Source organism: Centrocercus urophasianus, unplaced genomic scaffold (genome assembly GCF_019232065.1).
Source record: "Centrocercus urophasianus isolate 14NV4802_14NV808 unplaced genomic scaffold, USGS_Curo_1.0 seq_14, whole genome shotgun sequence".
Lineage (NCBI taxonomy): Eukaryota > Metazoa > Chordata > Aves > Galliformes > Phasianidae > Centrocercus > Centrocercus urophasianus.
The window spans coordinates 32,259,799-32,320,970 of NW_024884586.1; the positions used below are offsets into that span (position 1 = coordinate 32,259,799).

Genomic DNA, 61,172 nt, shown 5'->3' on the forward strand with positions numbered 1-61,172 from the left:
CCTCTATCATGGGAAGAACCTGAAACTGTGCAAAAATCTTATTTTGACAGAGATTCTTAGAGTAGTTTATTTCCCAGAAGGCATGGACTATTGAGCTGTAAAAATAATCTCTAATGAGTAAGTTCTTCAGATAACTAACACACCTGCAGACATTAACAACAAAGAAAATATACAACCATTGCCAAGCATTTAATGATAGCCCAAGGACTACTGAAGATCTGAAGGATAACAACTTGAAAAGCAATGGTCACAACCCACCAAGAACATGATGCACTTTCTTGTCTTACTGAGATCTAGATGGAAATAATTCAAAGGCCTAGAGACCTAAATCCATGCCAAATGTTGAAAAGATTGATTATGGTCTCCAAGCAAAGCATACAGAATTTCTTCTTCCTGAGGTCCTTGTCCAAATTGCCAAGACCAGAAACCACGAAGTAGTGAAACTGAACCTTTTCCTCCTGATAACATCTACTATCATTTACACTGCCCCACAGCCGAGTAATATCCTTCAACAGTTGTTTCATGAGCAAGATACCTGGAATAGAAGGGGACATGACTTCGAGATTTTGGTTATGTTTCTAGTCAAAATCACCACCCTTTTGAACCCAATGATCCAAAGAAAAGGCAAGATATAAAGAATTATCATAAGGAAAGAAAGAAAAACATCTCCACTCTGGCTTTAGATCTCTCAGCCAAATTTACGACTGATATCTAGATTCAACTTTGGTTTTAACTTTGGACTTCAGGTGCAATTTTGATTTCTTTTTGAAGAAATTATTGTGGCCATAATGGCTCAATAATTTGGATTTATTTTTGAAGGAGAAAGACATGTTTTTTGCATTCTCCTTTTATTAAGATTGTCAGATTTTTCTGGTCATTGCAGCCAATGTAGCCAATTCTTAAAAAAGGCTTGCTACTGGTGTCACAGCACTGCACAGAGTTCTTGCGAGAACAGAGTTTTATTCCAGCCCTGAAAACTGCCTGTGAACTCTGTGGCTTTCAGCTCTTCCAAAACCCTGTCTGCCCTGAGCTGATGAGACCTCAGTGAGTCCAGCTTCTCAGATGACCAGAAAAGGAATTCTAACCTCTATTTGAGTTCCTATACTAGCCCAGCCTCTGAGATATGAGTCAAGAATTTCTCCGCAGGGAAACCATCATGCCTAAAGATCGTCAGCAGAACAAAATATCAAAGGAACCTTGAGGAAATGTTTGGACACCTCCTTAGCCTTCCTTGAACAATTCCAGATACTTCTGAACCCAAAAGCCAGCCATGAACAACACAGCATCTGTGTCTGGCCATAACTGCTCAATAATTGGCAGCCATGAGTATTGAGAGAGCCAAAGAATAAACCTTTCCTCCAAACATGTTCAATTGTTTGGACACTGTCTCTAGGGGCCAATGACACTTCTCTCAGTTTTAGACTTGTAATCTTGCAGCCAAAACCACAACAAGTCAGGGTAGGATGCAGGAAATTAATCAGATGCCACCCTTTTCTGGAAATTATTTTTCTGCAGCTACTTGGCAACATTTTTAGGTTTGTAGACCGGAAGATTGTCCGACTGAACAACTCAAGAAAAAGAGAAAGAGACAAGTTTCATCATAAGAGTTGCTATGCCTCCCTGCCCCTCTTCTCCCACCCAGTTTAACATCTATTGTCTCTCCTCTAGGCTTATTTTATTGTCTCTGAAAAACCTACAAGTGGTTGGGTGAGGAGACAGCACTGCCACATTTAGTTGAATATTTAACATCTGGAATATGAACTTAAGACTCCTATTATTTTCTTCCCCAAAGTAGCAGTGTTCCCAGCTTTCCAACAAATTATTTTCTGGTCTTCTCTATCTTTCTTCTCTTTGTTTGCTGTCTTTTGGTTTGATGCAGGCAGCCACGACGACCCCCAGTTTGCACAACATTCTGTGAGCCAGTGACCACAAGTTGCACTTTAAACAAATCAAAAGCCTTGTCACTCTAAAAAGAATGCTAGGTCTGACCCTTAAGAGCAGTGAGTCACGTGCTATGATACGCATGAAAGTTACACTCATTCTGCATGCTATTTTTTTTTTCCCTGTGTGTTTTCCTTTTTCCATTTGCAAGGGCTGCTCCAAAAGTAATGCATTCTGTTTTACTATACTGACCCATGACAGACCCAGAGGTGGAACCTTCCCACCAATATTCTGTTACATATTGCTGCTGTGTGACAGATGGCAGCCAAGTGGCAGTGTGACAAAATGACATGGAAATGAATATGAAGCAAAGGTGTATCATTGAATTCCTCCGAGCAGAAAAAAAAATTGTGTCCATTGACATTCACTGATTCTTGCTGAGCTTTTATTGAGACCAACCAGGGGGCATGAGCACTGGGAGGCAGTGAGTGGTGCCTTTCAGCAGTGGTGACAGCAACAGTGTGCCACCTGCACTGGTGAAGATTTTTATGAGCGTGGCGTGCAGGCTCTCATTCATGGCTGGCAAAAATGCACAGCTATTGATGGTGACTGTGATGCATAATAGTGTTTTGCACCTATTTGCTCTACCAAACAGTCCTTGTTATTATGCTCTTTGTATCTGTTGTAGTTTCCATGAAAATAAATAGAAAGCATTACTTTCAGAGCAGCCTACATATAAAAGGAATCAGTGACCAAACCAACCCAATACTGGCATCCCACCAACAGCTTATGCCACCTAACTGATTCTCTCTACTCCACTTTTTGTTGCTCTTTTGTTTTGTTTGCAGCACCTTAACACCTTACAAGGTCTCCTATAGAACCATCAAATTCAAGTAAAATAAAGTTCTTGCTTATCTTCTTCTTTTTCCTTATGTTAAAACTCTCCTTGCCTTTTTTTCTGTATCTAAGGAAAAATGAAAAAGTTTTAAGTGATAACTTGCAAAGTAAGCATACTTGCCCCAAAGAGCACTTCATGCATATTTGCTGCAAAGCAGGCAACAAGCAGCTCTGCAACCATCTGAAGAAGAATTTGCCTGAAATAGGGTGATGCCTGGATATTATGCTGACAGATATAAAAATAATGCTTCTCACCAGAGAGACTGGTGACAAATGAACAGCCTCAGTGCTGAGAACCTCAGTGCCACTACCCTGTGCTACAGAATGCCTGGAAGAAAATCCAAGTCAGAGAGAGAACTCTACACCTACCTAAACTATCACCAAGTTATTCCCTTGCTTAAACATACATTTTATAAACTGGCATTTCAAAAGAATAATGTGAAACCACATTCTAGACACAGAGAGGTCCACGGCAGCAAGATGGGATCCTTAGATTTCATAAATCTAATGATATAAAATCGTTTCCAGACCTTGGTTCCTCTTCCACTCATTTAAGCTATTTTCCTGAACTGTTGTTTAGTCCAGAAAGAAAATGTCTCCTAAAGATGTTATTGGCATTAATAACTGTTCGAATATTTGACATTCCCTTCATCTCCAGAAATGCTGACTGATGGTATCGTGGCCATGCAAACGTAACCAGCACATTGCATAGGTGAATGATCCCAATGGTCTAGATGCAAGAAGCTTTCATCTCTGAGAGAGAATCCAAGAACGTTATAGAACCATTTGCTGTTGGATCACCTTTTCTTCCTTTCTTTGCTTATATTACAGGAGTTGCTTTCCTTCATTCATCTGACAAACTCTAAACTTTTCCCCAGTGAAACTGGCTCAGCAGTTCTGTGTCAGGGATAACACACATAAACTCCTTCCTGGTTCACTCTGCATTTAAATTCTGTCTGTGTGAAAACAGGGAAGTAGCTCCCACATGCTACTTGAACTAACAGCTGTGACTCGGTACACTGTTCGAAACAAGAGAGGAAAACTCTCCTCTTAGTAGGGAAGGCTAAAAGATAAGAAAGCAGAGGTACAGAAGAGGAGGTATACTCCTTCCATGGAAGGGAGAAAAAAAAATTTAAAAAACCAACTACCTATAAACTGAGACAGCTACCAGTTTCCCTGCAGCTTCCTCTATCCTAGCTTTATGTGAGAGTTTCTCCTTTAAAAGACCAAATGAAAAGGAGTTGTATTTAGCCATACCTAAGACGATCTTCAAGGATATGGTCTAGCTTTCTAGGTTTCAGTGGAAAGTTCTGAAAGCCTCGAGTTCTCAGGCTGAGAATGGTGTCCCTTTCTGGACCCCGCGGGGAAAAGCTTCCAGCACCGTATCACATCAGCAGCATGCTTCTCAGCAGCCATCTTTGTGCCCTGGGAAACCACTGGGAACAAAACTGCCATCTTGGGCAAGGTACAGGGAGCCTGCAAATTTTCCAAATTTGATAACCTGCTAAATATAATCTCTTTAAAATACATTTTATCTGTTACTTTTAATTTTTTTTTTTTTTTTTCAAAATAACTTACATTTGAGGAATTTCCTGAAATTTTCTCTCCAGAAGAGAGAAAGAGCTTGGTTCTGAATTCCAATTTCTAGTGTAGCTTTTAAAAACTGAAGCCCTAACAAATGCACTGTTCCCACTGAAGGAAGTTTGTAAACTCAGAATTCTTGCCAGTATTGTTTATAGACAGGTATATCTATGCAAGTATTTAAAACATCACAGTAACTTATTTCAGATTGTCTTTCATTTGCATCTCAGCTCCCTCAAGAATTCCGTAAAAGCTTAAAAATGGATAGAAGATAATACTTCTTTTCCTTTGGAATTTCTCACCTTCAATTGTTCCTTACACTTTACTACAGCTGGGCAGTATTTTCCTTTTCTGGAGGTTAAAATACTAATTTGTCTTAAATTAACACGTGTGCTACTTAATGCATTCCTGTATTATTTGCCTGGTTCATGGTTTTATTATTACGATCCCTTTCCAAGTAGGGAATGCTTTAAAACTTTCTCATATTTAATATTAAAGAAGTACAAATTCCCGTCATAATAATTCAATAATAACATAAGATGATAAATATTAATGTTGCAGCACAATGTGTCTTAGAAATGGCTCTCTGTGAGACAGCATGATGATGATTATAAATTTCAACTGCCCCATAATTTAAATGCATCTATACTCTCAAAAGCACAAAAGAACACAGCAGCACTATAGAACAGGTCAGAAAGTGATGAAGGATATCCAGCCTAGTTCAAACTTCACAGGGAATACAGTCAGCCAGCTGGAAACCAATCACAAAGCTATAGTTAGCACCTCAATTTTTAGGAAAGATGATACAGACTTGAATAAAATCAAACAGCAAAGAACTCAGGTTTATACTTCATCAATGAAGCAGAGTGCTCAATCAAAATTCTAGCATCAGGATCATGCATCAGTTCAACCCTGGGTCTAAGAAGGACACTACCAGCAACAGGTCCATAAGAACATTCATACTTTCCTACTTTCAGAAGTCCCTCCCCACCACCACCTTCCCTTCAGCAACACAAAGGGATTTCATTACTCAAACCTCTGGGTTTTACAGACAGATTTCAAGGAAGTCTGTAATGCTTTGAGCCTCCATAATGCCAGGGGATTTATTAGGTGATATGAACTTAATCCTAAAATGGACCACTCTACACATTATGGGGAAAGGCATCCTTCCTCCCACCCCCATCCTCCTCAAACGATAATCCTTCCAGATATGACCAGTAAAAATATTTCCTTTCTGACCTGAACTAAGAGTAATAAACCTGAAATCCCAACAGAACCGTGGCCAATCTCATCAAAGAAAGATGGCAGAGTGAAAAACAGCACAAAAGAGAAACTACGCTGCCAAAAAGAAGAGAACAAGTAAAATCTTCTTTTCCTCTTCCTACCTTTCCAATTAATGGCAACTCGGAGGGATGTGATACATTAAGTGAATGCTGAAGTTAAATGCCACAATTACTACTCAAAGCTCATGACCCAGTAAAGGATGAAGAACCTAAACCAAGCCAGGACGGGCCGCCCCATCTTCTCTCTTCGCACTTATCAGCCACAGAATCCCTTAAACACCACACCAAAACATGCCCTTGAAAGATGTGTTCTTTCAGGGGCATACCTAGCAATAACAGGACAAACAGTCCATTACACAGTCTTTCCCTGTGTGTCATTATATCTTGTTGCCAACTTTTCTGGCTTCACGCTTTCCACTTTCTAGTATTACAGCAAGCAAAACACATGGCACCTGCTGATGCAGTGACACAAGGAGAGCAAATCTCCTTTTAGTGCTCTTCTAAGAATGGCAGTATGCCACGTGCCCACAGCCTCACTCACAACCTCCACTTCCAGCTTTACGATTAGCCTAGCCTGTCATTAGCGTATCCACCTTCACCCTGCAAGTCATTCAGATTCCTTGCACTCATTGCTCTGTCTAGAAGACAGCTCTAGAAGTTCTTTTTTCTTGATGGTTAGAGAATTCAACTTTCTAATGATTTTGATTCATTCGTATCCATCTGACCTTATCTTTTAATTGCTTTTCTCTCTTCTCGCAATTTATGCCCAAATGTATTTCTAGAAAGCACTTATATCCTCCTTGAGTCTTCAGCTTGGTTGGCCATACTAATCCACATTCTTTTAATCCCCATTTGAAAGAATTTTTTACCAATCCCATAATGATTCTTCCAGCATCTTCTGCATTTATTCCACTTTAAATACATAATTCTTCCTGCGTGAGTGGTCAGACTGATATCAGTAAGCCAAATGAAATCTTAAAAGTGCTTTGTCCTAATCATTTTCCAGCATCTACAGGAAATGCGTTTTTGAATATCAAGTGGTCTTCATAGCTGAAAAATGCTATCAGTGCATTTAGTTAACAAACACTGGGGTCTAAATTCCCCGTGCATCCAGCTCACAGCAGTTCTTGCCATTAGTCCCTAATTGAATGGCACTGCAGAAAAGCTTGCTTTCTCATCTGATGCCTCCTGCAAACACAGCCATCTTGTTCAAGCCATCCAATGGGCAGATTCTCCTCAGTATTAATTATACCTCCCAGCACATTGTTATCAGTAACTTTCATAAAGACAAACAGGTTTTTGCAGTAAGATCACTAATGGGAAATATTACACAGACGCAGCCCCAAGATGAATTTTTCAAAACTGTCCTAACCAAACTCCCTGTATTTTTATAACCTCTCTTTCAAAGTACCCTGTTGTGTTTGGACATTGCTTTTAAAAATTCGGTTCCTGGCCTCTCCCTCTTAAGTGATTGCTTCCACGAAAACTTCCAAGCGTTACTTACATCTAGCCATATCAAGCTACTTCTTTTTTAAGAATTGCATCCTATTATCAAAGAAAGAGATGAGGTTTGTCTGACACGATCTCACATTTTATCCCATTTTCCATGTATCTGCATTTACATGACTTTGATTACTCCATCTTTTCCAAGTCCTGAAGCTTTGAACAGTACCAAAGCCAAAGAGTAATCCTGTACTCCTTCCCTGTCTATTGAGAAACAGAAATAATTTTTGATACCTGCCAGTCACACTGCAGCATTCTGGAATTCAAAGATTAATTGAAAATCCATAGCAGTTCTTGCTGGCACGTAATACTGGTTTCCTGCTTCCTCAAATTAAGAAGTCCATGGTTTTAGGTGGTTTTTTTTTTTTATTCTTCCACATTGGTGACAGTCATTTCTATTAACCTATCATTCTCATTGGGTACGCTACTGTTGCCCTTTGTATGTCATCATTCTTATTTCCATCTAATTTTGCACATCATAAAGTCCACACTTCTCCCTTAAAAATCTCCTTTCATACATAAAAACAATATATAAACAGAAGAATGTACAGATTCACTGTTCTGCTACATTTGCTTCTTACTATTCTGTATTGCTTGCTTTTTACTATTTCTAGTCCACAAGAAGAACATTCAAGTTATTCTTCAGGTGACGTGTGGAAGAAAAAGTCATCCCTATACCATTATATGCAGTTGAGAATAAGAAATAATCACTAAAATTAAATTCTTGTTTTCTTTTTCATTCCGAGTTATAACATTTTCTCTATCTGCCTTCTCAGCATACAGATATGTGAAATAAATCAGTTCTCACAGTTCTTCTGTGAGAGTTTTCAATGAACCATACACAAGATTTACAAATGGTGTATCTTCGCTTTCATTCTACCATCTCCAGACTTCCATCAAGCTCTGCTCAGCCAACACAGCATGCTTTGACAAACACGGTAACCAATCAGTTTGGTAATTAGCTAAACACAGCAGTCTTTCAGATTTGTCGCAGTTTATCTGCAAGAGTACCACGTAAGAGAAGAGCTGGGTCCAAACAATGATTTTGGAAACAGAAATTATCCGTAGCAGAGCTATTTTTGTTTCACGATGTATCTGAAGCACTGAGTAGCTTTCTCGGAGAGATCTGACTTTAGGATTTCCTTTTCCTATTTGAGTCTTTCTCATTCCCGTTCAGTCCCACTGCTCTCATTAAAGGATCACAGATGTTGCAGAGACAAGCATTCACAAGCTGGTAAACGCCAGCAATAGCTTTTTTCGTGCACATTCATTAGAGTAAGTTCGAAATGGCATGATCACACAATATTTCCGCGGTACTAATCCACTTATTTAACAAGATGATGATTTGTACCCTCCTTGGCACCTTATCCATTTTCTACATAACCTCTAACATCTAAGAACATGTAATTGAACCATTTTATAATGCACAGATAAAATAATTCGAGCTGAGTTTGGCCAGGAAACCTACATTCTATTATTCCCCTTCTTGAATGCATGACTTAGAACATTAAAATTCTTTCAAGATATTTTTATATGTAAATGCACTTTTCCATAAATTCAGTAGGTCAGAAAAGGCTTTTAAATCTTTAGCTGGATATCTGGCATACAGCAGCCTATTAAATTCTACTCTAAGGCTGCTAACTTATTTTTCACTACAGTATGGCCAAAAAAGCCGTCCTGTTTTGATTTGAAGGTTATTCATATTTCTTCAGAGAAATTTTCAAACCTTCATCTTGGGCGATGAAGAATCTCCATCTTCCTCTGTAGTTTATTCCCTCTCTGTTAAAAAAATCGAGCTTTGTTTAAGTTCCAGCATAAAACAGAGCTGTGCCGATCTTCCCTAAACTGAACAGCCTTTTGCTATGTGCTGTTTTTTCCCCTGGAAAGTATTTATATATTGCAATCAAATTACCTCTGAATTATATCTTTTATTTTTGATGAACTAAGCAGACTCAGCCCTTCAGTTTTCAAACCATGAAGCGTTTCTCTGTGATTATGTCTGCGACTCTGTATCCACTCAAAGTGCTCACTGATCTTTTTAAGACACAAGTAGTCCATTTCCCATTCAAGTGACACATTTTTGCCAAACCATTATTTTGGGAGCTCATGTTGAAATGTTTGGCCACTGTGACCTTGAAATCTTTCCCGAATCATGGTTTTCCAGGAAACAATTCCTTTCCTAACCGAGCAACTGACAATATGTTCTTTGTCCATAACTATATGAACTTATGGTCAGTAATTACTGTTTCTGCCATCCTTATGTTATCCATATTTATTACCATAAATTTATTAAAACAGTGAGGAAAATGTTGAATAGCATTAGAATTCTGCTAGCCTATTGATAGCATTAGTATCAATCCTATGCAAAGTGAACTCCAATGATGATGACTCTCTATTGACAACTCTTCTTGAGTTCTCAACTGCCAAACCAGAGCACCGTGTGCACTGCTGACATTGCACAGGATGCATTCTTTAATTAGAATGTTTTATTGTACCAACTCAAATGTCTTATCAGAATCTGTATGTCATGTCTATAAATTAGTAAACATATAAATGTAAATCAGATTTCTTTGACAATATTGACTTTCTGTAAATGTACTTCGACTTGCATCAGTTTTGTTTCCATTCTTAGTAAATTCCCATTATTTTGCCATGAATTGATGCCAGCCTAACAGATCTATAGTGACTTAGGTTAGTCTGCTTACCTTCTAGAACTGCCTTATTACTCTTCCAGTTTCATGGAATAAATAATAAAATAAGAATGAATTCAAATTACATCATACGAACGTATGTTGATCTCCAGAATCACAGAATGGTTTGGAATGAAAGGGACCTCTGGAGCTCACCTGGTCCCTGCTCAAGGGGGACTGGGCCCTATAATAACAGGGTACCAATCTTAAAATTCACAGGACATGACATTAGTAGATTGAGACTGCACTAACAAAATCACTGTTCATAATGGTGAATTTTAAGAAAGGTTAGAGGGTACAGGTAGGAATATTGCACTCTACAACCTCCTGAAGGGAGGTTGTGGTGAAGAGGGATTTGGCCTCTTCTCCCAGGCAACGGGCTAATGGCAGCAAGTTGTATCAGAGCAGGTTTAGATTAGACATAAGGAAGAACTTCTTCTCTCAGAGAGTGGTCAGGCACTGCAATGGCCGCCCAGAGAAGTGGTGGAGTCACCGTCCCTGGCGGTGTTCAAGCGGCGTCTGGATGAGGAGCTGCGTGATGTGGTTTAGTGCTGGTGGTGGCAATGGTGATGAGGAGACGGTTGGACTGGATGATCTTGGAGGTCGTTTCCAACCTTGTGATTCTAGGATTCTATACTTTGCTACTGGATTTCAAGTATATTTTATGAGAGCAAAAGTACACTGAGACTCAGATGTAATTCCCCCTCCTCTATTCCCCCTCTTAGCAATAGGAAGTATTTCAAGGCATAAGGAAAAAGGTCTTACCAGTATAGTCTCTGCTGCCATAGCACTCCAGAAGAACAATGCCTAGAAAAATCTTGATTCATGCTGGAGTCCACTCAGGGAGTTTTTGGAAATATGTTGCTCTTACTCCATTTAGGGAGGATATCCACACAGGGGAAAGAAGATCAGCAAAGGTACTGATCTCTTCTGAGAATGCAGCCCAACTCTGACAAGCCATTCCAGCATATTTTTAAAAAGGATTTTCACAGATTAACAGTTCAAACAAATTCATCTCAATTACCACAGAGGAACATTAGGTGTGCTGAACTGAACTGCATATACTTTGTAAAACTGGCATCTTACCAATTTTAAATATCTAGTTGCTATGATTCTGCTCCCAAATTTTACTATTCTGACAAACTGTGATGTAACTTCCTCTCAAATTTGTCACACAGAAAACCTGTAAGTGTTGAAAGGGAAGAAAAGTAAGCTTAGAGCCTACTTGCCAAATATTGGATACTTTTCTTTAATTTAGACCAAAATCTGTCACCTGTATTAACTATCAGTAATGTAGGCTACATAGCATTTCTAATTACAAAAAAAGTATATTAAAAGGGAACACTTTTCCCCTGTGTGATTTTAGTTTATAATTAGAAAAGCCATTTTGAGCCTGTGCCTGTAACAGTAAACTTGTATGTTTATAAACTTTCTGCCCCTCAAAAATGCCAAGTGACAGCTTTTGTGAACACAATCTTTGTATAGCAAACCAGTAAAGTTGTGTTCTGATCACGGTTCCATTTGGGCTCAACACAAATCTGAATGCCTGTGCTACTTCTGATGAAAGTACAGCGACCTTTCGGAATTGATTTCCTTTTACAAAAAGGTGACATAATACTGCTTGGATGCTGTAAAATGGAGTGGATTTTCAGGTGTGTTTAGATCACTTGATGCGAGCCATCCTCAATCAAAATCAGGAAGCGATTTTCCCATGAAGTTTCTCTGAATGCTGTCGGAAGGCAGAACACCAGTCCTCTACTTTCAATATGAGATTGATGGTCGCAGGAGAATATTTGAGCTGCTGAAATGTGCCGTACAGCAGCGTTCAGCACTACGAAATTTCTCCATTACATTTCTGAAGTACATCGAACATTGTCCACACAGAAGCCTTCAGTGTCCTTTAATGTAAATAGATCCAATCTCTGTATCTCTGTAATTATAACAAAGGTAAAGAATCGTTTCATGCTTTTCTTTCAAACTAGAGGACAATGTCTAATCCAACCTGGACACAATATTCTTTGCTTTTCTTTTCAGACGTAAAATCAATAGCATTCTGTAGGAACTCATTTTTCTCTATGGATACTTGTATCCATTATTGGATCATTTCTCATGTGCAACAAACCATATGCTTTAATGTCAAAGTTGATTCTTTTGGTTGTTCTTTTAATTTTTTTTCTTCTGCCTCTTCACTTGCAGTACCTAATTTGAAACCACAAATTTAAATCTGTCTGAATTCAGGGCAAAGGTCTTCAATCACTTTTAAATTGCTCATTTTGTGCTACACGGAGGATGTGATGTTTTAAGAAGAAAAGAAGGTTGCAACTTTCTATCAAGTTCAAGCCTTTCCTTCATTTCTTTATTTTCTTCCTTTTTTCTCAAGGTGCAGTTGCCAATTGATCTGTCATATTGTGGTTTTCAAAGATGAACTGAGAATGCTCTGAAAGGAGCTTGCTGTTGAGGAGCTGCTGGAGGACCTGGAGGAGGGAATTACATTTTCATTGTGGCTAACTTTCAATGACATTGAACATGTCTCACTCAGAAGATCATCAAACTCATGTTTTTCTCTTCAGCAGACAAAGCTTCATTCATTTGATGTAGAGAAGATGAAGAAGCTAATTTTCTTCTTGAAATAAGTGTGAATTCTTTTTATCTAGTGATTTAACAACTCCTGACAATGCTTACATTTCGTTTCAAAAAAATTAGCTGTTTTCCTAACTTCAGCCTTTCACTAAGTCTTTTTGTATTCCCTTTCTCAATTCAGGCTAATATAGAAAGAAATTATGTAATAGCTTCTTCAAAACAACCTATTTGGTTGTATTAATTAAAAAAAAAAACAAACAAAAAAACAACAACAACAACAAAAAAAAAAAACTTTCAAATTTACTACAATTAGCATTTTAAAAAAACCAAATTCCTTGAATCTAACACTGCAAAGAATGAAAATAGGATGTGTTGATCATGGTCTCCAATGCTTTGTCTTCCATTAATTTCTAGCAGATCAAATCCATCCCTCATTATGTGACTCTCTTATGTATTCTCTCCTTCACCATACCTATCATTTTGATCCACTTCTGTTCCGCCATGACTGAGAATATTCCCTCTAGTGCTTCCAGTCCTGTAACTATGAAAATGCTCAGCACAAAGAAAAAGCATTTGGTTCTTTTCAAATACAAATATATATAAAACAAAGACTCCATGCATACACACCAAAAAGGAGATGGGAATAAAAATGAAAGGAGACAGCTTCTGGAAGAGTATCTTATTAGCAAATTTATTTGCTACAAAAGAAACTTATATTTTTTCAAGTCACTGGAGTTCTGGAACTAGTTTTGTATTAAACAGACCAATGTTAGCTGTGTTGTAATTCAGCATCATGCTACAGGGCCATGGGAATAATGAATCAGAATCACAGAATTACAGAGGTTGGAAGAGACCTCAAGAGATCATCGAATCCGACGCTCAATGCGCTGAGTTTTCAATTTTTAAGTAGAGCAGTGCTAAGGCCGTGTGATCCCTTTTGGTGAGAAGATGCTTTACAATGAACTTGCAGTTTCTCCATAGACTACTGATACGATTTTCTGAAGTTTGTCAGAGTGGAGCCAAGAATTTCTTGCTGAATTACAAGGCATTTAAAGCTCTCAGTGCAGTATTTTTAAAAGTTTGTGAAGGAAAGACATGAGGGAAGGGATAAATGAAGATGGATTACAGACGATGGTGACTTTTACAGTGAAGACGTGGAGACTGTTTTCGGTCTAAATATCCACTACTTATAAGTCTAACATTCTCTGCCCCCAACTGCATGGTACTTCACAGACACACAGAAAGTCCTCCTAGCCTTTGCTTTATACACATCAAAACTCCTGTTTCCTTTCTCAATTTTATTTGAGTGTGTACTGGCGAGAAATGGATGCTTTCATTCTCGCCTGAAGCATTTGATACATCCACAACAACAATGGGGCAGCCAGTGTTGGAGAAGGGCACAATTCAGGCACAGACTGACATAAGATGGCACTGAAAAGGATGTCAAGAGCTCAACACATTCACCTACTGTCCTATTGCAGTTCAGAAATATCCAGAATCTGGGCACAGGTAGTCTGAACATAAAGAATTCCAGTAATAGAGATTTGATATCACCTCCCGGCAACAGCTTTCTGTGCCTCATTATTCCTTCTTTTAGAAAACTCCAAACCTGAATTTATCTTTCCGCATTTTAAAACTCATTTCTTGTTGTATTCTTGCTAACATGGAGAAAAAAAAAAATCTTTTTCTTTCTGAGGCAGCCCAGAAGACATACCTGAAGGCATGTTTCTTATCAGACTTTTTTTTCCTATAGATTAAACAACACCAGTTTTTCAAACTTTCCTCAGAAATCATGTTTTAGGCCCTGATCACTCTCACTGTTCTCCTTTGGACTCACTTCCTTTGTGAATTATAATGCTAAATGCTAACTACAGTAACCTAGGTGAGTCCTGCATGATGCTGACTCCTGTTATTTCCCAAGTTCTACAAGCTACATTTCTGATTTAGCATCGAAAGGTGTCCTACCCTATCCCCCTAATCCTCTCCTAAGGGACTAGCTATTAATTTCCTGTTTCAAGCTGCTAAAGCTGCCTATTTCCACCTAGATATGAAATTTCACCTTTCTCCATTCCGAATCTCATCCAATTGTCCAGATTGCTTCTCCAACTGGCCAAGACCAGTTTGAATTTGAATTCTATACTCCAACTTGTTGTTACCAGCCTACAGCCATCTGTAGATAGAACAAACCTATTTTGCATTCCATTCTCAACTCACGACTGAAAATACCAAGTAATACATGCATAGGAGAGACACTTGTACAAAGCAGTTGATGTATCTTTCCTGTTTGACAGCGTTAATTACTTCTGCTATTTTGCTACTACTATTGCTAACTATTGTTCAAGTATGCTTGCCAAACAATGCTGCACTCATCTTACAAACATGGTGTTCATATAGTCTTACTGCTTTGCTTATAAGAAATGCAGTATTTAGACATGTTAAGATTATTGAAGACCTTGTTAAAGTCAAGATATTTAACATCTATTATTTCTCTCCTATTCCCAGCCTTATTAGCTCAAACCAGAAGGAAAACAAATTAGTTTGATGTGGGCTGCTCTCAATATATCCATTTTGTCATATCCATTTCTTTTCTGTCTTCCAGATGTTTACATATAACTTATGTGATTATTTGTTTATTATTTGTTCCCGTATTTTTTTTTTAGGAATTGAAGTTAAATTTACTAACATTAAATTCCCCAGCTCTTTCTTTTTGTCTTTTGTGTGCTAAATCACATTCTGAGTGAACATCTCCGGGCTATCAGAGACCAGAGATGCCTGCTGAAAGGTTCACCCAGTTCTCTAAATAACCAAGAGCCCATCTTATGTAGGCTGTAAGATCGTATCTCTTTGTTTTTGATAACAATTGCATTAGCCACACAACTCCAGTAAACCTCTCTAGTGAATACTGAAACAAAAAAAAAGCATTATTTGTTTTGGTCTAAGGCATCTTACATTACTAGTTTTCTCTCTCAAAGTATTCAAAGTATTGAATAGTCGCTCAATCTTTCTCTAATTCATCATAGAATTTAAGTAGAAACCTAACAGTCATAAAATGAAATATTCTTTTTTTTTAATATATCTCTTAAACTGATTACTTATAAAAGATTTCTTGTTTGTCTTAATTATAACTTCTTCTGTGACTTGTTGTTTTTTATTTCTGTTCCCACATACTTAAGCATTCCCTTATACTAATCCTACTAATCTCTTATAATTTTCCTGTGTGACTCTTCCATGCGCTTGAGGCCAGTGTACATGATTTAGCCAGATGACTTCTTGCTATACTTGCTGTTCTTTCCCTGCTTTTGGATCATTACATTTTAAGTAACTTGTTTTTCATCAGAAAATGCTTTCTTCCTTCAGAGTTTGCTTCCATGAAATGAGATCTTCTAATATCCTGAGCTTGTTGAAGTCTGCTTTCTCGAAATCTGCTTTTTCAATTTTGCTATTTTCCCTCCTTTCCTTCAAAAGGATCATCAGTAGTTCTGCTTCATGTCCACACAGGTTCTCTTCCACTTTCACACTCTCATCCATATTCTTTTCAACACAAGGTTGCCACAGGCTGTATTCTAACCTCCCTTTTTTTCTCTACTTTCTGTACCAAAGTGCTATCAAAACAGAACAGAATCCCAGAATGGCTGAAGCTGTCAGGGACCTCAGGGTCCGACAGCTCCAAGTCCTGCTCGAGCAGGGATACCCAGGGCAGGCAGCCAGCACCCCATCCAGGTGGCTTTTGAAGCTCTCCAAGGAGGAGACTCAACAAGTTTTCTGGGCAGGCTGTGCCAGTGCTCAGCCACACGCACAGGAAAAATGTTCAGGTGGAACCTGAATTTCCAGTTTGCACCCACAGCCACTTGTCCTAGCACCGACACCACTGAAAATAGCATGGCTCCATCTTCATTGCATCACACATCAAGACACTCTAGACTCTCTGTGACCTGGTATTCCCTTTTCCAGATGAAGTATTTGTATATTTTTTGGCACGTTTTTTTGTTGGTTTTTTTTTGAAGTTGTGATTTTGGGAGAAAACTTTTCCTGATCTCACAGTAGATATAGTATCCTCTTTCTGAACAAGCTACCAAGTGTACCTGTATACTCAGATTTTATTCATATGAGCCATTCTAACAAGCTATTACTAAACTAGTTGAGTTGGACTTTCGTATTAAGAATTTCTGATTCTTTTCGTTTATTTGATTTCTGTATTTGAAAAGACTTTCTACATCTGGAAAGACACTTGGGCTTTTGAATGCCTGCTCAACTCACCATCAGTTGAAAAATTACCACATGTTCTCATGGAAATGTATTTTTCATATTTTTCAACTCTAAAAAACAGAACTTTTTCTGATGTGCTCTCACCACTACAGTTTCTTCGGGTGTCTCAGTCTGAGCAGTGTTTTTTGCTGCTATACACCATGAGATGAAAGAATAGCACCTACAGTTCAAAGTGAGTAGCATTTGCTATATAAAGCAGATAAATGGGAGGAACATACAAACTTAAAACTGGAGTCATTGTCTCTGCTCTACTACCTATGTGGATATCTACAAAGAAGAGCATGTACTTTTCATGTGCATTATATAAGTATGGCTATAACTTAAACTTGAGACTTAAACATGAGTCCGAATTAACAGGTGGAAGTGTAATCTGAGATTAAAACCTTCTTTTCTAGTGATGACAGTACTCTGGTAAGGTGAACTTTGGCTATTTGTGGCTCTATCCTTTAGTTTTTAGTTCATCAGTGCAAAATGACTATGATAATAGATACCTACTTGTCTTAAGGAATATTTATAAAGCCATTAAGATCCTCGTATGATAAGCATTACAGAAAGCAAAGGAGTATTAGTAACAACGTTCACTCAGAATGGTGCTGGTATCTTGCTGATAACTTTATCCCTAAAATCACTAGAAGGAGACTTAACGGCTTATAGAAAACGCTGAAATGAGGCAAATTTTCACTCATCTCTGTAAAGCATCTTGCTGCACTGAGAGCTCCAGCACACATCTGTCATCTGGAGGCCAAGCAGGCCTTCCACAATTCCAGGAAATCAATTCCAAAGGCTGTAGATTGTCAGTTGCTTGTACACTGGAGGCCGTCCAGGCAGCAGATTAAATTGTATGAGAAAATTGTAGCAGGCTCTAGACTGCACGTAATGGAGACCTTCGGTGACCCTTCTGAGGACTTGGGAAATATGCATTGAAATTACCAGCAGGCCCTTTTGTAACACCAAAACTGCGTGCTGAACTTCTCTTACATACCACACAGGGTCATTCACAACTGAGCTATTTCTGAAGAAGAAAAACAAACCAGAAAACCTAATCGCAATCCTTTCTTCTTGTAGAAAATGTGCAGGGATATCAGAGCTGCATTACTTGTAGGACAAAAAAGAAAAAAAAAAAAAAGAAAAAGAAGTTGGTACTTGGGAAAACCTGTCTTCAGCAGTGTTTAATGGGACTACTGTTCCCGAATCTTTTGCCCCTGAGAGATTTCAACCAAATACCCAAAATTCTGGCTACAACGAATACTGATGCAGAAGGCTAATTTAGAAATGTCGCTGTTCCAGTTCTGTTGTTTTATTCAGACCCTGTTGATTGCCCCGGTTTCTGGTTTCATTGTTTCTGGAGTACCCTTGACATTGCCAGAGTTCAAACTGTTAATGTGACCCTTTCACTGCTGCTCACTTGGGGGTTCAGGCTGCAGTGTGTAACTCTCCTTGTCACCAACAGGAATGCTGCATGCACACAAAGAACCTAATCCCTTTTGAAAATAAAGCTTTGCTACACCAATGAATAATGAGCTACATAAAATTCTGTTTATTACTTCTATCAGTCTCAGGTTTCACAAACCGGGAGGTTAGTGACACTGAATTCTACTTTCCAATTCATCAGTATTTAGGTAGGTCCCTATCTCATCCCTTAACTGTACTACTATTCTTCAGAAAAACTGCATAGCTCAACATGTATCTGTGAGTTTGTTTGCTTGTTTTGAATAGATTAGAAAATATTTACAGAGCATTTTAAGTATATGGAATGAGTATACTGCTGTGGGGAAAGCTGTTTTTTGAATAACCCCTCTACATTCTCTATGACAGAAAAAAATGTGTTTTTCCTTTTGATCACATAGAATCATATCCCAAGCTTCCCACCACTTCATACCTTTGTATATATCACCAAAGCAAATTTTAGGACATAATATTAAGCAAGTTGTGACCCTTACAGCAAGGCTCTACAACCTCTACGTGGCATGTGATCAGAGAGGGAAATGGTGAACAGGACTGCCCTTCTCTTCTTCACGTGTTTTTTTTAACTCTGTCACAACTTCCTATGTGACCTTGACCAAGTTTTTCAATCTATTTTCTAATTCCCCATGTGCTATTTTGGGTTTAATAATTCCTTATGTCAGAGTTGAGTGTAAATTAATTGCTAGAGGTTTTTATGCTCAGACTTCTAAGCAATATGCCCTCTCAAAGAAAATTACCTTTCTGCTAAAGCAGCAATTGCTCTATTGATTATAAAAGAACCTTGTTTACATTTTCAACTTTCCGGTTTATCAGAGCTCTTGGTCTGATACGTCCATATTATGTACCTTTTCTGTTTGTTTACACAGCAGGAATTTTATTCCACCTATATTTGATACTTTTACACGTTTTGATCAGCTACAGATTACTATTTTTGGTGACAAGCACTGAAAAAGTTAGGCCTTCTATGCTCTGGGGAGGAAAGATGGGAAGAAAGGTATGGAGCAACAATCCTTGCACACACACAAAAAGAATATCTCTGGGCTGAATGAATGAAGGATGGAATGAAAGGCATATGAAAACGAAGAGGCGACTTTCAAAGACAGTTTTAGCCACAGGCCTTTTCATGTCAAGAATCTGGTATCTCCAAGCCGTAAAAAGCAAAGCAGGAATTTCTAGGATCAGTTTCACCCCTTTGACTCATCCCCTTCCTTTTTGCTCTCACAAGACAAGCCCAGAGTGTGCAACAGGAAACCAAGCAAAAACAATACAAGAAAAACACATTTTAATTTTAGCCACACAGCTGCCTCTGGGTTCTTTAAATACACTCCCCTCTAAGTGCTTCCATACACCAAGCTATCCAAGAGCTCTAGACAGGCTGAGTCTCATCGGCAAGCTCATTCCACAACTAATCTCTGTCTGGCATTGTTACAGCAATCAACCCAAGCTGGTCAAATGCCCAACTGGGGCAAACTGAGTCCTTATCCAAGTGCCCTCTACCAGCCTCTGTTATGTGGCTTGAAGTGACAAACCACAGTCTCTGTATCCTTTGGGAAGGACAGATTTTCAGTCAGGGCTTAAAAACAACCCCTTTTCTCCTTATCCTGTCTCCCTGCACATTAATACAGAGAGTAAGCATCCAAAAATATCCTTTGAAGTCGTGCCTGAGAGTGACACCGTGCCCCAGTACGATGTGATGGGTGGCCTGTTCTCCTTGTGCCAGAACGCCTGTAGCCTTGCTGTCTGGAAAACCATCTGGGGAATTTAAGGACTACCAACAGAAAATAGGAAATCTGAAAGCCCAGCCACATCCTCAGTTCTTCATCTAGGGCTGTTTTCCTCTTCGGGTATTGAAAGTGAAACACAAGGCACCTCTGAATTTTACTGTATTTTACCGCCATCATGTGGAGAATTTTCTACAAAAATGAAAAGTCATCTTCCCTGATTGAATATCATTTTCTCTGCCCTCAGCAAACTGAAAAATCTAATTCAATCTTACATCTATAAAGGGCCAGCCCTGGAGCCACAAATGCCCAAACATCTGCCCAAACATCTGCAAAATATGCTACTGTCCTTAGTACACTTTGCTTTAGCCCTACTTAAGCAAAATATCTGTTGGCACAGCAGAGCTGGTCAAGAGTGTGACAGCCTGGCTATGCTTCCATTTCATGTATTCCATTGCAGGTTTGTGGTCTGCACAACATACAAACATTTAGTACCAGTGTTATTTCATTCCAGAAAGCAATGAAACAAATGGAAACATTATTACAGAAGAGTATCTCAAAATAAAATGACATAAAATATCTTAGAATCAGATATTTGTGTTTTTCAGGCATTACCACTCCTCCCCGCAAGCCCCCATTATATCACATCACTGCGACACGTGAGGAATTTGATAACAATCCTACAACAGTTCCAGAAGGCGGTCATTTTACAGGGCCATGTTCCTTCCAATTTAAGAAGAAGAGCATTTCCACCTTTCAGGAAACTCCAAGATTCCAAAAGTTTTGACCAAAACCATTAAATATATTTCAATTCAAAACAGCAAAACAGAACATCACCAGGTTTGGTTTAGATTTTATTTCTTCTTAGTTTTGTACTGTAGTGATTAACATCGCACCTACTGCTGCAAAAATCAAAATAAAATATTTAGGTAATTTTTCAGTGATGTCACAGCAATTGTGACACATTTGCCATAAAGGCTTTACTTTTGTTAAATCAATACGGTCTGTAAGGCAAATACTGTCAGAAAATCATCTAGGAGCTGTTTCTTTTCCCAAAGACATACAAATAAATGGCCTCATTTGTTAAAGTGGACAGCCCCCTACAGCACTGCCTGAATTCAGCACAACAGCAGAAATCAGCCCTGCACAAAAGTTAGAAATTTAATTGCTATCTCCTGCCCATTCTGCCCTCACTTGAAATCAGAACTGTTTCTTAGTTTCTTTCTCCCTAAATGGAGACTGGCAAAGATACCCATTAGGATCAGTTAGGTTCATAAATGATTCCAAACTAAGCACGTTCCAGTTGATACAGACTTCTGTGAGGTACAAGACCTCTTCAGAAGAGCTGCTAAACTTGATAACTATTGAAAGTTGGCCTGAAGATCTGTGAAGTGCTGCAATCAAGGCATTACCTTCTTCTAGTCTCATAAACATACATTCAGATTTGGATACACTATTGATACGGCACAGGAAAAACCAGCACTCAGCAGCTTTAGCGCGATCTGCTCCTACAGATTTGCTTTTTTGGACACAAACAGTTCAGTGTTTCGCTTTGGCAGTCTGTGTGGTGCAGACTCTTAAGCTAACGGTAAAATGGATCTCCTACCACATAGGAATAAATTTCACCCCGGGAATCAGGAGCCAGTTCTACATTTGTCTTTTAAATGGTTATAATAAATTCACACATTTCACAAGTAAATTCCCAATCCCTGCACTACCAAACAAACCCATGCATAACAGCTGCATTCGGCCACCCAACTTAACAGCCATACAGGGAGCCGAGCCACAAAAGGCACAAAAGCTGAGTGTCTTGGGAAGCACGTGTCCAGTCTATGTCCTTGGTTCATCTAGCTGCACTACGAGGCACAACACATGACTACATCGGTGTTATTGCATCACACGATCACACTGCTGACTAGACGAAGCTTTAGAGCATCTAATCCTTCTACGTGCCAAAAATATTCCCTTCATCTGCAGTGGCAAACTGGCAAATGGCAAACCATTATATACTGAGTGGTCACATTCAAAATTCTCGTCTGAGAGAATGAGGAACATTTGGTATCCTTGCACATAAAGTAATGAGTTCTTGCCTTTTCATTTACAAAAAGGACAGGAAGTAACAGGCCAAAACCCTTATCAAAATAATATTTTCAAATACAGTTAGGTGGAAATCACAGATTTGATGTAGCATTAATTCTGCTGCATTATGCATTAACATTACCAGATTATCTTTAACTTCCCAGTGACATCTTAGGCTTTTTTCCACCAAACAATGTGCCATTCAGTGGACAGAGTAAAAAATCTTGGGAATAAATCAAAGCGAAATAGAGAATTAGGCTGTTGTAATTGTTGTCCTTGCTGTATAAATAACACTTTAAAGTAAGATTTACAAATATTTACTGTTATTCTATGTAAATTAAATAAAGCTCTTTTAATTCTGGGAGAAAAAAAAAAAAAACACAAAAAAACCTCCTTGCTTGGACCACGTTTGACCTTTCCTCCCTACTGTAATCCAAAGAGACCCACGACACCCTGTGGTTGTCAGAAATAATGCAGGAATGCAGAAAGCCATTAAGAATGTGAAGATGCTTAGCACCATTCTCTGGTTCACAAAATCAAGATGTGGCTAGAAAAAAGAAGACATTGAACTATTTACAATCCAAGTTAAAGAGTCAGTAAAGATGACCTTAACAGGATCAACATTTGTGATACGCACACCAAGACAACCCAACCCAAAGCAACAATCACCACTCAAAACACAAACTCCAATAATTTTATCTCCAGGCAAATATGACAGCCATCCTCCCATGGAGTAAGAAGCACCTCTGTTATGGCAACTGTGTAAATCCCATATATTCTCTCCTCAAAAAACAACAGTATAATGAGGAAATCTCACAGCCTGCAATGTATACCCTACAGCCTTCCATACATGCACTGGAGACACAGAAAAGAGAAAGAATCTGCTGAAGGCTATAAGAGAGCATGCTGCCTTCCAAACTACTTTGAACTGCTGAAATGCCATCCCAGCTAAAACCAGTCCCTGGGGCTGTCCTTTTATATAGCTTTCCAAAGGGGAGAGGGAATACCACAGCTAGCTTTGCTATCTTCCAATATAAATACAGTACAGTGGAGAGTAAAGATCACCAAAGGTGCGTGTTTTATGCACGCTGTGCTCTCTCTGTTATGCATCTGTTGTGAAATAACCTTTATGGTGCCTTCTCTTAATTTGGAGACATTTATGTTAATGATATAGTTGCAGATGGACACCTGAAGCTGAAAGGTAAGTATTCTGAAATGAAAGCATTGTTGCATAAACTCGAAATGTAGAAAGCAAACAAACAAGTGCTAAATACCTTCTCTAGAGAAAAATCTTGTTAAAAGAACTGCTGGATGAAATTCTATGACCTATGAAAACTGTAGGTCATAGTAAAGGACCACAATATATCTCTTTCACGCTTTAATAAGTATTAAATAAGACAATGTTAATAAAGCCTGTATGTGGAATGTATTTTTAAACAGATCAGAAGGTTTAACAATGCTCTAATGTCTAACAACACACACAACACAAATACAAGGGGAAATACATTTGAGATTTGGTGTCAATCTTCTGAAAACTGAAGCAACTACTTCATATCTGTATCCATTCTTTGGTTAAGACTGACAAAAACTTAGATGTGGCGTTTCATCAATATTCTTCAATTAATCTATTAAAATTACAGAAACTAATAACAAAAACAACCAAGATGTCTGTATCAAATACTGAAGTTAGCTGTGGTTGAATAAAGGGGCATGTATAAAGCTATTTATTTGCAAGCTAATTCAATGCAACGCCTATTAAAGTGTATTTTGCCAGTGACAGCAAAATAAATCAGCAAGTGTATAAAGAAGAAAGATTGAGTATTTGTTGCTTTCAAACAAACAGCTCCTGCCTCTCCAGTTCAGACAATGTATTACCAAACTGTGCTCTTCCTCTGATCTGGCTACGTTTTACTTTCAGAGTTTGCCAACCATTTATTTCTACTGTGTTAGGACGAAAGATTATTTCTTCCGTAAGCATATATGAAGTCCACATATCATCACCTGTAACTGTTCAGCAACCACACAAGACCTTTTAATTACTTCACTGGATAAACATTTGCTTGAGTCACCAAAGACTAATTCTACATCTTTTCCTGGAAAAAGAGATTAAAATTAAAATGCTGAAACACCTAAACTGAGCAAACATGCAGTCACAATTTACCCATACCCTTTCCACTCTTTTCCTGTTGCATGACCAAACTAAACAAGGAAGTGAATGAAAAGCTAACACTCATTTGCCAAGATGTTCACCTTTAGAATAAACAAACCACAGTGCAGCTTAATGAAAAAGGAAAACATCCTGTTGCCACTGACAGTAATCACTGAAAGCACACAGCATGTGAGACTTTGGATCAACGAAAGATCAAGAGGGAAGAAAGGGAAAATGATATAAATTATTAAAAACACACAAATTAAAGCTCGATGTTATAGAATACAATGAATTCAGGTGATAATGTTCAATTCACATCTAAGGTATAATTCCACTGATTGCAGGAAGAATTCAAGTGATAGATATAATTAATTTAAGACAGAGGCTTACCTTGACTATCCAGTAAAACTTCTCTGTGAACAGGAAAGTAGTTCCATACTCCTACCTTGGATGAAAGTCTGGTGTCAGGCAGTACGAACGTTCTGAATCAGCTCAACTGAAGGGCACGTTTCTTTCCCAAATACAGGTCTGTTGCTTTCTGATGAGTTGTTTTCAGACAGAACCCATGAACACTCTATACTCTGAAAAATCTGGTCTCTGTGGAGATCAGAGAGGGTTGTTTCTGGGAATATGGCAATCAGCACCATGCCTAAGCAAATATCATGATGTAACAGCATTCTTAGCATGCTTTTCCTCAGAATCCAAAACTCCAAAATGGTAAGGGATCCAAATCCACAGCCTAGATATCACACATCTCACAGTACTGTTTAGATGTACTCGGAGACAGATCTGATATTTAAATACTCAAAAATGCATTCTAGCAGTCCATGTAACCACAGTTCTTTCACAGCACTTTGAATTGGTAGGAATGAAATCCCATTCTGCGTACGATTTTCAAAATGACAATGTCATTTCACACAGCCCCAAACATTTTGATTTGCTTTGTACATGACAGGTTATTTGCAAAAGAGGGCTGAGGCTAAAGATTCCTTTCATTTCCATTCGGGAACTTATTAGATCACATTGATCTTTTTAATAAGTGTGTTTCAGGTTCTTTAACCAAGACCACCATTACAATGGAAGCATTCATTTTATGTACTACTATTCAGGGAAATCATTGTCGTTGCTCAGCCCTTCCACACATCCCTTTTGTTTTCTCTCATGAAACTGCTTTTCATCTCCAAATGCAAAATATCCTGATAGACTTCTGGCTGCTGGCAGCGTTTAGGGGTCTTAGAAAAAGAACATCAATTCTTGCTGTAGTCACTGATGTAGAAGATCCTCCTCGTCCTCCTTGTTTGCCCTCGGCTTCCTGCAGTTCACGGAAGGCAAATCCACACACACATTCCTTCCACTATTTCATATTTACCAACCAAGGAGAAGAGTATCCTTTACTCCTCATTTGCTTATGACAGCTCTTTCATCTGCTGTGTTTTCCCTCTCCATTTCTGGACTTCTGATGCTGCCTTCCCTGTTTGCTATGTGGCTGTGCATACACTACGTCTCTTCCTCACAGCACAGCAGGCACTAGAAAAGCCTAAACTGTCATTTGTTAGATGAATTATACTGCTCAGCACAGCACTTGGGAACTCCAGCAGCACCCCGGATTCCTGGCTCTGTTCACTTGCCCGATCCTCTCAGGTGTCCAGGCCGGGCAGCTTCACCCACTTCCATACTTGCTGCATATAGCAGAAAGCACTAGTGCTTTTATTGCGAAGATTCTCTTTTCCAACACTTCTCTGACAGCAGCGGGGTGGATGGACCTCCCGAGTGCTTTTCAGGCATCGCCTCAGTGTGCCTTTTTCCCTGGCGAGCCCCGCGTATACTCACAACAGCCGTGAATCTACAGCTGCCCACTCCCCCACACCCGACCCCACCGTACGCTTGAGGAGCAGCGAACACGGTTTCAGACCGAATTTATTCCCGCCTCAACGCCCGAGGTGGCTGCGCGCCACACACGGCGCCACACAGCACCCCACTGCCCTTCCCGCCCTAACGGGCACGCACGCGCACTGCACCCACCCCACCGACAGAGGGCGCAAGCAGGCGGCCGTGCGCATGAGCGCTGAGGGAAGCGGCTGTGTCACTTTCCCTTTCCGGGGCGGGCCCGTCTAGGCTGGCGGGGAGCTTTGCGCCCCGCGGTGGTGGCGCCGCGCACGCGCGGAGCGGGTGGCGCCGAGGCCGCCGGCGGCCAGGTGAGGGGTGTCGCGGCCCTACGCGCGTTACCGCTGAGAGCGCGGTGTGACCGTAGTGCTCGAGGCGGCCCGATCTCGGCTGGGACCGGCCCTGCCTCGCCGCGGGGAGGGGCTGCGCCGCACCTCTCGTCCCGCTGCGCTCCGGGACGGCCCGGCCCGGCCCGGTGCTGCCCGCGGGTGAGGCGCCGGGGAGGCGGGGGGCCGTGAGAGCGCGGCGGTGTGGGAGGCAGCGCCGGAGGGGGCTGGGGGGGGGGGGGGGGCTCGGCGCTCGCCGTCCCGAGTGCTGCTTGCGGATGGGTGTCTCTGATTTAGTTACCTCGTTAAGGGAAGATGGACCGGCAGCTCGCAAAGCTTCCCTTGGTGGGAGCCGAGGAACGGCCTGGAGTTGCGTCTTTGGGGGGACGCCGGTCGGATGCCGGCATGAGGTTCCGTCCGCAGAGAGGTCGGGCGTGGAGCGGGCTGCGTGCGGCGGTCGCAGCTCCAGGGCCCGCAGCTGGAGAGCTGGGATAGCTGTCTCGGCCGTAGGGTTTGAACTTTGAATGGTGCTGTGTGGAGCCGGGAGCGGGGCTCTGTGAGCCTCGTGGGTCCCTTCGACGGGGTGCCTGGCTGACAGAAGGGGTGCTTGTATTTCATGTATTGCTAGCTCTTCTTCGCACTAGCATTCCATACGCAGTGCTTTCTTAACTAATGTCTGCTTTGGAGAAGGATAGCTAACAGAAGCTGGGATCTGGCTCCTTCATTTAGCACTTGTCCATATCGCAAACATTTAGCCATGCTTTCTGGTAGTGACTGCGAAGCAGGGTTATCTTCATAGCTTTTAATCCAGTTAAAATTCATACAGATTACAATGTATACTGATAACTAGTTTAAAATGCCAGTAATTAGTGGATTTCCTGATTGTGATTGCTTGATAAGTCCTATCAGATGATTCTACGAATGAGACACAGAGCAGGGATAGCACCTAGGTTGCTTTTCTGTAGTTCTGACAGCTCCATATCTGTTAGCAGGTCAGCAGGTGTGACTGAAGACAGAAGTAGAAATGAGGCAAAAGACTAGTGACTAAGTTTTCTTCTGTTGAACATTCTTCTGCCTTTACAGGCAGCCACTTAGCATGTCAGCAGTCATGCGGAATTCAGCATGTCAGTCAACATACAGAATTCATTAATGGAGGTGCTAAGGCTTAAGAATTTCAAGCACAATTCTAGCCATCAAGTGTAAGGACCTTAAGGAGAAACTTACTTCTGGGGGTAGGTTATTCCAGAATATGTATGTTGCAGTGTTACTTGAGGTAGATGTCACTAGTCAGTGCTGTTAATGGGCTCCTGCTCTGTCTGTTATGTGAAGTTCAAAATTTCTGTAATTTTAATTTAAATATACAGCTCTAACATGAGATGAAACTTGAAAGAGTTGCTTTATAGGAAATTTTTATGAATAGTATTGGTCAATTTCTGTGTTTCATTCTGTCAGCTTTTTGTTAGCTAAAGTCTCTCCTACCTTTTATAAGACGAGAAACTGTTCTTAGTTTTACAAAAGCCTACCTACCCTTAGGAAGCATGGGAAGGTTGTTACGAGTGTGTGTCGCAGGAGGCCATCATGTAACTGCATTTTTCTGTTTTGTCACTTCTAGTTCCAGGCTTTCAGAATTTTCATTCAGAAAGGGTATGGGAGGCATTTCTAAGGCCACATCTCCACTAGGAGTGACTTGCAGGTATACTATGTGTTGTGCTTTTAGCAGTATGGATTTCTTCATCCCTATCTTGTTCTCTGATTACAAGACTTGCTTCATTCAGAGAGTGAAACAGACTGTTATAACAAAACCACAGCTTTGCAGGTTTCAACTGTGTTTGTTGTGTGGGCTTCATCCAGCATGGCTGACTTATTTGCAATCCAGCTCCTAGAATAGCTGTTTGGAAGACAGATGTAACCTGGGCAACTTTAATTCTTGGGAAAAAATTGTTTATGAGTAGCTTTTAGCTTGTTTTGCCTTTGTAGGAAGAAAAGTGGCTCTAATATTTTAGTTGTCTATTTACATTTCATTCTTTGAGTCATTTGAGCTACCCCGAAAGTCTCCAATTAATTTACTGGCAGTGTAGAAAGAAATAAGTGACTATTCCACTTCACTCAGGAGAGCCTTGATTTAGTTGCAGATGACTACTGTACACTATATATCTGCTATTTGATCTTGGTTAACCATCATGCTGAACTTCAGAGCCATCCAGTAGAGCTGGGCATTGCATTTTTGCCAGTTCAAGAAATCACATTCATCTATAGGGATGTGGATTGGTGGGCATGGTGCTGATGGGAGGGTGGTTGGACTTGATAGGGACTGGGTGGTCTTAGTGGTCTTTTCCAACCTTAATGATTCTGTGATTCTATTTATTAACATTTGTGGCCACAGAAGTTGTGAGTTATTGCCTCATCTGTCGGAATTTTTAGCAAAGTTAGAAATATGTACTGTGCTCCCAAAATGAATGTACCATGCACCAGTGATTTTACGTATGGAACGATTCTACTTCAGGTAATACAGTAAGATTGGCAGACCTGTGCTCTGTACTTGACTTGCCAAGCTATTGAAGGAAAGAGCTGAACAAGATATGGTCATCTGCCCTTCCGCCAAATCCATGTCTGTAGTACTTCTGACTCCTCTTGGATTTATCCACTGGCAGTGTTCACAGCAATAGCATGTTTTAAAAGAGCAATTGCATTCAACAAGAACAACAAAAAAACTGTACTGTACTTCTGCTTCAGTTAATTTCTTTATTTCTGTCTTAGATTTTTCGACATGTTTTAACCTATTCTGAAGGACCCAACAGCCACGTCTACTGTGGTATCATTTCCTTGTAGTTGGTACAGGGAACTGAAAGATTGTATTGTGGGAACTTCCTTGAAACTTAAGAAATTAGCCTGAGGCAGGTGGAAGGCTTGAGTCCCGAAAGTTCTACAAAGTAATGTGATGCAAAGAATTGTGGCCTGTCTTTTCTGTTCTCTAATGTGTTATTAAATATGAATAGTTCAGAGTGTTTTGCAGGGAATAAGCAGTGGTTTCACTGGCAAGTCTTTGCTAACCTAAATCTGTGATAAAAAGCAAATGTGAAGCTGGAAATTTAATAGAATTCCAGATTGCTTAACAGATGCCTCAGAACTTTGGTAAGATTTCTGCAAGGACATGCATAGCCGCTTTTGACTTATACTGTTGTATCTTTTGTTAGATTCAGAAGAAGTCTCTGTTTTGTTTTTTAATGGTTTTTATAGTTCCTCGATGGAAGAGGTGTTGAAGACAGCCAGCAGCACTGGAGAAGCATGGAGACAGAATAGTCACGTATTGACACCCTCAAAAAAATACTGAGCACACGGGTGGAAATGAAGAGCTTGAACCATCACTTCAGCATGGCAGCAGCTGAATCTGACAAGGACTCCGGATACTCAGGTTTAGAAAGACTGTGCTACTTTTGTTTTTTCTTCCTGTTTTCAGAGTGCTGGTGATGTTGGATAAAGCTGACTCCAACCCTTTGCAGTTTGTGTTTGATTACATGGTAGGGTCTTTATATCTAAGGCAGGTTAAAAAATAATCCTACCATCAAAATTTTTGGAGTGGAGCGTTGTGTAGTTCATCCTGTGAGTTTCAGTGGCATAAGAATATAAAAATGTGCCTAATAAAGAACTAAATGGAGGAATCCTTTTCTTCAGAGTCTAGAAGTGGGAATGGAAATTAACTTTTTTTTCTTTGCAGTGATCAATGAACTATTGGATTATGTCATGTAATGTCTTGCAGTTTGACTGGATTGTCGTTAGAGCCTGATAAAACTGTGATTTTTGTAACATCAGCAAAATGTAGACAGTATGTTCTGTTTTAATAATCAACAAATAATCATACAAAGATTTCCTTTAAAAGTTAAAAGTGTTTTTGTGGGAGGTACTGTGCACACTGGGTTTGTAGGTAGCAGATTTAAAAATGCAAAAGATTGCAGCATGGACCTGAATCTGCTAGCTCTTTTGTGTAACAGTCTTCAGAGCTGACTTTGTGGTAGCATGTCATCCCTTGGAGACTAAATACAGATGAACAAAAATAAATAGATTTTCGTGGAGACAGTATTTGCATCAGAGCTGTTGTGAAATACAAAGTCTCTTAATAAATAAAGGTCACTTAATAGCTGTCACAAAAGATCTAATTTTATTGGTATTGCAGAATTGAACTTTATTATTCACTATGCTTAATTGAAAGGGCACAGAATAGTAGAACAGAAAGGAAACAGTAAGCATGCTGCATGAGAAATTACTAACAGCTGAATTCTACATTTGGCAGATGGCAGTTCAGAGTGCCTAAGTGCTATGGAGCATACTGACTCTGAGGATGTCCTGAATGCGCTGTGTTGGAATGCAGAGGATGGGCCTTGGCCTTGCCCTGTGACCACGAGCAGCTCCTTTCCTGCACTTTCTCCTATGGTTGTAATGAAAAATGTTCTAGTAAAGCAGGTAAGGAAAAAATAATATATCAGAAAATACTGCAAAAAAAAATTTTTTATATTTTCTTTTCAAAAAGGATTATATTAAGTTGATGCAGTCCAAAAAGTAAGCAGTAATTTGTAAAGTTTTGTTAATAACAACCCCTCTTTTGGAGAGGCAGCTAAAACTGCTAAGGGGGGATAAAGATGAAGTACAGAAGCTGCATTGCATCTGCTCTTTGTCTCAAAGGGATCTGCAAAAAATAGATCTTTATGATGTTATTCAAATGGCACCAAAGATCAAACCAGAATAAGTATCTTTCCATTCAAAAGCTGATGATTTCTTGGTCTAGTACTAAATGTGGAGGTTGGTGGCCCTGCATGTGGCAGGAGGGTTGGGGATTCGTGATCTTTGAGGTCCCTTCCAACCCTGGCCGTTCTGTGATTCTTGTTCAGTTTAGACAAAGGAGTAGGATAATTGCTTTTGCTTTCCACTTCTTAGATTCTAGAAGTGCTTTAGATGCAATATGAAGCCTTCATCTAGAAAGTTATAAATGAACAAATCTGTATCTAAAATTAGTTTCAGTATATTTATTTGAGCAGCTTTTTTCTTAATTACATATCATGTCTCACGTTGCAACAATTACATCCCATGTTTATACCTTCCAATATCGTGTTATGTGTTACTCCTCTAGCGCTTCTGTGTGACATCAAAAAGGTCTGTAATGTGACAGAAGGTGCAAAAGCTACAAGTTTGAAGTACTGCTATACTGTTAGGCTTCTTGCTTCTACTCGTGTTGATAAACAAGGCAAAAGTACTTCAGCCTATTTTACTGTTAGAATACATATGAGAATACAGTGAGAGTGAAGAAAAAAGAAATAGATCTTCATTCTTTTATACTGAATCTGTTTTGAAAAGGAGAAAAATCTGTTAAATGCTGTGTGTCAGAGCCAGCATAGAGGTGGATTCTTGCTAATATTTCATAGAATCATTAAGGTTGGAAAAGATCTCCAAAACCATCTAGTCCAACCGTCCATCCATCACCACCATGCCCACTAAAATGTGTCCCTGAGTGCCATATGTGCATGTTTCTGAAATACCTGCAGGGACAGAGACTCCAACAATTCTTTGGGTAACCTGTTCCAATAATTTGACAGGTTATGCATTTGTTGGGGCACATGGTTCTGATCTGAGCATTGTGCTTCATCTTGACAGGAAGCTTTTTTTTTATAGCCATGTTCTCAGATGTGTGGACAGAACGTACATGACTTAAAACACAAATGCCCAGGTTTTCTTGTAATAGGGAAGAGGCAAGCTTCATCACAGACTGATAGCTGTTGGTCTGGGGTTCAAAACTTGGGCATTTTGAATTCTTGATTTTGTTACAAATAGGAAGGAGAAGTATCCATATGATACACATAACTTGAATGTTGATAGTGTAGCAAAAGGAAAAAAAGATGCAGAGGAAGATGTAGATAAAATTACCAGACTCAGTTAATTGGAGCAGTTCATAACATTTAAATCTAATTATTTATGGATAAGGGCAGTCATTTTAAATTGAAAGTGTTCATTTCAATAAGTAAAAGCAGCAAGACAAGGTCAGAATGATGGAGTGTCTTTCTAGCTCTTTCCGCTGAGTCTTGTTACCTCAAGTGGTCATGCTGGTCATCTTATTAATGTGCTCTTTTCAACACAATTCTCAATTAGGCTCCCTGGACCAAAATAATAATAATAATAATAATAATAATAATAATAATAATAATAATGCAGTGTCCCTAGCTACCACAGTTTATCTGTTTCAGTCTCGGTCAGCATCACCTTCTGTCCTAAAACCACTGTGTTTCTGCTTAGTGATGTTTATCTGCTGTCCTGATTTCAGAGTGCAAACAGCTAACTATGTTACTAAAAAAAATAAAGCAGGAAGTGATTCTCTGGAATATGGTAGTGCTGAGGTAAAGTTTTTAGAAGTTTATAATAGGTGAGAAGGCTTTTTAGGTGAGTAACACTGGTATGTGCAGGATGTTGACTGCAGAATTTGTAAAACTAATGTCTCCTCTACTAAAAATGACATTTTTGGGCGTGACTATAAGAGCAGAACACAATGAGAATGGAAAGGACAAGAAGGTGAATAGTGGAGATGGGAGTAGGGGATAAAAACAAGAGTGTGGTAGACTGTTATCACAGTTCTTTAGGCCTCGATGAATTTGGGGCTCCAGTATGCTGGGTACTGCATAAATAACAATTTCTGAGTCCAAAGCCTTGCTCTTCAGGTTTCATGTTCTGTCTAATGTTTATATAGCCATGGCATGTATATATACTTGCCCACTCTTAATTTGTCTGGGTACCTTTCTTTTGGATGTGTTCTTTTGTCTGTGAAATAAGGAACTAATGTTAACTACTACAGAGCTTCTTGCCCACTGAACTCAGTGTCAGAGTTGGTAATTGAATCTCATCGCCGAGTCTCAATATCTGAATCAGTGGATGATGCCCACCTTTGTCAAGTTAAGTCTTCTGCTGACAGGAGTGGACTTCAGCAAAGCATGTTAGCATTTGCCAGTTTAAATGTTCTGAGGCTGAAGAAAGGAGGCTGGATTTCAGACGAATCAAAATAGTACAGAAAAGAATGAAATACTGTAGTGCTTCTAAAACTAGTGCCCTCAGCAGGCCTGCAGTAACATTCCAAATAGTGGACCACAGAAATTGGAGAAACAGCAGAGAGTATATTGTGCTAGAAGAAGTGAAGATTTTTTTGTTTTTGTTTTTCCTGAAAGAAATACTATTTTTTACCAGACCATTTGATACGTCAAGAGAAAGGTGTGCAGGACAGGAGATCTCATGAAGTTCCCCAGTAGTGTATTTGTGAAAGAAAAGGTAAAGTCTCGTAAAAATTGATGTATTACCCTACCTATATTGCAGAACGTGATTTGTGGAAGGACATAAAAAGTTGAACACTTTTCTTGACATATAATGCTTTTAAGGCATTGCACAGGATTCACCAAAAGGATGGAATTAAACTGCTTGGGGCTTAGAACAGGCAGTTTTCCTTGAATTGGTTGATAGTCATTATTTTTTCTTCTTTCAACTTCATGGTTTTAAATTTATTGCAACTGTTTATTGTACTCGTGGTTCCAAGACTTACTGAGCAGCTACGTTAAGTAATGTCTGTGTTAAATAACCATTTCAAAAGCTTGCTGTAAGAATAGAAATGACAGAATTGGAGTTGCTGCGTTTCAACAAAGGGGGAGTCTGAATTGCTCCTGAAGTATCTGTGCTGTCTCCAACTCTTCTGGAATATTTCATAACCAGAATTTTTCAAGTTTATTTTTCAAATTTTCTGTGTACTTCTTCTTTAGCCTCAAGTGCAGTAATAATTTTACACTAGCACTGCATGATACAAGCATGCACTGTAATTCTTATTAGGGAAAGTGTGTATAAATTGAATTGTTTTTAAATATATTCTCTATGTATGGTTTTCAGCTTTGATTTTAGTGTTACGTTCTGTTGTCAGAGAAGAGAAGAACAAGTTTGATAATAAGCTGCTCACAGTATGTTACATTGTGTAGCATGTATCAATTATGAAGAAATGGCATAATTCACCTGTTTTGCTTAAGGTTTTTTAATCCTTATCAGTAGCACTGCTGTAAGAATTGTTTTTCCCCATTTATGCTTCTCAGGGGAGTTCATCCCAGCTCCAGTCTTGGACTGTCCAGCCATCCTTTGAAGTGATTCCAGCTCAGCCACAGCTGGTATTTCTTCACCCATCAATCCCACCTCCCATTAACCCTCACCCTGTCGGGAAAAAGAGAAACGATCCCACTAACTACCTGCCCATCCTGAACTCTTATCCCAAAATAGCACCACAGCCCTGTAAAAGAGACCACTCCTTCGATCTAGAGGAACATCAGGAAACCAGTTGCCATAAACGACTCTGCACAGAAGCATCTAAAATGGAGACTTCTCCTGTATCAAGGAGCACAGGTTTGTCTACTAGTCCTTTTGCCCATCTACCAGTTAGCTTTAAGGCTCCTCAAGATTCTAACCAGCAAAGTTCTTCAAGCTTGATGACAACTGGAAAAGTGTCAACTCTTCCTGGTTTACATCGCGTTTCTGCTGACACTCCAAAAGTTCCAGGTTTGGCTTCTCTTTTGCCTTTTGGAACTCTACAGACAGCAAAGTGCACTCCTCATGAGAATGAGAGTGCATCACAAACTACAATGCAATCTGCAGTGTGGAGCCTGCCACTGATACCAGAAGAGACTTGCACTACCCCCGAGCTGCTTTTGCAACAGCAAAGTAAGTGCAGGCGCTTTCAGAATACACTCGTTGTGCTACGCAGGTCAGGATTGCTAGAGATCACTTTAAAAACCAAGGAGCTCATTCATCAGAACCAGGTGACTCAAGCTGAGCTGGACAGGCTGAAGCACCAAACACAGCTTTTCATAGAAGCAATAAAGAACAATGCTCCACAGTCATGGGCAGAGCTAGAAGCATCGCTAACAGGCTCAGATAAAGCTAATAGCAACCTTGAAGACTCCACTTATCCAAACATGTAGTAAAATGGTACATAGATGTTAAGTTATTCCTGTGCCTCCTATTTCCTGTCTCAAGCTTTTACTTGAACGTTCTGAGTCCAAGATGTGCAAGGTGGCATGCATTCACAGCTTGTCTTTACAGCCATCCGTGGGACTGGGATTGGGACAGCACAGTGGGATCTTGGCAAGATGACTACTCGCTACTCCAGTATGACCTTGAACTCCATGCTAACTCTATACTGTCTTGGACTTCGGAAGCTTGGATGTGCTCTGCTGGCATGCTCCCATTCTTGCTGTGAGAAGACAGTCATTTGCAGAATTCTGCAAGCAAGTCTTTTCCTATTCCCATCTTCAGATTGTCAGTTCTGAGAGTGGCATGGCAAAACAGTCCCCAGTATTGGGCTATCACCAGTTGCAGGAAGGGAGTTGGTGTGAGGAGAAGATCAGTTTGGTGGGCTGCTATCAGACTGTTGCTGACTGTTGACAGAGAGTCTTGCTTTTGGGGTTACAATTGTTTTGAATTAGTGAAGATCTGCTTGTGGTGAAGCAACATTCTGTATTTATTGCAATCTTTGACCAAAGTGACAAGAATCTTAGGAGCCCGCTGACTTGATTTTGTTGAGCATATGTTGGATTTTGATCTGTAAAGATGAATGAAGGAGAATTGCAAGGCTTGCACTGGAAGTGTTTGTTTCAAAGCTGTATTTATTTGCACTTCCCGTTAGTGACTAAAAAGTGTACGGAGCAAAAGGCTTTAGATTTTCTTGGTAGAATGCAGAGGCATTTTTAAACATTGTGCAAGAAAGACACTTGTTCACCAGAGTTAATTTGGCAAGACTAGTTAAATGTTATCCATACATCTTTCGTTTATAAGGCTAAACTCTTTTTTTTTTTTTTTTTTTTTTTTTTTTTCTGTGAAATTGCTCCCAGTCTTGTTCAGCATCTGCATCAGTGCCCTTGATGATGAGGGGATAGTGTCCACGCTCAGCAAGTTTGCTGATGATATGAAGCTGGGAGGAAGCACACCAGAAAGCTGTGCTGCCATTCAGCGAGACCTGGGCAGGCTGAAGAGTTGAGCAGGGAGGAACCGGATTAGGTTTAAAAAGAGCAAGTGTAGAGTCTTGCACCTAAGGAGGAATAACCACATGCACCAGTACAGGTTGGGGGATAACCTGCTGGAGAGGAGCTCTGCAGAAAGGGACCTGGGACTCTGCAGTGTGCCCTGGTGGCCAAGAATGCCAATGGTGTCCTTGGATGCCCTAAAAGGAGTGTGGCCAGCAGGTCAAGGGAGGTGATCTTCCCCCTCTGCTCTGTCCTAGTGAGGCCTCATCTGGAGTACTGTGTCCAGTTCTGGGCTCCCCAGTACAGAAAAGACAGGGATCTGTTGGAAAGAGTCCAGCAGAGGGCCGCTAAGATGGCAGAGCGCTTGAAGCACCTCTCTTATGAGGAAAGGCTGAGCAACCTATGTCTGAAAAAAGAAGGCTGAGAGGGGTTTGATCAATGTCCATAAATATCTAAGGTGCTGGAGGAAAAGGGACAAGGCCAGACTCTTTGCAGCAGGGGCGATAGGATGAGGGGGAATGGCCACAAACTGAAGCTTAGGAAGTTACACACAGATGTGTATGAAAACTTCTTCACGGTAAGGGTGAAGTGACGGAGCACTGGAACGGGCTGCTCGGGGAGACTGAAGCCTCCTTCTCTGGAAATGTTTAAGACCTGCCTGGATGCCTACCTGTGGAACCTGGTCTAGGGAGCCTGCTTTGGCAGGAGGGTTGGTCTAGATGATCTTTAGAGGTCCCTTCCAGCCCCTACAATTCTGTGAATCTATGAAATCAATTGCTAAGAATGAAAAAAAGGAGAGAAGTGAGAGTAGAGGAGGCCCATGGGAAAACAAGTCCTCCCATCTCCCTTCCCTCCTTTTTTTTATTACTGAGAGAAATTGAGTGAATATGTGTACTTAAAAATAACTAAATAAAAAGATGTCAACTTGGAAAATCTTGCTGAAAGTTTTATCTGCTTGAGTTTGAAGTTAAACAAAACCATTTTTGTCCATGTAACTGTGTCTCATCCCTAGCCTGCTTGACATTAAATGTAGTTAAGGGCTAACATCTTATGCAGTGTTATTAGCAGACATCTGCAGTTGTCAGTTGCAAAAGCTATTCTACAGATGTCAGTTTATCTAGACACTTTTGTCAGTCCCTCCAGTAAAAAGGGTCTGTTTGATTGCTTTTTACCAGAGGCAGGCTGTATAAACGAGCTAAGAACGTCTCTTCCTAGGAGGGATAAGAAATCTGGATTGATTCTAGCGTGTTCATTTCCACTTGAAAATGCTTTCCAAAAAGTGTGCCGTATAGATTTCTGGGTATTTTGATGCTCTGATCACTTCATTTCAGATTCTTAAAAGAGGTACTTGAAATTATAGTAGAACTCTCGCTAGTTTGTGGTTAGACCCCTTCATTTTCTGATGCCTTTGGGAATTAAGATTAGAGAAGGCTGTGGAGAATGCTGTTCTAGACTTCCTAAAATATACTCAGTAGAAAAGGTGCAAGGGATTTCCCTTTAATAAGGGGTTTCCCCCTATTTAGGGAAAAACCGATGTAAAGAAATGCTGTAGATGTCTCATGTGGAGGAGAAATGGGAGTCATGTTTTCCCTAGCCAGAGGCCTAGAGATAAATTTTGTGTCAGGGTTCCCCATAAAGCCCTTTATGAGCTGTAACAAACTAATAGCAGTGCGTTTCATTGTTCATCCTGTTCTCCTGCTGAACTGCTGTGCTGCTGCTCCTGTAGCACGGTACATAGGAATATACTGAGACAGATTTTTGAAGACTATATGGTGTTTTCACTATAACTGTGCATAATAGGATATCCCAACTTGCAGCACAGCAATATCAAAATTGAACCAGAGAAACCAAAAGGCAGGAAAGCAGCATAATACAGTCTAACAATGTAGGATGTAACTAGCTCTTCCAGAACTGCATGTGATATCTGCATTAAATGACAATTGTTGGGTGGGTAGATAAGGTGGGGCCCTGTGCCATTTATGTAAGAATCCCAGAGGATAAGAGCTTCTTAGAGGAAGGAGTAGGAGGCAGTTCCATTGATCTGATACCTTTAATAGTCTTAGAGGTGTAGTATGGGAAAGTGCATAGGATATCTATTCTATTTTTCTTAGCATTCTTATTCTGTCTATCAATTATAGAGAGGAATAGGAAGTTCAGAATGTGTTAATAGGAAGTGATTGTCTTCCTAGAAAACACGATGGATTCAGGTTTTCTCTTGAGATGAAAGGAGGTAAGAAAAATGAAGTTGAATTCCAGCTGTATATGATGAGTGAATACACCGGTGACCTCTTAAATGATTCTGTGTCATTACTTCGAAGGGACCTTCGAAGATCATCGAGTCAAACTGCCTAACTGCTTCAGGGCTAACTGAAAGCTAAAGTGTGTTAATAAGGGCATTATCCAAATGTCTTTTCTAATATTTCAAGCATGGGGTATCATCCCCCTCATAGAGATTTCCTCTTGTTCCACTGTTTGACCACCCTTACAGTAAAGAAATTTTTTTTTACTATTTGATCTCCTTCCTATTTCTGTTGCTCTGTTGGAGTATAGGGAATGGAAAACCTGGCCTTGCACTGGCAAAAAACTTGGCCTGGCACTTTGGCTTAGGGAACCTCTAGCTGCTAAAACTCTCTCATAGTCCTGTCAGCACCACGTACATTTTTCCCTGACAACACCAAGAGTGAGCTGGAAGTGTATGCTTATAGCTGATAGGCATTTCAAATGGTTAATCTGTATAAGTATGTATTTGATAAATCTGGAATAATGTCCAGCAGCTGCTTAGAAATCTACTGGGCATCAGTGCAGATTTAAAGAGGTTTTGCTGAACTAGAAAAACTCCTGGAGCTCTGTATAGGTAAGGCCAGGGCCCCATAGGAGCTGTATCCCTAGACAAATTTTGCTTCAAAATTTGCAGTTACCATAAAGGATTTTGAAGGCCCTAATAACAGATGCATTGTCAGATATCTTTCTGTTCAGTTTCTCTTAGCTGCCTTTATTCTGAGAAGTCCTAGTAAAGCTTTAAACAGTAAGGACTTTCCTTTCTTGGCTGCAATTTAATAAAACAGCATAGCTCTGGTGCTCTTTTGAGGAAAATTAGTTGACTGTATTAGAGCAAGAGTAGATGTTGATTCTGGGCAGGGATCTGGAAGTGGTCCAGTGGAGATGAGCAGAAACATTAACCTCTTTAATTGGAAACATGCAAGCAGTAAACTTAGAGGGCTTTTTTGTTTTGTTTTTTGTTTTTTTTTTAACTTTAAAAGTGGCAAGACAAGTTGGTCTAAAGCACGTGTCCCAGTCTAAAAAGTCAGTGAGATGGTCTGCTGGGGCTTCAGTTCCTGCTACAATTAGCAAGCAGGGTATCTTCATGGCTCAGATAAACTGCTGTTTTTCTATTGAGGTTAAATAAACATTGGTATTTTTGATTACTTTTGCTACATATTTTTGAAGATCTACTGCTCTAGTTGGAATGTAAACTTTTTCTGTACCTTTTGAGTTCATTGTCAGCTTTGAATACAGTAGCCTAAGAGCCCTGTTATAAAACATGACCTTTTTGTTAAATCTTTACAGAAATAGACTGTGAAATATGAATCAAATAAAGTATATAGTTGAAAAATATATGGCTTGGTCTAGTGCTGTTGAGCTGCCAAGTCCTTGATTCCAAATCATGCTTTACTTATTTCCACAAGACCATGTTCCCCATGTGGGAAAGTGCAAATCCAAAAGTGATACTATGATTTCTTACTGAAGAGTGACATGTGAGCTTTAACAGTGTATGTGAATTAAAGGATTTCTGGGAGGAGCCTGACTCAAAGTGGCCTTTACAGAACTCTAAAAATATATTGCAGTGCGTGACCATTGCCATAGATTTGTCATGAAAACTTGGAAGAATTTTTCAGTTCCTTAACTGTTACTTCCATGTGATGACTGTACATTATACTCACTGTCTGTGCAGGGTGAACTCCTACACTAGCTTAATCTGCCAGCCAGATATGCGTAAGGTCTGAATTGTGAAGGGTATGGATAGTTTGTTACCAAAAGGATTACTTGGGTGAAAAAATTTAGTCCCTTTCTTGGAGGAGAATGCTCATCAACTAAATCTGTATCCCAGATTTTCAATAAAACAGGTTTTTCAAAATGTGGTTGTCTTTTCTTCAAGATCAAACTTACAGCAAGAACTAGGCAGTCATTCCCAAAACACCCAGCAACATCATGGCTTGAGATACTGTCATAAAGTAAGGTACAGGAGATTCTGCTTCAAGTTTCCTCTTTGAGCTAGGTGGAACAATGGCTTGAACCATATTGCTTTACATCCAAAGAGGAGTACCATCAATGGAGGTCTTTCTATTCACTGAGAGTGCAAACTCACTGTTTGCAGCCTTTGTTCTCCTGACAGGTATAGGTACAAGTAAAGCAGTAGATTTTTTCACCAGCACAGTGTTTCCATCTCTTCTGGCTCGATTTTTTTACACTATGAAGTCTATCTACAGGATATTAGGCCTGCTAATCTTTATTTCACTGAGGACGAGACTTGCTTCTTTATCTTTGTGATAACACAAAAGTCTGAAAGGATCGGAGTCCCCAGCAGACTTGAGCTGAGGACAAAATTTCTGGCATGCACTAGGCTGTAGCTTGCTGTTACTGCTTTTTTTTCTCTCTATTCCGGGACAGAAATAGGGGCTCCTGCCTACACAGTTTTACACTCTTCCTTTATCTGTGTGTTAATTCCTTGCAGGCAGCTGTATAGTGTAGCCATACAGTTCTCAACTGTATAATGTGTTCCAAAGTGTCCAAAATGCATGAGACTTCTGTCTGTGAGACAAATTTAACTGCTCGAGTGTAAATTCCACTTGTCTGACTCAGAAGACAGAAGGAAACAGTGTTTTGGCCTCCTCTATTGTGGAGTGCAGTTTCCAAGACTTCCTCAAATTCTTGTTTGAACTAAAATGCATCTTTGAAAGAAGCATCCAGCCCTCATTTGAAAGCTCCTCACAATGAAGAATCCATCCAAGTTGTTCACAAGGTAATTACTTACAGTTAAAAATGTGCCTTTTATCTTGAATGTCATCTTTCAGTATCCAGCTGTCAGAGCTTTTACCTTTTGTCTGCTAAACTGAAATGCATGCTGTGATATTGCTCTTTTCACTATAGGTATTTATAAACCGAACAAGTCATTCCTCAGCTTGCGTTGTTAAAGTAACTGTTTAAGCTCTCAATTTTTTCCCATCCTTTGTTCATCTCTGGTGCTCTTCTTCATATCCCTTAAAATTATTTAAATGCATTTTTAAGTGGAGCACTTAAAGCATAACAGCATTGCAAAGAGTTCTGCCATATCGACTTTCCCTACTGCTACTATCTCTCATTTTAGTAGCACCTATGGTCTGAAGACTAAATCTTCTGTGGACCTGCTAAGGTTAGTGACCTCCTGTCCCTTAAGTATATTTCCGTAGTCCTTTGAATTCAGTTTGCATCCGGAAAGCAGGTCAAACTGATTTTAAGTCACCAGTCTCATACATTACTAACATCTGCTTCCTTCCTTCTAAGCTGTTTCATCTTTAGTTATAAATAATTCTATGTTGTATTCCAATTTAAAATAATATTAAATGACGTAGTCAGGAGCAAATTTTAGGCTGTTTTTGTTTCAGTGGAAGAAGGCAATGTTTGACAGATTACTATATACAATCAAGGGACCATAGTTGTAATACATTTCACACCATCCAGTTAATTTCATATAATTCTGGCATCAGAGTGTGTCACATAGCACATTTCAAATACCCATCAGAGGTATAAATATATCCTTGTTTTTGTCCTCCCATCAATTTCCAATTCCATTTAATTAAAGTAAGGTCTCAATTTTATTTGACCAGTTCTATTTCTTTTAAGCTTCATTAATTTCAGTTATTTTTGCTTTATACCTGCTTAATCAAAAATTACAGGTTGTTCTAATGTTTTCTCTATGTTCTGCAGTCAATGTTCGTTCAGATCCGTCTTCCTATCTTCTGAAAAACTGCAGCTGTATTAGATTTTCCCTCCCCTAAGTCCACTGAAATCTTGCCTAGCAGTCTGAAATTCATTGCAAACACATTGCTGGTCCATAGAGCTTTTTGTTAGTTTGTGTTAAATTTTCAACCATGACTTATTCAGACTTGCTGACTTAAAAATATTTAGCAATTGTTGTTTAAAATATCTTATTATTTTACTTTTTGAAGTGGAAGTCAAGCTGTTGTCATGATATGAGAAGAATACATCTGGCCTTTCTCTGATCACTTATTCTCTTGATTTTTTTTCTGGAATGCTTTTGCTATTCTGCACTGCAGCAGTATGATTTCCATCTTGAAATGGAGCGGTGCCAGTTTAAAGATTCCTCCTACATCTCATGCATTTCAAGAAATGGAGGAAGTAGGGCTTTTCAGGACTGAAAGAGGAGTTTCCTCAACTTCTTCATTGTTTTCTTTTTATTGTGATTAAATTAATTGGATTAGTTTAATGGAACTGGAATGCCTCTTACTATGACCACTTAGGCAATTTCACGTTTTTTTCCATAACAGTAGCAGGGTTTTTTTTTAGGCCACTTAAATTTACCAGAGCTAAGAAATCCAATAACAGACAGAAAACCAATGCTTATTGTTTTTTAATAGATAGTACTGCTTGAAAAATTGATGTGCTTTGAATGGAAAACTCACGTGCTTTTATTGGAAATGAAAATGCACTTTGTCTGGAAGCTCAGCGTTTTGCAGCATTGGTCGTAGCATCCATTTTCCAGTGAATCTTAAGCAGTGTGGAAATGCTCTGGGCAGTGTGGGTGGGCAAAGATATTTCCCTTTACCTTCATCACCTTTTGAATCGTTTTGGGTTTCCTGTACAGGAAATGGGACCCTAGCTTTGAAGAATGGTTCCATCACCTCATGCTGAAGAAGCAGAATCTCCTGTAGCAGGTCTCCTGAGGTGAGAATAAAACTGCACCTCCTAAAGAAATTCTTAGCTCAGCAAATGCAATTTTTTCCACAATGCCCCTAAAATGTCTAATTTTAAAAAATGAAAATAAAATAAAGGGTTTTATTTAGTACAGAACACTGCCATACCAGACAGACCTTGTGCTATACTTCACAGAGGCAGTTTAATGCAATGAGAATTTTGTGAGTTTTGTGCTTAATGTGTAGAGTAAATTATGAATAGGTACTAGGAAAATTATTTTTACCCAGAATAAATGTTAATAATGCTTATTATATTGTGCTACAGTTGCTTCCCACCCAGAAGTTAACAACAATATCATCAGCAGTTTTTCAAAAAGTGAGTCTTATGTGCTACAAAATACAGTGTCAAATCAGTTTTTATGCAGTCAGGGTATTCTCAAGGCTGGTGATGTGTTGTCAAGACAGCAGCATTTCAACTGGAAGGGGGCTGTTTTTGTCTTGACACACCAAAAGAGCCCACATGAATTACGGTATTTGGTATGTATGGTATGGTTTTGTCACTGAGAAGGTGATCGTGACTGTCGTAAGGCTGCAGGTAGCAAGGCAGCAGTCTGACTGATACCAAGTAGGCTATCAGTGTTACCTGCTGGACATGCATATAACAACACATGAAATACTATGAAGTTATAAAATCTCAGTTTTATTCAAGGTGCCCACTAGCATCCCAGTTCTTAGAAGTATTTGATCCTTTGAAACGTGTTTTTGCTAAAAGTTGTCTCCCATGCTAATGCTAGTGCTATGCAGCATGGCCAAACATGCTCGGAGTTCAGGAGAGGACAGCTTTTATCACACTGAGCTTGGCTTTCCCATCTCATTATTCATTATTCTACCCCTGACCATGCTTGCAACACTTCTTGCACAATAAAGCTTTCTAAGTTCACTCTGAAGTGGGTGGCTGACATCAATTACATGAGAAAGGGCCAAAATGAATTCCCAAACATTTGTTTCCACACTAATTGCACAAGTAAGGCAAGTCTGGACTTGAAGATAATCATTTGAATACTAAAAAGCCTCCAAATGGATAATGGGAGCTGCAGCCAGTCCAAACTGGAAGAAAAAGAGAGGTGACTGTGCTTGAGGTTTCATTGCTGCAGCATTTGTGGTCTGCAATGACAGCGCATCAGTAGAGACTGCCACAGTTAGAGAAGCAATGTTGTTCAGCATGAGGGGGTGTGTGGAGGCACCAATGGCTCTGACAAGCTTGTAGCGGTTAAAAATGAAGCTGAGCATCCAGGAGATGCACCTTCTGGCCACAGCCATGCGGTTTACTTCTATGAAAATCTATGAGATGTGAACTTAAGGCTTGCTTGCACATGACAAATGCTACCCTGCTCATTTTTTTCTGCTGCCAAACTTGAAGCAGTGAAATTAAGCAAAGCAGAATGATGCACTGCCTCTGTCTGATCCTGAAGCCAGCAATGTTACAGGAAGCATCACTGCAGTTTGTACGGCTTTCTTCTTTCAAATTCCATCGCTTCTCCAGCACAGTAACACCTTCCAACCAGAGATACTGCAGCCATCTGATGTAAATCTGATGTAAATGTTATCGGTGTGCTTGGCTGGGTGACTGGAAGCAGATGAATGCCAATAAAATAAAGATTTTGAATTCCCAGGGGTGAGATTACTTCCTGATAGCACTTTTCCTGCTCTCTGTCATTATAACAGCTGTGCACGGTTGAGCATATATGGGGAGTACCTGTGCGATCAGTTCATCTAGATGTAGTGGCAGTTAGTTCAAGCACTCAGCAGTCCTGCGAAGAATCACCATTACCTCTTAAAAAATAAAGACAATAACAGCAATAGGCCACTGCCTGCATCTTGTATTAGTATGGAGAAGGGAGGAAAACAGTTTGTTGTTCCCCAAAGTCTAACTTAACTTGGGAGCATTTCCATAATTCCATTATTGCTCCCGGTTCTGATGTGAGATCAGTTCTTAGCACATCATTTTTCAGTAGATGGGATAAATCATTTAAAATATAAATGTGACTCAAAAGAAGTCTCTGTGTGCCTGGAATTGTTTCTGCTTGGAATGGAACCAAATATAGCAGCACTCAATTCTTGAACTCTTTCATGCATTTCCATGGCACTCAAGCTGCAGGTCAGAACTGCTTTAACCCAAATGTTCATAGCATTCATAACAACATGAAATTGATATTGGCAATTATGTGCATACTTACTGTCCAACAGGTTGTACCATTAGCACTGACATATCTGACGTATACTTTTGGGCTTTTTACTTTTTTGAGATTTCCCTGGTCTCTATTTCAAAGAAGGTCTTGATGTAGAGGTGGTATTTATGATGTGTAATATCAGCTCTCAATCTTGTTTTAGTGATTGGGATAACAGTGCTCTCAGTGCACTGTAATTTTCCATTCCTTTTTCCATAGTCTAAAAAATCACATCAGGTAAAAGATAAAATAAGAGAACTTTGAATGAGGAACTGGTCGCCATATGGCTGACGCCCAAAATCTCAGCAATTTGAGGGGATGGAAGCAGAAAAAGATGAAGTAAATTCCACAAAATTTGTACCATAAGTAGGTGGCAGCTGCTAGAAAAGAAAAACAAAAGCAGAAAGGAAAAAAACACTGATAAGCAATGCTATGAGGATGCACGAAAATAGATCTTAAGGTAACCATCCACACGTAATATCCTGATCTTTTTACCAGATTTCTTATTAAAAAATCGTGTCTCTGTATTTTTTCCCATTTGATCTGGATTTATAATCTGAAATATATTTTGATGGTGGAAATGAACTCACTCGCTGCCATCGCTGGTTACTTGTTGTTCTTCCCTCCTCTTTTCTCTGGCCAAAGAGAATGCTGTAGGCTTAGGTTCATGACTTAATGCTGTGAATCACACCCAGCTCTAAAGCACCTGGCACCATCGTCACCACTGCTGCATGGAATAATTTAAACAACAATATATGATTGGAATTGAGATGGTCTAAGGCTCTGTTCCTTCTATCCTTGGACAAAGCACTTGGATCTTCTTAACTATAATGTAAGTATATAACTAAAGAAAAAACAACAACAACATTTGTTTCTTATTGTAAAATCTTTAAATTTCTCTTGTAAGAATTGCAATATTGGTATTTTCTCCAAGTCATGGCTGTGGGCTGCCGTGGTTCTGGTACTGAATTTTCTAAAGGCTGAACATCTGTGTAGTTGTACTAACCTATAATTTGTTTCATTTTAGTGAACTAAACTATATGGCTGCTGGGCTAATTTCCCCTAATGCAATGCCACCAGTGAGTATAGAAACTTACTCCTTATGGAAAACTGAATGGAAGGTACATGGAGACTAAAATCTCTTTTTGTATGCCTAACAAGGGAAAAATTTAAAATATCTCCACGTTGACAAGGCAATGGGTGTAAAGAGGGTGATAGCTGGCTGTGTTGCATACAAACCCTCTCCAGCTTTTGTGGTGTAAGCAGACATCTATCTTGCCCACACACATATATTAATTCATGCCTACACATGTCTTTTTCCTCCCTGGTGTGTAAACTTGCTCAATAAACTGTAGTAATGCGACATGTGAAATAGAGGTCAAAAGCCTGGAGGCTTATCAGATGTTACATTTTCTTATCTAAAAAAGTTACAGTGTTTTAAATCAGAAAAACATGTTGATCTCAGTCCCGGAAGGCACTGAGTTCTGCAGCCAGACCAAGAGAACTTAGAAACAAATGACTGAAATGAAAGATGCGAGTAGTTCAGCTGTAGTTATGGGACTACGACTATGTTTGAAACTCTTTGTTTAAATCTTTTCTCCTATACTGTGTCACTCTGCAACTGGTAGGACTGAGAGCATTTTCATTATTGTCTTCTGTCCTGATTGTACATGCCTATTGATATTGTTATCACAATATTATATTAGTATTATTATATCTTATATTAATAGCTGAAATAATTAAATGTCTACTTTCTCCTTTTTGATATTTCCCAAACACTGCGCTGATCTCCCATTCTTCTACTCTTTTCCAATGAGCTGCTATGTTTTCCTGTATTAGAGAAAAATACAGGAAAAATATTTTCCTGTGTTAGAGGAAAAGTAAACTGAAGAACGGAAAGAAAGAACATCCTAAAATGATGTCAAAATTCAACAACGATCTTAAATCTGTTCTGACATCACGCCTTTCGTGTGTTTATGTAGCTGCTCTGTGTAAGGATCATGTTATTGCCAGAGGTTTTTGATTGGCAAAGTTTCCTATCTGAAAGCTGTATTATAGGAATTTAGCATACCTAACGGTATGGAATGAAAAAGATTCCTTGTATTTTTTTTTTGTTGTTGTTGTTTGTTTGTTTCAAGTTCATTTGCATTCTGAAATGCTGTCATCTTATTCCGCAGGCTCATACAGAGTTTGTCCATCACACTATAATTTGTAGTCTGGATTGGCATACTCCTTCATGTGTTTCACACTTTCCTACTCTTTCTGTTAACATAATACATACCCTAATGAGCACCCTCCCTTCCCCCAAATTCATCCTTTCCCAGAGGGTGCTAATAGCTGACTGGATGGTGCCGAACCAGTTTTCAGCAAATTAGTTCAACAGGAGCGGTCAGTGCACAGAGCCAAAGGCAGATCGTCGGGGGTAGGATGTGTTTGCCTCCAGCCTGATTACAGAAGTTCTTGTATCCCAAACCCACATCTGGCAGAAAGCTTCTGTGATACATGAAAGATTTTTATCTGAGCTAAAGGGTTTTTGATGTGCAGCCCAGACAGTAGAATTTCTGAGCTGATGGTATTTCCTGCTGCAGGCCATCAGCTCTGCCCAGGCTGACTGTGCCTGCCAGCTGCAATGATTGTATGGGCAAATTTCTGAAACCCCTATAGACTGCATAGCTTCCCTGAAGCAATGGGGTGATGTGAAGTGGTGTTTGGTTGAATTCATACGCACTGAATATGCTCCAATTCTGAGAACCAGAAACTGAGTCTTATTATTTACTTTGAAATTCCAGTTCTCCTGGCATTAGAAACACATGAGCTTTTTTGTTTGTTTTTATTCAGAAGTTAATGGAGATCTGTTTCCACAAGCTCTGAAAGAGATTTTAGATCTCCTTAAACAACATGACTGATAGCTTAGTAGAGCTTCATTACCACCTTTTGCTTCCTGCAGTCAGTAACTTTATTTCCATATTCACAGAGAACATCTAACAGGAGTCTTAAATATCAAACTCTACATGTAATGTAATAAGCTGACACTTGAAAGTTGTTGGCAGGAGGGACAGTTTTCCCAAGATTTAAAGGAACTTTCATTGCTCAAAACATTGATCATAGCATTGAGTATTTGGTAGTCTTTATCTATTGAAACACTTTCTGCTTTAGGTAGTGGTGTTTTGAGTTTTCTCTCAATATGTTTTTCTTGCATCTGGACTCAGGACCTGGTTGACTTTGGCAGGTCATATTTAGACCCACAAGGATTGATTATGTTGTACTCATCAACAGTTTCCTCCCAGCAATCATAAGCCACAGGGAGTCCTGACTGATGATGTTGGACCTGTCCTTTGTTTTTGCTTCCTAAGGCTCACATCCTTCCCTGAAAACAGCCTCTGTGACAAGACTTTATCCAGCAGTTGCTTGTTAACTCCCAGGACATTCTAATTTGGGTCCACTGTGTTAACTCCTTCACTACTGCAGGTTTAAGATTTTTAAGGGTACACTGTTGGAAAAGCCTATTTATTGCATTTTCAGCAATCTTATGTCACATAGGTACAAGTCTTCACTTCTTCCTATCTAATATAAACAGCTGAGAGACTGACTTAACATCTAATGGGAACCTTCCAGTCAGGCATGATGAAAACCTGAATCTGGGAATGACTGGTGGCAAAAACAGAGAGAGAAAAGCAACTAAATAACATACTAGAGACTAGGCATCCCCCTAAGCCTGTGGATAAACAGCAATAATAGGAAATTCAAGTTGCTAACTATTCAAGATCAAGACAGATTAACAGCAGCGCTAAGAAAATCAGTAGCAGACAAATGGAACTTTCCCATCCCCACTGATCACAGGTGAGTATTCTCTTGTGCATGCGGAGCTGGTTACTGCCATTCACCCCCTTCCATTTTCAAAGCAAATTGTTGCAATGTGTTCCATGTATTTTCAATTCACATCAGTTCTGGAACTGCTGTTAAGGTGTCTGCCAGAACGTTAAATGAGGCACTGTGCAAGGTACTTGACACCAGCACTTGGGAACTTGTATTTTTTCTTTGTAAATACATGAGGAGACTTGGAAAATGCTGACTCTAAATCCTTAAGGGCCATGGGACTGTCCTGCCTGAGCACCATCATCTCTTGGCAGTTAGATCCTGAGGGAAACCCAATGCTAAGACCTCTTTGGTGTGGTGAAGATGATGCTGGCAGAATGCTTCCAGAGGAGATCAGAAGCATTAACTAGTCCATATTTGCTGACGTGTGGTGTAAGCTCCAAAATCTCTTTATTCCCTGTGCTTTCTGGAAGAGAACTGAAAAAGCAGAGAACCCACATTTGGACACGTTATTATTATATAACATTGTTATACCATCATACTATTTGTTAATGTATGTTGCTTGACATTATGTTTCTATCAGTGTAAACATCTAGAAGAGCAGTCTCCTTAGATGCTTTGAATTCTCTTCTCCGTTTACTTATTCATCTTGAACAAGTAGGTCATCACTTTATTCCAACCATGATAGCTCTGGTTGGTCCCTAAGTAACTTGAAGAGAACTGTTACACAGATTCTGCTCTTATGACTTAGGACTTCTACTCATTGAGCACCTGCTGATAGCATTATTTGTTATTCAGCTGAGAAAAGCCCTTTGAGTTCTGCTGGAGGGTTTTGAGGGGTTTTGTGCAGAAAATTATTAAAAATCTGTTTTCTTAGACTGGGCTTTCTCCATGTCTTTTCAGTCAACAATCAATAAAGGCAACTTGAATTGTGCTGTCATACCTCCTATCTCCTTCTGGATGTTGATGCATCATCCCTACCAACATAAAACCGCTTCTACTCTTACTGGGAACACATCTCTGATTGCTTTCCACTGACTGTTATAAAGATAGCTGCCCTCATCCCTGACCTTGGCTTTTCTTTTCCTCGCTACAGGACTGCCTGTCCTCCTCCAACTATCTTCTTACAGCTAATGAGTCCACTCATTCATTTATTCTGTCTCCTTGCAGGTATTTTTAGACTGTGATCATCTCCCTTGAGTTGGCTATTTCTTAAAGAAGATAAATGCTATTTCACCTCATCTTTTCTTATCTCTTCCCCATGCCTTATTACTTCAGAGTCTTCATGTTTCAACTCTGTATCCTTTGAATATATCCAGTGGAGACCTTTTGCATGCAGACCTGAATGATTGCCCAATAGAGTAGTATCACCTACTTCTTATTTGTGTAAGAGTTTTGCTATATATAAGAACTGATCTCTACTGGTTTATTTAGCATTTACATTCCTCAAATTGTTTTCCATTATTGATGCAAAGGCTTCTGAGGCCTTACAGATGGCACTATTTTTTTCAGGAAGCCACTCAGCGAAAGCCTGTGGTTTCTGTGGCAAGGAGTTGGGCAACAGGGAGCTTTTCCCCTCAGCCATTATCATTACTGGAGAAGAAATTATGGTCATCTGATTTTCCAAAGCCCAGAGAAGCCCTAGATGTTTTATATTTAAAATTGTTAGAAATACTTAGACATTGTCACAAGAAATCATGTTCTGAAATGCTTTTGCTATTGCGGCTGCTACTTAATAAAATGCAAATGGTAAGCACTAGCTCTCTAAGCACAGAAATTGGGAAGCTTTTATTTACCCTTATAAAACTTCAGAGCCATCAAATGGATTTAGCTGAGATTTTGTGACACTGCTGTTGAGCTAAGCCCTCATTTACCAATTCATAGCTAAGAGCAAAGGCTCTATTCAGAGCTGTTGAGCCCTGTTACATTTTCTGCCCAAGGATTTCTACAAGTGAATGCACAGGTATGACTGAGAAGGGGTGTCAGGACAGCTGGATAATCAAAGAGCTGCTTTCAGATGTTCCTGCAGAACTACTGATCTGCCCCAAATAGGGCAGTCCACGCAACTGGGAATGAGGAGAGAAATAAGCCAGTACAAGGAGTCACTGTAATGTTACATTTTTATAGCTCTTTTCATCCCAGAGGATCAGAACTGTAAAGACTCCATACATCTGAGAGTCCCACCACTTCTGCCGACATCCAGCTGTTTGCTGCAGGGGAAACATTTCACTGCACAAAATGACAACATGATGGTTTGCAGTCAGAACACAGATGTCTGAATAAGTCATGGGGAAGAACGATTGGGTGAAGGATAACTGTGGGGAGCCATGCTGTGGTTGCTCAAATTGAGATCCCCCTGGGCTGCAACATGGAGAAACCTTGCAGCGAGGGCAGTCAGCTCTGACTGGCAAAGGGCAGGCATGGCCCAGCATCAGTGAGCAGAGATAGCAGGCTCTGGGGGTAATTAACATCACTGCCTGCACAGGACTGTCCTCACAGGCAGTCCACCCAAGCTGTGAGCTGGCTGTGCCTTCCCCACAATGCCACCCCTAAAAAGCTCATGGCTTGGCAGCAGGCCCTGAATGCCATGAGCTGCACAAACTGCAGCATTCAAGCGCCAGCTGCAGAGGGTAAGAACATAATTTCTACTGATGTAAAACCTTGGGAGCCCTTTGCCTGTAGAGATATCTGATAAAAGAAGTTGTTGCATCAACTGATTGTTGGGACAAGAATAATTTTGGAGCCTGTCCAAGATGAGGTGCATGGCTCCGAGTGCTGCCAGCGACAAGGTGACTGTCTGCTCACCTTGGTGCCACCTCACCAGTGGGGAATAATTTACTTTGAGATGCTGTTTGTGGGCATTGATAACACTCAATTTTCTTGTAGCTTTCCACTGAGGTTTGTAGTGTAATTTATAAATAGTGATTAGAAAGCGTCTCCAAGTTGCCTGCTAGATGCATTTTTAGATTGGTCATTACATTAAAGTAGAAAGGGTGAAAAGACTTATCCAAAATGTTACATTGAATTACTGGCAAATTGATAAACACATCCTGACTTTTTCCTTCAGAATGTCTGTATGCATGAGGTAATAAACGTAGCTTCTGTCACATACAAAGACAGATAATGAACTGTTAAAAAGCATAATACAGCCACCATAAAAAGTCAAAACACTTTTTATTGTTCACAGTTAGTGCAAATACAGATTATTACACATTGCAATAGTAGTGCATTCATGCGAACACACACAGTGTGGAAGGGTTTGTATGCTACAAGTTTTAATTATCCAGTTAGGGTTTTTTCAGTATATTTTCATGGTTGCTTTGCTCATCACAATAGACTTTATTATTGATCCAAACGTGTATACAAGTGTGAAGCTATAGGACTGTGTGCCTCTGCTGTGGCTCATGAGGAATGCAAGGATGTGAGCACGTGTGCTTCTCTACCTGGGATAGAGAATGCATAGAGAGCATTTTTGAGGAAGGGAAAACACATTTTTCACGGCTTGTCAGCATATTCCCCAGCTTATTAAAGAGAAGCAATGGATTTCTGCCCAGCCCATATAAGCTGATGCAGTTTGCCAAAACAACAGCTTCTTGTTGCAGGTGCTGAGGAGCCCAGCACTATGATCCTGGTCAGTGTTGCTCATTCTTTCTTAAGGCACCTATTAGCATAGCATATCTGCACTGATCTCAAGGGCTGTTGCTGCAGCTGGAAAACAACTGACACGTTAGGCTGATTAATCCCTGTAGTAATTCCATTAACCTCCTTAATGGAGTTATAACATGGATGAATTTACCCCTCTGCAGCAACGTGAGAGGGAAGCGTTGCTCCAGAGAGCCTAAAAACATGGTGTGGCAGGGATGTCCGAGGTAAACATTTTTATTTTAGTGCAAAGCAAAGTGTCCTGATCCACTGAAACTGCTCCTGTTCCTGGCATTCAGAGCCCCTCACAGCACCAACAGTGTCGGTGCCCTCTGCAGAGTGTGGTGCAGGGGGACGTGGGCACATCCCTGAACGTGCTCTTGTCTCTGTCTTTCACCCAGCCTGACAGTACATTTCCTCAGACACAGCTTTCCATTCACCTCTGCATTGCCTCTCCCTTTGTTCTGCCTGATGCTGATTTATCTGCTTGCTGCAGCTTTGTCTGTGCTGCATTCCTGGACAAAGGGCTGCTGAAAGCATGTGGCAAAGCTGCAGTGTTGGCCTGTCATTGCACAGGGAGTGGGTTGCGACAGAAATGGAGAAATACTGGATTTCTCTCTGTTTCCTTCCTGGTTTTTGAGAGCAGATTAATCTGCTGCCATAGCCGTGTTCACAGCCTGCTCCTTTGGAGGCTTGATTGCATTGCAGGTCTGCCAGGGAGGGCTTCTCAGTGCTGTTGCCTCCAGAACGAAAGGGCCAAAGGCACCTTGGAGGCTCCAAGTGAGCAGATGTCAGTGTTGCAGCCTATCACAACAACCCAGGCTCTCAGGGAGCTCCTGCCGTAGCTTGTTTGGGGACATACAGGTGGCCGAGGGCCGGGAACTGAGATCAGGCTAATCCTGCTGCTAGTTCAAAGCCTGTTGCCATGTATGCAGGTGCAGTGATGCGACTACTAAGCTGCAGTATCTCTTCCTCTACATGGTTTGTGATCTCTGCATTAATAGGCTAAATTGATTCTCCTGGATAGCCGGTCCCATCCTCCTGCAGAGGCTGCAGTCTCAAGGGATGAAATGGCCAAGCTCCTCACAGTCCAGGAGCTGGGGATTGCTGCCCACAAGGGATGCACATGCAGGGTTTTTATTTCACTTTCTGCCTGCGGCAGTCGCTTCCCACATTCAGCATGGGGACGAGAAGCCCCAGCAGCCATCTCTTGCCGAAGACCTCCCGCAGATTCTCCCTCCAGGGCCGGGCTTTCACCACCATCCCCTTCCGCACCTGGTACCGTGTCTGACCACGCAGGATCAGCAGCAGCTGGTGGCAGCAGAACCCAGCACAGGCCAGCCCAATCCCAAGCCAGAGGTAGAGCATGAGGATGACAAACATCTCAGAGCTGAGCAGAGCCCCTGCACAATGACAGTCAGGGGAGGGGAACAGCAAAAGAAAGAGTTTAGGAATCTCTCACATGTCAGCATCGCACGCAGCCCTGAGGGCCTGGCTGGCCACATTGAGCAGCCATACAAGAAGTGAGTGAGGAGAAAGGTAGGGTGGTGAATAACGACATAAAATTGCTTTCCTTGTAGTGGCCAGGCAGTGCATCCCTTTCCTTGTAGTGCCCCAGGCAGTGCATCCCACTGGGGAGGTACTAAAATGGTGGCAGTCTCTGCAGAGTTCTCCTTTTGTTGTTAATGTGTGGTGTGGATTTCAGAGGCAGTCTCCAGAAGTGAAAGCATTTGTATGACTGCAGCTCTTTTGAAGAATATGAAATTATTTCAGCACCTGCCTGTTAAGCACAGGGACTCAGGGGTTCCCAGGCTCCTTTTGGAAGGAGATGCAGTTCTACAGCATTTAGATGCTTCCAGAAACCTTACTGTATGCATTAATACCAGGCAGACAGATCTGGGGCTCATCACTAGACATACATGTGCCCAGAGAAGCTATAGATCCCATCCATGGAGGGGATTGAGGACAGGATCGATGGGGCTCTGGGCAGCCCAAGCTGATGGGGAGGCAGCAGCCCTGCCCATGGCACAAGTGGGGACTGGGTGAGCTTTAAGGACCCCTCCAACCTAAACCATTCTGTGATATGTATGGTCACTGAACAAGAATATGTTTAAAAAAAATGAAAAATCAGTAATGCCTTTCCTACCATTTGACAAATACAGCTTTCACATGAATGCAATAAACTGAAACAGAAAACTTTCCCAAATGCAGTCCAAATTTCTTTCTTCAAGTTGCTACTAGAATACTCCATCCCACCTATGGTCCCTGAGCCCAGCCTGCCTGGCATGCAGGGTGGGAGCACAAATTTGGCACAGGCTTGCACCATGCGCTCAGACCTGAGCTCTGCCTGCAGGCCACTCTGAGGGCTGTTGGTGAGGGTGCTGCTTGCAGCCACGAACTATTGTATCATCCTGCTAAGAAAAGGCACCAGAGTTGTTCTGTGCTCTCTTTAATTGCAGCATCATCTAACGAGATATCATGAGATCCCAGTGGGCTTCATATGTCATGCAGCAAGGAGAGAACAGTGTCCAGGATGATGACAACCCCCCAGACCAATTCTATCAGAATAACTTAGGGGATCAAACTGGAAGTGCAGAGCCAAATACAGGTTTCTCTGCTCTTCTGCTGGACCTGTATGACAGGCATGTGTTCCCTTCTACAGCTGATTTCAGATGGGATGGAGCAGAGGAAAGGGACTTTCTTCTGAGCCTTGGAAGACAGCTGCAAGCTTTGTTTCTATGAGCTGCTGAAATTCAGCATCAAATAAGTAATTACACTCGTTTCCCTTTGCATTTGTTCAGCATCTCTCAACCATATTTTCCAGATGTGTGCATTTTTTAACCTTATTTAAAAATGCACGTATGCATTTTTTGTAGCTGCCCACAAAAAGCATTTTCTATCCATTCTTTCTTGGATCTGGCCTGACCTGTATTTATAGAAGTGCTCTTCATTTGCCCCTCATCACTACAGTCCACTTCAGTCTCCGGTTCATTTTGCTCTGACTGACCTGACGTGGTCTCAAGCTTATTACCATACGTTATCTATGCCAGAAAAACTGAATCACAGACTGAAATTATAGACTCTGGGTCAGACGCCAAAATATATGCTTGAGCACGGTCTGGGAAAACGAGCCAACCAAAAATTTTCCCAGCATGGAAGCAGGAAACACTGAGTTGAGCCTGAGATCAGCAAATTCAACTTCTGTCCTCTCCCTCCTCCCCAGCACCAAGGGCACCCTGGAGATGAAGGGTAAGGTTGTTTGTTTGTTTTTTTCCTGTTACAGCAGTGCTCTGTTTGGATCCCACCTAAGTAATGGCTGCATAAGAACATCGGGTGGGCAGTCCTTCTAGTCCTTCTAGTAACTAACTATTCCAGGTCATGTTTCTCTTTCCTGCATAGGAGGTAAATGAACTGATGGAAGCCCAGAAGGCCCTTCCTCCTGAGCAACCGAGGCACCTGCATGTTACTGTGTGCTGTCACTCCAGCTATGGCAGAAATTCCATGGGATCATGTTTCTGTGATTCTGTTGGCTCCTGGGTGCCCAAGCCCCCAACCTTGCCCTAAGCCCCTTCACATCCCATTCACACACTGCTGTGTGCCAACCTTGGCATTGTGGGTGCTGACACCAAAACTGGGGCACTCCAATGTCTCTTCAGACATGTGCCAGGACCCAGCTTGGTGCAGATGAGTCCACAGAATCAGGGAGAGAACTAATTCCTGGATAATCTTCTCCCACATCCCTGCTTTCCCTTCTAGGCTGATGTGCTGAGGAGAGCTTAGGCACCAAGGAAAAACATGCCAAGTGTTTTTAATGCTAGTGAAGCTCGTGCAACACTATTTACAAAAATTCTTTTGCATGGAAAAATGACTCCATAAAAATGTCATGGCAGGATTTCATGTTTATAGTCTCTCAGTGATTACCATGACGAATCTGTTCATTTGCCAAGTAGAGATATTTGTTTGTTTTCAGATGGCAACCCTGCAAACCCAGCCTGAAATCTGAAAGCAATCTGGGGCCTTTCTGGCTCTTGCATCACCAGCAATGGAGATCTCCCTATCAGATAATGATCAACAATTCTGGTGGCAGTGCACAAGCCAAAACAGACTCCAGGCCCTTCTTACTGTGCTCAGTTGAACCTTCAAAGCTAAAATATGTGGAATATCTATTTTAAACTGATCTAAATGTGCTCAGCATGAACTGCACATGGGGAAAATGGCATTTTTCAGCTGTCAATTTCAGAGCAGACTGCTGTTTGCAGAGTGACTTGCCCCAGATCAGGTTTTATCTAGCTCTTACATTTAGACGGAGAAAGGGAGGATGTTGGAGAGTTTGAGAGCATGGTGAAAGGTGAAGAGACAGGGCTGGCAAAGTGGGGGAAAAGGCACAAGAACAGAATGAATGGGAGGGAAGGAGAAATCCTGGGGACATTTACAGGAGGACGGGAAGAGAAGGGAAATCAGGAGAAGCAGAGGGACGAATAAGGGATGGTGAAAGGAAGACAGAGGTTTGCTTTGGGTGCAGAGCTCTTCCAGAGAGCAGGAATGGATAATTTGTCTTGGCTTTCTGTAGAGCTGCATCCCAAACTAGAGTCAACAGAGAGGTGTTTGATCACATTACATTAACAAATTGCTTGATTTCTGAAACATGAACCCAAATTCTCCTGTGCTAGAATCAGTAAGTTTGCTCTGACAGGAGGCAGGAGGTGGAGTAGGTGCATGAGTTGGATGAAGAGAGTGATCATATCTCCTCTGGGACACTCTCCGCATCTGCATGTAAGACTCCCCTCACCTGTAGTACAATGAATAAAATCTCCCTTCTCTGTCAAAATGCCTCATGCATGACCGCAGCCCTAGACCATCTCTGTCAGTCTGGTTACAGAGTGTTTTCCAGAGTACAACACATTATGAATAGGGCTGTATCTGTAACCTGGAGAGGGTCCCAGTCTCTGAAGCCTTTGCCTTTAAAGGAGGCTCTACCAAACACAGACAATTCTCCCCATGCCTGCACCCTCCCCCCACCCATCCTCACACACAGCCAAACAGCAAAGACCATGGCCACTATCCTGGAGCCCTGGAAGAAGAATGGGCTCCTCATGGCCAAGGAAGGATCCTTACCTGAGAAGAACTGGCTGATAGAGTGAGGCAGAAGTGTGAGGAAGGCGAGTGGGTTTGCAAAGGACATGGAGAGTGAAGCAGAAATGTAAGCCATGCCTGCCACCAGAGAGTCGAGGCAAGCCAGAGACGTGTAGAGGCAGAACATGATGAAGTTCCGCATGTTCCTGCTCCCAATGCAGTTCCCTGTGAAGAAACAGTGGTGGTCATGCCTCTGGGTGACTCTGGCACACAGTCTACAGTAGTGAGTGCTGGGCAAAGCTGAGCCAGGGGACCTGCTTCCATCCAGCCAGTCCGCCACCATTTCAGCTCCTTCGCCCAAGTTTAAGCCCTTGCCCAGTTCCTCAGGGGAGCTCTGGATCACGAGGATGTAGTTGCCCAGGGCATTAGCTGAGAGAAAGAGGAAGAGGGCCCCATGCAGCAGAGCAGGAGAGAAAAGTGGGGTGGTGGAGGGGTCTCTGAACATGCTGGGGATGAAGAGAAAGATCTGGAGGACGAAGGTCACTAGGGAGATGCACAAGAAGTAGGCTGGAGCAACAACATTGAGCAACCTGAGAACTAGCATTGCGGATTACGTTCCTGCAGGGGAGAGCAAGGAGAGGACGAACATCACCGCTCCGGCTGCACACTTCATCCTTCCATTTCCTGCCGGGTCCCCGGCCCCGCTCTGCTCCGGGAGAGCCCAGAGGCGGGGAAGCTCTCTCTCGCCGCCGCCCCACGGCCCCGGCGGGGCTCGGCAAAGGGGAACCCCAGAGCAGCGCCCGCTCCCCGGCGCCCGGAGGAGGCAGCCCGGCCCCGGCGTCTGGCTCAGGGGAATTCGCAGCGGCGGTGCCCCGGAGGGGCTGCGGAGGCTGAAGGGGGAGAGCTGGCTTCCTCGGTGTGCCGGCGGTATAGGCACCGCTTCGCTCGCCTAGCAGAGTCCCTCTGCCAGGCAGGGTCAGTTTTGGTATTGCATGAGAAGAAAAAAGGTGGTGCTGGAGGAGGGGGGAGTGAATTGGAAGGGAAGGGGGGAGGAGAAGGGGAGGGGGGAGAGGTTGCTCTAATCCACTGCAATACGGATCAAATCCAATGCTCTAATTTATCCTTTAAAGCCACGGATCTACAGATTACCTCTCTGACCGCTGCCCTGCTGTGCACAAAATTAGAAAATGCACAAAACAGCTGGTCAAGTGCTGTCCGGATGCAACCTGCGGCGCTGGTCTACCAAGCCGGGCGGCCTCGCAGCCGCAGCCGCGGCTCTGACCGGCTACAGCGCATCGGCACCTGCCGGACGGGCTCCCCCGGCTCTCTTTGTGCTCCCCTTGGCCCCGGAGCTCAGCCCGTACCGTGGGGACGCGGAGAGCCCGGAGGACCGAAGGCAGCTCGAAGCCAGTCCGGTCGCGGCGTGGATGCCCCGGCACCCCGATCAATCCTCGCCGGCAGCTCCAAAGAGCTCCCCGGCGCCGCGGTGCCTGCAGAGTCCCGGAGACTGTGGGCGGTCGGTCCCTGTGCACGCCGCCGCCCTGCAGCCCCCTTATTCCTGCTGCCCCGGTACCGCTCGTCTGGCACCTTCGAGCCGCCGTTACCGCCTCCATTCAAGCCGAGACCCCTGCTGCTGCCGCGTCGTAGAGCAGTCCGACCCCGCGCTCCTTCTCCTCCCTCCGTCTCCTTTTCCTTCTTTCCCTCCCATTCTGTTTTTTTGTAGTCCCACACTGTTCGGCTTTGTCCCTGTCCCCTGTCTCTGTCGCTGCCCCTGCCCTGTCTCTGTTCTTGCTATTTTTCTTCTCCCTCTCCCCCTCCCCAGCACGATCCTCTCCTTCTCCCCTCCTCACTCCACACCCCCGTCCCCGTCCCTTCCTATCCCCCTCCGTCCCGCGGACCAGGAGCTGTCCGTTCAGCACCGCCGCACGCCCTTCACCTCCCTCCGCGTTCTCACAGAGGCTCCGAGGGGGAACAAGCGTGTGCTCGGGGCCTTGAGGTGTCGCCGTCCCACGAGGCATCTCGTGCTCGAACCAGCATCTGAGGCAGGGGGAAACCGGGGGATAGTCTCTGCCTGGGTGGTTAGTGCTGCCCTGTACAACAGCACTTGTGTAGGAGAGGGTTTGGTGTATGAGCAGAGGTGCTTGGGCAACATGGCGGGCTGGTAGAAACCGTGCCAATATGTACTCTCCTCTGACAGCCGCACGACCTCTACCCCACTGCCCACCTACACACTCTCACACTGTCTACACTCGTGCTGTGCACAGCCTCTTATTCTCCCACACATCTACATGCTGCACCCACTCAGCTCCAATGAGAAGCATCCCTTCTCCCTCCACAGACAAACCACCCATGGCAGAGGAAGGGGAAAGAAGAGGACTGCTGGCTTTAGCCTTATCATAGGCCCAAGGCTTAATAGCCCACCTCAGCACACCCAGCAACAGATTGCCTCTCCCTTTGTCTGAATACACAGAGCAAAATCAAAATGTTTTTCTGGTCTCTTCTTCTAGGGAGAGAGAACTGGAGCAGAGGGTGGCTGTGCTTATCACTGACACATGCACCAGCTTGGAGGTTGGTGACAGCAACCAAGTTCAAGGGTTCTATATCAGAAATGGTTTTTTTCTTCCAGATAACTCTCATGATTCAACATTTCTGAGAAAAATGGAGACAACGATACTCGTAAAAGAAAGTGCAAACTAAGCCTGTAGGCGCTGGGTCTGCTGTGACAAACCACTAAGAGACACCTTCTGCAGAACTGAAAGGAGAGCTGCTCAGAACCAATCTAGCTTTCACTCCCACCTCCCTCATTCTCCTGTCATGACTGCTGAGAATAAAAATCCTCCAATATTCCCTCAACTCATCAATTTAAAGTAGACTGAGCCTTGCAATAAAGACGCATGACCCAGTGAGAATTTTATCTTTAAACAATCAGATATTGTTTCCTCCATATTTTAACAGCTTACATCAAAATAATAAAAACTAAAAACAAAACAAAAACACACACAAAAAAACCCCCACAGAATTCTTTTCATATAATAAGAGACTTTTAGATTGAAGGGACCGTATATCATGAAAGATATTAACTCTGCCTGTACAGGCAACATAATAAGCAACAGCCAAAGTGGAGGAAAGGGGAGAGGAGAGGAGAGGAGAGGAGAGGAGAGGAGAGGAGAGGAGAG

At 41.3% G+C, this 61,172-nt stretch overlaps 2 protein-coding genes across 5 annotated transcripts; one reads left to right on the forward strand and one right to left on the reverse strand.

Moving 5' to 3' along the window:
• Window positions 1–26,237: 26,237 nt before the first annotated feature.
• Window positions 26,238–36,990, forward strand: CIPC (CLOCK interacting pacemaker). 4 transcript variants are annotated; one of them, XM_042813811.1, is made up of 4 exons: window positions 26,238–26,289; window positions 29,542–29,716; window positions 30,593–30,762; window positions 34,407–36,990. In XM_042813811.1, the coding sequence occupies exons 2-4, from the start codon at window positions 29,650–29,652 to the stop codon at window positions 35,283–35,285; spliced, it is 1,116 nt and encodes a 371-aa protein (XP_042669745.1). In that variant the 5' UTR covers window positions 26,238–26,289; window positions 29,542–29,649; the 3' UTR covers window positions 35,286–36,990. The 4 variants fall into 4 exon arrangements, with proteins under 4 accessions (XP_042669745.1, XP_042669746.1, XP_042669747.1 ...); XM_042813812.1 differs by lacking the exon at window positions 26,238–26,289 and adding an exon at window positions 26,604–27,997; XM_042813813.1 differs by lacking the exon at window positions 26,238–26,289 and adding an exon at window positions 28,004–29,436.
• A 17,070-nt stretch (window positions 36,991–54,060) lies between these two features.
• ZDHHC22 (zinc finger DHHC-type palmitoyltransferase 22) lies at window positions 54,061–58,600 on the reverse strand. The gene is made up of 2 exons (XM_042814715.1): window positions 58,039–58,600; window positions 54,061–54,326 (listed from the first exon to the last, which is right to left on the reverse strand). Exons 1-2 carry the CDS (start codon window positions 58,598–58,600, stop codon window positions 54,061–54,063), a joined length of 828 nt encoding a protein of 275 aa, XP_042670649.1.
• Between the last annotated feature and the right edge of the window lie 2,572 nt (window positions 58,601–61,172).

Bases quoted from the DNA above. Each gene is read 5' to 3' on its own strand.
- CIPC (XM_042813811.1), top strand. From the start codon at position 29,650: ATGAAGAGCTTGAACCATCACTTCAGCATGGCAGCAGCTGAATCTGAC. The intron at 29,717-30,592 runs GTTTAGAAAGAC...TACATTTGGCAG, and splicing joins CAAGGACTCCGGATACTCAG to ATGGCAGTTCAGAGTGCCTA. The intron at 30,763-34,406 runs GTAAGGAAAAAA...TATGCTTCTCAG, and splicing joins AAAATGTTCTAGTAAAGCAG to GGGAGTTCATCCCAGCTCCA.
- ZDHHC22 (XM_042814715.1), bottom strand. From the start codon at position 58,600: ATGCTAGTTCTCAGGTTGCTCAATGTTGTTGCTCCAGCCTACTTCTTG. The intron at 54,327-58,038 runs GTAAGGATCCTT...GTCATTGTGCAG, and splicing joins TATCAGCCAGTTCTTCTCAG to GGGCTCTGCTCAGCTCTGAG.